The sequence below is a fragment of the Alnus glutinosa genome, chromosome 8 (genome assembly GCF_958979055.1).
Source record: "Alnus glutinosa chromosome 8, dhAlnGlut1.1, whole genome shotgun sequence".
NCBI classification, from domain to species: Eukaryota; Viridiplantae; Streptophyta; class Magnoliopsida; order Fagales; family Betulaceae; genus Alnus; species Alnus glutinosa.
The window spans coordinates 19,320,893-19,391,541 of NC_084893.1; the positions used below are offsets into that span (position 1 = coordinate 19,320,893).

General features: G+C 37.4%; 2 protein-coding genes across 7 annotated transcripts; one reads left to right on the forward strand and one right to left on the reverse strand.

Annotated features, from left to right (window-relative positions):
• Positions 1 to 5,294: 5,294 nt before the first annotated feature.
• Positions 5,295 to 42,867, forward strand: LOC133875753 (alpha,alpha-trehalose-phosphate synthase [UDP-forming] 1). Of its 6 annotated transcripts, none has more exons than XR_009901481.1 (20): positions 5,295 to 5,525; positions 10,054 to 10,508; positions 11,153 to 11,621; positions 11,837 to 11,934; positions 12,089 to 12,477; positions 13,667 to 13,781; positions 13,947 to 14,048; positions 27,457 to 27,607; positions 28,014 to 28,102; positions 30,978 to 31,026; positions 34,492 to 34,592; positions 36,841 to 37,028; positions 37,742 to 37,859; positions 39,331 to 39,507; positions 39,582 to 39,704; positions 39,781 to 39,868; positions 39,973 to 40,103; positions 40,210 to 40,308; positions 41,299 to 41,609; positions 42,285 to 42,423. XR_009901481.1 is itself a non-coding variant. In XM_062313980.1 (19 exons), exons 3-19 carry the CDS (start codon positions 11,216 to 11,218, stop codon positions 42,675 to 42,677), a joined length of 2,817 nt encoding a protein of 938 aa, XP_062169964.1. In that variant the 5' UTR covers positions 5,296 to 5,525; positions 10,054 to 10,508; positions 11,153 to 11,215; the 3' UTR covers positions 42,678 to 42,867. The 6 variants fall into 6 exon arrangements, 4 of the variants coding, with proteins under 4 accessions (XP_062169964.1, XP_062169965.1, XP_062169966.1 ...); XR_009901480.1 differs by having other exon boundaries at positions 41,299 to 41,614; positions 42,285 to 42,418; XM_062313980.1 differs by lacking the exon at positions 41,299 to 41,609 and having other exon boundaries at positions 5,296 to 5,525; positions 42,285 to 42,867.
• A 16,532-nt stretch (positions 42,868 to 59,399) lies between these two features.
• Positions 59,400 to 62,794, reverse strand: LOC133874686 (trifunctional UDP-glucose 4,6-dehydratase/UDP-4-keto-6-deoxy-D-glucose 3,5-epimerase/UDP-4-keto-L-rhamnose-reductase RHM1). The gene is made up of 3 exons (XM_062312559.1): positions 62,635 to 62,794; positions 60,251 to 61,826; positions 59,400 to 60,165 (listed from the first exon to the last, which is right to left on the reverse strand). Exons 2-3 carry the CDS (start codon positions 61,811 to 61,813, stop codon positions 59,713 to 59,715), a joined length of 2,016 nt encoding a protein of 671 aa, XP_062168543.1. The 5' UTR covers positions 61,814 to 61,826; positions 62,635 to 62,794; the 3' UTR covers positions 59,400 to 59,712.
• Between the last annotated feature and the right edge of the window lie 7,855 nt (positions 62,795 to 70,649).

Genomic DNA, 70,649 nt, shown 5'->3' on the forward strand with positions numbered 1-70,649 from the left:
TTTGAGTTTTAGCTGACGTGTCGGTTTTTTATTGGTTGACAAAAAACCCTTCCTTTCTGCTACGATCGAACAGAAATTTTACTCTTACAAAAGAGATATCCTATTCTATTTATAGGGAGGGGGAAAAGACCCATGCAACTTGTAAAAATGTTGCATTTTTAACTATAGATTTTCCCGTGGCGTAAGGATGGTCCAATATTGTGCGCACGGTTATTAGGTTTCATAGCTAACTTCTTATGACAAACCTAACATAGCCAGCATGACCAGGTAACGGTCTAAGTGACAGAGCTTTCTGGAGTAGCAAATGTCAGCACGTTAAGTTGACAGGCTTGGCGATAGAGCTCTCTGGTTAATCCTTAAAGTCTTTATCACAAAATTTGTAAGCACGTACGGCTTGGTGACAAAATTTCAAATAATTAACATAAAAAACTTAAATTTTTACGCAAATTAACTTAAATGTTAAAAAGGTTTACAAACCAAGTTTTGATTACTGAATAAAGCCAATATCTAAATCCTAACAACCCTAAACAAGTTGATGGGTTAGTCAACACGAGACAAACCCGTCGCGTCAACCTTAAATGCCCTTCGTCATTCGCTCCAGCCACTCACAAGAAGAGCTCCATTCATACTTAATGGCAGTGCAAATGGTGAGACTAATTGTTTTTTTTATGAGTCATATATTGGCAACTTGATATCCATCGGTCGCATGAGAAATTTTGAGCATGACGACTAATGATTTCCATGTCAGTGTACAGTCTGCATAGCAATAAGTAAGTGTGGATAGCCTTCTCACTAAGTAACAAGGAAATCATATCATATGTAGCCCCCATTTGTTTAGCAGATTCTCGACCACAGAATCTCCCAAAACCTATTGCCCTTCCTTTCTATGTGTACCTTTTTAACACAACCCTTTGATATAATGTCCAAAAAAGAAAAAAATCCTCATTCAGATTTAGTGTAATATATACACCTTTATCCTTTGATCCTTGTCGTTTCAAAACCACCTTAGTTTCCTTCTTGAGTTTCTACCAGCCAATAATTTACCAAAAAGCTGATTTTTTTTTTTTTTTTTAATGGGTGCGATTGAAATTGTAATTTTGTAAAAAAATTTACAATTTTAAATCAAATGTCAAAAAATGAATCGTTTAAAAATTTCATCTTAAAAAAATTGTGAATTAAAAAAATAAATTTTATTTTTTCAAATCATAAACAATTAAATATATATTTTTTTTAAATTGTAAATCCAAACGAAACAGTAAATTATTTAAAAATGAAAGTAGTAAATTTCATTTATTTATTTTGCTGGAGGAATATGATGAATGACATCAGGCGCTACTGGTACGTACGAATTTATTCCTGCTAGCTATAATGGTCTATGAGAAGTAGAGCCATGGAAAATTGAAATCAATCTTATCTCTCTCCATATTTTTTCTTTTAAGGGAATAAAATTTAAGAAAAAAAACCAATTAATACTCATTACTACGTACGGTTATGAAAATAGATATTATATTTTGATAGGATAAAATTAAAAAGTAGGCTAGGAAGTAGTAGTGAATTGAAGAGGGTCTTCGAATATTAATGTTGCTGACGCGAGCGAGTGTTGCGGTATATGTCTGCATCATTTTCGCACTCCACTATCTTTGATTCTTTGGTAAGATAGCGAATCTTAAAAAAGCCGATCTAATCGCTACGTGCATGAAATTGTGTATCTCTTTTCATGAAAAATATTTCTCATCATGTCACCCTTAGGGGTCCACCATAGGCTCCTTCACATTTTTTTTTTTTTTTTTAAATTTTAAATTATTATTATTATTATTCTAATAATATCTGGTGACTCGTAGATTTTACTAATTAGTTCTCTTAATTATTTTTAATGTTACATGCTTTATCTTAAAAATTTAAGTTAATAAAAAATAAAAAATTTATTAATTTAATTTATACTTTAACATTCTCTTTACGTGTTGGTTCAAGCTTTATAGGAATATCATCCTCTCCATTTTAAATGAAATGGATACTATCAATTTTATGGTCAGGATTTAACATGTACACACAAGAGGGGAATGAGAGATTTCGAACTAGTGACCTTCGTTTTATGAGGCGTGGTCTTCAGCCGATTAAACTATCCATTGGGAACGGTAAGGATTTAAAGTTGATTCATTTAATAGCGTACATGATTTCATATTATTTAAAATTTTAAATGCCAACATTAACTTCATCTAGATAATTAGATGCATCAACTTTAAATCTCGATCTTTCATTTAAAATGGATAGTAATAGAAAGGATCCTATTTCAAATTTATGAGACCTTTGATACGTAATATATTTAATTAAAATTAGAGGTAAATTATACAAACAAGATTCAAACTTCGCTCAAAAGTTTAAACTAATCGATAAAAAAGAAAAGATTAATTAGTTATTTAATTTATATTATAATGTTTTTTTTCCTAGTTCCTATCACTCATGAGAGTGGGGGGTTTTCGTTTCTCCATCAAATCTTTTCCATCTCTCATTCTCTCTTTTTGTGGGGATAAATAAATAATCCCCTGAAAGTAAGCTTCGTTAATTACCTGCTTCATTATATTAAAAACAGACTTTCTCCAGTCGAAAGGGTTGTGTACATATATACAAGAAAGAACTGAGCTGGGGCCAGGCCTCTAGTGGCAAAAAGCAATAAATCAAAGAAAGATCTTTCTTTTTGGCGGGGGGAGGGGGGGGGGGGGGGGGGGGGGGGGGGGGGGGGGGTTCTTTTTGTTTCATAAAAGTTTGATATATGTTTTCTGCATGTAAAGGCAACAATATCGATAGTAATTAAGATTATGAATAATATTATTTAATAAACTGACTATCATACAGTTAGTTAGAATGATATAACAATAAAATTAATCATTAATTTTTTTTTTGTAAGTGTTAATTTTTCATCGAGTTATTGAATAACAATTCTATAATATTTACTAAATAACAAAAGAAGAAGCTGATAAAAGCATCTAGCTAGCTAGCTATCAGTTGTGAGCTGACGTGGGAGGCAAAAAAAAGGAGGTGATATAAAGCATAAAGGAGTAGTTTTTTTTTTTTTTTTTTTTTTAATTTTAAAAATAAAACAAAAAAAAAATATCGGCCAAGAATCAAAGCATATCCCAACTAGACAGTACGTATTTGAAGAGAATAAAGTAATAATTTAAACAATTTATGAGAGCCTCTAATTAGTCGATTAAATATTGTTTCATGCCTTTCCGTAAAGTGGTTATTAGAAAAAGAAAAAGAAAAAGAAAAAGAATTGATTATTAATACTTATTATTACTATTATTACTATTATTGCATAATGTACGTACGTATTAATTATTATGAAGAGATCGATTTGGATCTTTCTCCTCCAGTATTATGCGCACCTTGTTATTGCTGATTCCTTGATTAATATATAATAACAATAATTAATTAATAGTCAAGAAAGAGATCAAGATGCTGACTTCAAGACGTGTGGACTTGATGTAGATTCCACTCAATAACAAGTAACAACTGTTTACATCTTTTGATTCAAACACGCCCATTTTCTCATATATAAAGCGAAAGGACTGAAGTTAATTGTAGGAAAAGAGAAAAGAATGGAATCTCAAAGCATCCCACCATATTAACTTAATTAAATAGCTTTCCGAAAAGGTTCTTATAACTTTATATATATTATATATTTGTTAAAGAACTCAATTATATATGGTGTAGGTTTCTTAAGGGCTTTGGGAATGCGACATGTTATTGGCTTAATTAATTTTTCAAGTACATAACAGGTAGGATAAGGATAGTTCAAGAAACTCTAACACTTTTTGAATCAATTTTAAAGCTAAATAATATTAATCTTTGCTTAATTATATTAAAGAAGTTATGGTATCTTTAAATAGGCATTTACAATGCAAAGTATAAGTAAAAGATTAATTAGAATAAACCACTTCTAATTTATCAATAATGATAATATATTATCTATAATATTTAAATCTTAATCTAATGTTATCAATAAAGATAACTTATTATCTCTAAATTATTCTAGTCTTAAACTCCTAATGAAATTATACCTGCATTCTCTAAATTAAGAGAATCTTGCTAGCTACTACAAGATTTCTTTTGCCATAAGATCTAGACCTGTAATACAACCAAAGCTTACTTTCCTTTCAATGCAATGGCATGCTAAACATAGAATATTCCTCGTGCCCATCCATCAACAATTCCAATTTGTAAATTTAGTTATTTGATTAATCTTACCTGCGAAATCAACTTTGTAATTAGGACTAATAATTTTATACATGGTTAATAAATCCGACACGAACTAAATATAAAATTAATTAAGATTGAGGAGTTTGACCCGCTCAATTAAAATGGTACTTCAGGTTAGGGTTGATCTTATATAGTCTTACCTACGCCTTGACATGACCAAAACTGGACTTGTGACATTAGGGCTAATTTTTTTTTTGACACGACTCACAAACCCGACACAAACCAACATGAAATTAGAGGATTAGGCTTGAGGAACCTCATTCGTTTAATTAAATAAGCTGGGTTAGACTGATCCATACAATTTTAAAGGAAAACTTCACTTATAACTCCTCATATTTCATCACTTTTGCAATTAAGTACTCAAACTTTAAAAGTGTAAATTAATGACATCTATCTTTCAATTTTAATCAATTTCAACAATCTATTAGAATTTTCTGTTAAATCCTGTTAAAATCCCTAAAATAGCCTCCCCTTTTTTTTAGGAAAAAATTGTAAGGATTTAGATGCCGTCAGAATTTAACGGAATTTGCAAAAATATCCATATCCGATTTTTTTTATATATATATATATATATATATTAAAAAAATACAGGAGTATTTTGAGAATTTTGATAGGATTTAACAGAAAATTCTAACGGAAAGTTAAAATTGAAAAGAATTAAAAGATAACTATTTTAAATTGACACTTTTTAAAGTTTGAGTAATTAATTGTAAAAATGATGAAAAATCACAGATTATAAGTAAATTTTTATCCAATTTTAGATTTATATTTCAACGCGACCCGAAGTCAATCCAATAATACAAAATGCTATCCGATCCGTATTTGAAATATGCACTAGCATAGTGTAGGTAGGAATCAAGTTAGTGGGAATGTGCTTTTACGGCCACAACGAAATAATGTTTGTCTACAAGCACACTTGATTTTAAAAAGAAGGAGGAGGAGGATCAAATTCCCTCCAACCGATTGGGCGCACCCAAAAGACGAAAGCCTAAACAAACAAAGCGACCCCTCCCTCCCTCCCATATAGTCCCATTCACTCGCCAATTCCCGAAAAAGTGAAGCCATCGCGCCTTTTTTGTGTCTGCCAATTTCTCCCTCCGATCCTTCTCGTTCAATTCTTCCTTCCTATATATGTATACATAATCCCTCTTCGTCTTGCTAGCTTCTCCATCACATTGCGTATTTGCTCTCTGCAATTTCGCTCTCCTAACTCGGACAAACAAGTACGTTGCACTTGGATTTTCCACAAGCTTCAGATCGTTCAGGTTTGCCTTCTCTCTCTCTCTCTCGCGCGCTCGCACGCATATTATGCTAATTAAGTGTTTTACAGTTTAACCGAATGAGTTTAGTGTTTTATAATTACCTTCGATTTCGACTTCTTTTCTGTTATTTCGATCTCCTACGTACGTCCCTACATATCCAAATCGTGCAAATCTGGGAGTTCGAGATTTGTTCATTCAAGTGCGTGTATTTTCTTATAGAAGATGAGTTTTCTGTTAGTTTTCCTCGGTATTAATTTGTAGATTTTTATAATAAAATGAAATATGTGAAAGAAGAGACACAAGAAAGAGCTACATCTTGTTTATATTGACTCTAGTATATAATTGTGTTACATGCTTTAATTTATTTATAGGAAAAATTTGGTAGGCGCGGTATGTAAGAAAAAAGGCAATCAAATCCTACGTATTTGATTATAGTCCTATAAGGAAAATATATCAAAACTTAACATGGTAATTAAATGTCCTTAATATATATTCGTACGTACATCATCTCAAACTCAAGTTGGAAAGATAAATAATTAGAATTATTATTATTATTTTTTGGCTGAGGCAAATCTGATGCTGGAAGAACAGAAATATAGGCGTGAGCCACACTTCACAGGTCAGTTAGTTAATCTGACGACATGCGCCTAGAACCACTTTGGACAAAAAAGAGATGATGGCACTAAGGCGTAAAATCTTTTATGGAAAATGTTTTTCTTATTTTCTGGTGTTCGGTACGACTGAAAATCTTGATTAAACCAAAAACATTTTCAGTTGATTATAAAAACCTCATTTAAGCTGCTTAAAACGGTTTTCCTTTTTTATTTTGGTAAACCATTTTTGGAGTTTAAGTTTTTTCATATCGCAGTTCATTTTCCATCGCTGCCAAAGGTCGACGGCCATTGCCACCGTGGTTTTATGGCAATCATTATCTCCGAAAAGCTGAAAAATATTTTCAAGTGAAATCTGAAAATACTTTCGTTGAAAATATTTTATGTCGAAACAAACAAAGCCTAATAATTATTTGGTCTTACTGACGCAAGACTGAGAATGCAATATTGGGGATTTTGCCTAGTTCGATTGTGGAGGAAGAAGAGAGGATAATGGTAGAAGGTGGCCGCACACGACATACTTCCATTAGCGTAGCCGAAAAGTTGTTACCCACCTTAGTTAAGGGGTTATTTGTCCTTAATTTCTACTGTAAGTAATTGTCTGTAGTGAGTTTAATCGTGATAAAATGGTGTAGATTAGTGAGTGATGTAGGAGTGGCGGAAGTAAGGTTGGTGAATGAGTTAGTGGTGGAGGAAAAAGAAAAGTATGTGGCCATTAGGATCAATTGACTAGCCTTTGATACCATAAAAGACTTCAAAACTCATTCTCCAATCTCACTGCCATCTTTAAGGAGATGAGTTCTAGTTTATTGTATTAGTGTATATATACATCATTATCCACCAAGATTACAAACTCTTTTTCAGTTACATTAGCAGATTACAGGGATATTAGAAGATCTTGGTTGGTTGCCTCATCTTATTCTTCTTGTCAAAAGTTGGATAAATGGTAACAAGTCATTTTCCATCCAAGGTACCTGCTGAGGTGCCTATAGCCACTAAAAGTATGTTATTATGTCCAAGCATTTGGTCTGCCTTCTTTGGTGCTTCGCTAGAACATGTTCTTTCGTAAATGTCCGAGTGGCTGAAAATGATTTCCACCCCCATGTGGTTGTTCTATTCCCATAGGCTAATCTTTTTAGCAGCAGCAGTTGTGGTTGGTTTGGTACCGGTCAACTGGCGTTTTGTTTGATTAATCCTTTTAGGTTGATAGAACAGATTTGAATAGCATTTTTTCTGGATCACAAGTTTAATCCTTAGCATTGTGCATGTACATATTGCAACCCTTTTCGCCATATATTATGTGTATATATTCGATTTATGAAATGGTGAGATTCGAAACATCGTATTAAGAAGATGAGTAATCCAAGTAATTTATGTGGTTTATAAAGATACTCATGGGTGCTAATTCGGATTCTATTATTTACTTACTAGGTAAAATTAAACTTTTTAAGCGATTTTAAAGAAGCTTCAAATTGACTAAACTTTTTAAGATGTTAGCACAAATTTGATTAGTGTTTTTTCATGGTCGTCATTGGCATTGTGTACATATTACAACCCTTAATTTTCCCCATTATCCACTTAATTGCTTTTTAGATCTTATAATCGATGAAATTTGTGCATGTTAATTAAGAAAGACGCATTGTTGATTGGTCGGGCTAAATATCACCATGTGGAAGACAAAGCATTCGAACTAAATCATGACTCATGCATTTTGGGTTGTTATCCACTTATCCTCGTGCCGAGCAACCTACTCGAATGCACTATGTAGTGGGCCACCTGGACCTGATGGCTTATGGGGACAGCCGGACAATTTAATTGGCTAAGTCAAGCCAGTTAATATATCTTTTTCCGACAATTCGGCTATACCTTGTATTCAATCTTTTATTCATCACGTCATAACTTAAAGTGTCACAAATACACTAATAGACTTTTCCCCTTCCCCATCTTGAATAAAAAATGTAAATAGTAATAATAATAATAACAATAGACTTTCATTATAAAATGAGGTTTGCTTCGTTGCTTGTGGTGGAGAATTGAGTACTGTAGTTAGACTTGTTTGTTTGAGTGTAATCATATGTAACGGTCAGTCGTTTGAAACTTTTTTGTTGTTTTTGTTTTCTTCTTTTCAAAATTTGTTTTTGAAATTTGAAGAACAAAAATGAAAAATAGTGGATGTAACTTAAGAAAAATGCTTTTTGTATTATCCTACCCTTCTTTTTTGAAAATGAACATTTGAATCTGTAAGACTCACACGTGGATCTTGTGTGAATCTTACAAATTTAATTATTAATTTTTAAAATAAGAGGATGAGAGAATGACCCAAATATACTAAATAATATATGTCATAACTTAATTCTGCATGCTGAATAATAAGTTTTTAATTTTTAATTAGTTATAAGTTTTATTGGAAGGATTAGCACTGTGAAAGTTTTATTTTGTAACCCAATAATGAGCTTTGTTTAAAGTCTGTCAAATTAATGTTAAAGGTTAAGGCTTAATGAGTGAGTTTATTTAAATATTCTTTTGTATTCCAATAAAAACAAAACTAATGAATAATTAAAAACAGATTATGTTTGAGACGTGAATCTTCTTCTTCTTTCTTTCTAACGATAAGAGTATCAAATTCTTCTCTCTTTTGAATTGAATCAGTCAATCCTTTTTTTTTTTTATTTCCCCCTTTCTTTATGTCATTCTTCTAATTTTTTTTGTCTTACATTAACGGGTTATGATCTTCTATAATTATTTATTTAAATTTAAAAAAATTTAGATAGGTAATTGTAAGAAACTATTTATAAAATTCACTTGACTACATAAAATTTAGGCTGTTTAATCACTTATCCGCTCAAGTAGATTTTATAAGTGATCACTTATAATTAATTGTTTAAATTTTTTTAAATTTAAACAAATAATTATAAAGACTCTCCGTAATGAATCAACGTAATTACCTATTCAAACTTCGAGGTTACTTGGTTAATGAGCCGTCAATGTTACCTTTCTAGTATGTTACCAATGCAACGTGTCATTGGACGTGTACTTTGGTCTAACGTCTCTGTGCTACACAATAACATGTATAGTGTATACCAATGAAAATAATAAATATACCTAAACGATGTCGGATGTTAACTTGCTTATGAACTCGAACCCGTCGAATTATGTTAGTTACTACTGCCCCCGACCAGATACGATGTTGTTAGGTTTATATATTTATCATCCAATAGTATTCCATGTTGCATTATATTAATTACCATTGCAAATAGATTCAATTTTTCCTTTCCTTTTCCTTGGTTTCGACAACATTCCAAACCTCTACCTAACTTGAAAACGATCTCTTTTAGTTCCTACTGGAACTTGCTTCAATTGGCCGCATTTTCAGTATAAATTTTTATTTTTATTTATTTAATTTTTTTTTATAAATAAGTCTCTAAAAATTATACACTTGTTTTAAATATGTGAGCCCTACGGGGCTGAAATTTTTTTACACGACTTGACGATCTGTAAATTTGATACGAAATTAAAGTATTAAGGTTGAAGAGTCTTATCTGTTTAATTAAATGAATCGAGTTAGGGTTGATCGACCTATGTAGTCTTATATTTATGCTTCGACACAATCCAAACCGACACATAACATAATGACAGATAATTTTTTATATAACCTGAAAGTTTGATATGGATTCAAGACAAAATTAGAGGGTTATGTGAGACGTTTGATCCGTTTAATTAAATATGTCAGGTTAAGATTAATTTATATAATCTTATACAATATCTCGACACGATTATACGTGAGTACGAATTGTCATTCTTAAACCAAGCAGCATATGTTTGGAGCAAGTCCTTTTCTTTTTTCTTTATAATTATTATTTCCACTATGTTATTTCTTTTGATTCTATTGTTGTCAATCATTTCCGAGCCACATATCACAGATTTGTTTATCTTCGGCCATGAGAGCCGGGCTTATACCCAAAGAGGCGTGCGCAGTGCGGCACGGTAGGGAAACTTATCCAGGGGCCGCGTCATTGGATGTTTAATGATCTGTCACAAAGTACCTAAGTTAGTAGTTTAGTTAAAATACACAAGGGAAAATGTTGACGAGCAGAAGCCTAGAAGCAGTTTTCTTTCTAGTTTCATCATAATCCTTTGTATTACTAACTGCATGGCTGGAAAGCTTTCTGTGCCCAATAAAGTTTGCACGAGGAATCTGTTGTTTCCTTTCTTTTTCTCTCAGTACGTTAATTGTCCGCCATTCAGATTCTGGGGATTTCCTTGTCTCTCCCTCCCTGTCTCTGCCTCTCTAACTCGGTGGCTGCCTGGCTGATGAGAAACACTTCTGGTTGGTTCAACCCCATCTGCAAAGATTGAAACATTGGGTTATAAATAGGTGATACTCCTTTTTCTTTTCCTTTTATTGAATATTGGTTGTTGTTTCATGGATTCGGTGGGTTTCTCTTTTTGGGTGCTTTCGGAGGTGGGTTTTAACTTTTACGTGCTTGGGGATGATAGAGCATCCTGATATTATGTAGTGATGTTTCCTCACTCTTTCTGAAGCTTTCAATCTTTTCTTCATGCAATGTGTTTGTTGTTTTGTCCGAGTGATATACTCTTTAGACTACGGGCCTGAAGGAACAAGAAACGGCACCAGCCACTGCCGTGGCTGTTGATGCTTTGTCGTATTTGATTTTTGTGAAAATGGGTTTTCAAGTTTCTGGGCTTAATAACCAAGACACAGTAGTAGACCCCATATGCTTGCCTCGTGCAATTCTGTGGATCCCATAATCTGAGTTATCATTTTCCTCTCTGCCTTACTGCTATGTGGTTTATATTTAACTTGATGTATCTTCTACAGATGCTTATTATTTTTTATCCCTCGGTGATTAGTAAAATTTATACTTCAGTAGAAATGTTATGTTTATTACTCTTGATTTAGACCCAGCGGTTATCTTAGTACTTGATTGGGGGATATTCAGATCTTTGTGCGGATTATGGTGCTTACTGAAGACTTGATTTATTTTGAACAAAATGTAGGACATACTGAAAGCCTCAGTGCTCGTAGATTTGGTATTGAAGGTTGGTTTTTAGAGTGATCATATGCCTGGAAACAAGTACAACGATAATTCAAACCATTTGGAAAATCGTGTTGCGCGGCTTGTGAGAATAAGAGAGCTAAGAAAAAGCAAAAGGGCCTCTCATTCAAATGAGACAGCTGATAATGATAGTAGGTTGAGTGAGTCACTTGAGCATGACCTGCGTTTAAGAGAAGATGAGAATGGGGGAGTTGCCTATGAGAATGGGGAAGTTTCCGGTGTTGAACAATTCTCTGAAGGGCCTGGAGCTGCGAGGTTGCTTTCTGAGGGATGTGAAAGGCAAGATGAGAAGCCTTTAAGACAACGACTGTTGGTGGTGGCTAACAGGCTGCCAGTCTCTGCAGTTAGGAGAGGTGAAGACTCATGGTCGTTGGAGATAAGTGCTGGGGGTCTAGTCAGTGCTCTTCTAGGTAAGTGGTGGCTGGACTCTCACATTGAATATTTGGGTCAATTGATGTCTTCAATCATTCTGCAAACATATCTGTTTCTCCATTTTAATCCTTGTTATGATTTAACAAGGCTGGATTCCAAAGTAACAGTTCGCTCTTATTTTAGTTTATTTTATAAATTTGGTCATTTTGTCCACAAAGAGGAATCTAATGCATACTGGATGGTTTTTTCAAAGGTGTGAAGGAGTTTGAGGCACGATGGATTGGTTGGGCTGGTGTAAATGTCCCAGACGAGGTTGGACAGAAGGCACTTACAAAAGCCTTGGCTGAAAAGGTACAAATTTCTGTATTTGGATTGGATTCTTCTTTTAGTTGACTTCTTGTAAGTCATGCTTTACTTCAGCTTTGTTTCATTAATGGCTTGTATGGCATATAATCCATAATATGTTAACTTTTTATCTTGTGATACTTTTTGCAATGTATTGCAGAGGTGTATCCCTGTATTCCTTGATGAAGAAATTGTCCATCAATATTATAATGGCTATTGCAACAACATTTTGTGGCCCCTTTTTCACTACCTTGGCCTTCCACAAGAAGATCGCCTTGCCACCACCCGAAGCTTCCAGTCTCAATTTGCTGCATATAAGAAGGCAAACCAAATGTTTGCTGATGTGGTAAACAAGCACTATGAAGAGGGTGATGTTGTTTGGTGCCACGATTACCATCTTATGTTTCTCCCAAAATGCTTAAAGGAATATAACAACGAAATGAAAGTTGGTTGGTTTCTCCACACCCCATTTCCCTCTTCTGAGATTCATAGGACACTGCCATCTCGATCAGAACTGCTGCATTCAGTTCTTGCTGCTGATTTGGTTGGGTAAGTTTTTGCTGCATTCTTCACCAATGTTCAATAGTATGTCATAGCTTTACCTTGCTTAATATGGTTGATAAAGTGGTGCCACTGGACATTTTGCAGATCTTTTAAAGTTGTCAAAATTTATATTCTTTATATCTAGTTTGGCTTGAGAAGGTATCTCGTGTTTCCACATATAAATGTTTTGCATTTGATATTGGTTCTACTCACAGTAAATTTCTTTTTTGTGTGGCTCCTAGCACCTACTTTTTTCACTTTCTAAGAAAATTGAAATCTATTGTCAAAAAAATTGATGCATGAATTATGGGGAAGAAATGAGTTTCAAATCTGAATGTGAGGGAGGAGGAGGAAATGGGTTAAGATTCTCACAGTAAATGGCTATGTTCATAATTTGTGGATCTTTAGCTGCTCAAAGTTTAAGCTATGGATATTTTATTTACATACCTAAATATGGATGTTATAGGTATATGCACAAGTTTCTATCTAGTGAATTTGTTGATCAAGTTAGTATTGTCATTGAAGATATTGAAATTTCAGTTGGAGTGCGCTATTTTAGCTCCATTTTTTCCTTTATCTATCCCTTATATTTTTGTGTGTCCAATTGCAATGCAATATGGAGAGGATGCAGCAAAAACTGGGTAGGATAGGATTACCTTCTGTAGATTTTATACATTGAGGGCCTCATCTTCCCTTGCCAGTTGACATTACATTAAGTGCGATTGATCCTCTTGCTTTGTTGAATCAATGTCTAAATCTGTTTACTGGCTGAGATTCTAAAAGATCTGGTCTTTATAGAGCGTTTGCTTATTATTACAATGTCTCCACAATTAGGTGTGTAACAATTTATCTCTTTTTGACCTGATTATCGCATAGGTTAGATTAATGTCATTCGAAAATATCTAATAAATTTATTCGGCCACAAGGAAAATAGAAGATAGAACTGGTATTTGAAATGGCAATGCTTTAGTATAATCTATAAGTATGAAGTGTTGCTCATGTTTGGATCACTGTTTGGTTACAAGATACATGCATTGAAATCTTTTCTTTTAGTTACTTAAAATGTTCTGTAACCTGATCTGTGTATCGAAATTAAAAGGTTCCTTTTCATATTTCTTGTATTAATCCTTTTTATTTTGCTTGTATCTTGATGTTTAAAGTATGCATAACCTATGTGAGTAATTCTATTTTTCAGTTTTCACACCTATGATTATGCGCGGCATTTTGTTAGTGCTTGTACTCGTATTCTTGGACTTGAGGGTACACCTGAAGGAGTTGAGGATCAGGGGAAGCTGACTCGAGTAGCTGCTGTATGTTTATCTTAAATCTTCCAGTTGATCCTCCTTGTTAATATCTGTGTCTGATTCATCAAAATTACTTGTTATTTTTTGTTGTTGCTTGAATTTTTAGCACATTCACTATTAAGCATGTTCTAAACTTGAGATGGTTATTTAATTCTTTATTTGTTTCTTCAGTTTCCAATTGGGATAGACTCAGATAGATTTATACGTGCACTTGAGACCCCTCCAGTTCAGGGACACATGAGAGATTTAACAGAAAGATTTAAAGGCCGAAAGGTACATTTTGTCTTTACTTAAATAAAGTCAGTCATAGTTGTAAGTTAATTTTACTAGTTTGATATTCCAATATTCTCATATTATACTTGGTCTAAAGTATTACTTATCAAAAAAAAATACTTGGTCTAAAGTATTACTTATCAAAAAAAAATACTTGGTCTAAAGTATTTCATTTTGATTTAAATTACAGAACTTTTGTCCGAGTTTTAGCCAATGGCCATATATTGAATCAACTAAACGATTTTACTAACTGATCTTGGCTCCATTATGTTTCTTTCTATGGAAAATGGATACTAATATAGTTTCAAAGTGCTGATTCCATCTATGGGGTTAATCTGTGGGTCATTTTTCATGTTGGATTGAGTTTGAGCTAGGATAGCTTTTTTAAGCTGTCTTATTTGTTGGACAACAGTTATTAATGTTATGAGAAACGATGAATTTAATCATTTTATATATGATCAATTATTAATACTAGAGTTTGTGGTTGTTTTTATTTTTTATTTTTATTTTATGTCTTGATGAGGGTCAGAAAGTCAACAAAGTCCTCATTTTGGCTGAATATAGAGATTCAGAGATTCAACTTGGGAGCCTAATAAGCTGGCATAGTCTTCTTGCTTATGGTAGTGTGGTGATGGTTTTCCAGTGTAGTCTGCCACTATTTTGGAATATGTTTCTCGTTCTCTCTTTTCTTTTTTGATAAGTAATTCAATCAAACTAGAGAATGCAGAGGGACTAACCCTAGCACAGAGGAAGTATACAAGAGAACCCTCTAATCAAGAGAAAAAGATGAACAAAAGTTCAAAAAAAAAAAAAAAACCCTAGAAAAAAGCAAGCTATGATGTGCTGCTATCCGTGTGTATAAAGCGTTGAACATAATCATTTTCAACTCTACCACCGAAATCTCTATATCTTCAAGGCTCCGTGCATTCTGCTTTCTCCAAATACACCATATTAAACACAACGAAGTCAACCTCCAAACTTCCAAAATGTTACCACCCCCCATTTGACTTCCCCAACTCACCAAAAACTCTCACACTCTTCTAGGCATAACTCAATCAACACCAAATAAATTGAAAAGTGAGCTCCATAAATCTCTTGCTACTTCATAATGAAGAAGAAGGTGATCAATGGACTCCCCACTCTTTTTGCACATACAACATCAATTGACTACCATAACATTCCTCTTCCTCAAGTTATCCAAAGTCAATATTTTCCTTAATGCTGCTGTCTACACAAAAAACGCCACTCTTGAAGGAGTGATAACTCTCCAAATACTCTTTCAGGGAAAGGCTCTCCAAATACACATGATAATATGACTTTACTTCAATTTTGTTCCTTTTGGAAAGGAACCAACATATTTTATCCACATCTCATTGCTTTATTTTAAGAGAATACAACATCTCAAAGAAAGAAAAGACTACGGCTCTGTTTGATAACCCCCCTTTTTTTTTTGATAGGTAATAGCAATTTATTGAAAAGCGCTAAGGGGCGCAACCCTTATACACGGGAAGTATACAAGAGAGCCCTTAAGCGGGTCGAACAGAAAGTAAATTTAAGAAGTCTACAAAAGTAAAGACACTCAAACTACGATATGGCGCTATCCAAGAGTATAAAGTGTTGAGCAACCGCTTCCTTAGCTCCACCATAGGTGTCTCTACATCTTCAAACAAACGAGCATTCCGCTCCCTCCAAATACACCACAACAAGCAAAGAGGAGCTAACCGCCAAACCTCTTTCGCATGCCGACTCCCAATAGCCGCTCCCCAACTAATCAATAACTCCAACACCGAATGTGGCATAACCCACTCAACCCCAAATAAATTAAGAACGTAGCTCCACAGGGCCCGAGCTACCTCACAATGAAGCAACAAGTGATCAATAGACTCCCCACTTTTCTTGCAAAGACAACACCACTCCATTACTATAACATTCCTCTTACGCAAGTTATCATGAGTCAAAATTTTGCCCAAAGCTGCTGACCAAACGAAGAAAGCCACCCTAGTTGGAGCCTTAACACGCCAAATATTTCTCCAAGGAAAAGAAGGAAGAGAAGGGCCATCTTCCCTACAGAGCTCTACATAGAAGGAATTCACCTCAAATAAACCTTTTTTAGAGGGATTCCACACTAATCTGTCACCCTCACCATGACGAATCGAAGTAGAATATAATCGGTCGAAGAGAGAGAGAACCATATCCAACTCCCAATCCTGGATATGTCTTGTGAAAAGAACATTCCACTGAACTACACCATTACGGACCACCAAATTATCCGCCACCGTCGCGTCTTTGTTCCTTACAATACAAAAGAGAGCTGGAAAGCATTGCTTCAAGGAACTATCTCCACACCACCGGTCATGCCAAAAACTAATATTAGTTCCACTCCCCACTTCAAAACGAACAAAATTGCGGAAATCCTCCCACCCCCTCCTAATATGTTTCCATACACCCACTCCAAAGGAACCCAAGACCTCTTTCGAGCACCACCCGCCCTTAATACTCTGAAATTTGGCATCAATAACCAAACGCCATAAAGCCTCTCTCTCCCTACCATATCTCCATAACCATTTACCCAAGAGCGCTCGATTGAACAGGATGAGATTGTGAACTCCCAACCCACCTGCGTATAAAGGTGTACAGATCTTCTTCCAACTCACTAGATGGAACTTTTTCTCATCACCAATGCCTCCCCAAAGAAAATCCTTTTGGATTTTATCAAGACGATTAGCCACCCTCACTGGCATAGGAAACAAAGAAAGGTAATAAGTTGATAACCCCCCTCCTCTCCCACCCCTTTTTTTTCTTTCTTCTTTTTTTTTTTTTTCTTTTTTCACTTCTCCAAAAAAAGTTATCTTCAAATCATTCTAACTTTTTTCACTTTTTATATCAAATCAATCTTTTTTTTTTTCTTTTTTTATTTTTTTTATTACTGTTCAAATAAAATAATCCACTACAAAACAAATTTTTTTCACTTTTCCATAAAAAATTCCAAACATCTTTCTACTTTATATCACATCAATCACATTTTATTATTATTCAACAAAAAATTTCCTGAACAATGGTTACCAAACGGGGCCTACATCCACCTCCCAATCCTGTATGGGTCTAGTGAAAATTATATTCCATGGATATTCCCATCTCAGAACAACATATTATTCACCACCACTCATCCTTGTTATGTGCAATACTAAACAAGTACTGATAAGATATCTTTAATGGTTGATCCCCACAGCACACATTATGCCACAAATTGACTTTTGACCAATCACTCACCTCATATATAACAATTTTTTTTTTTGATAAGTAAGAAAATTTCATTAAAAAAGCGTAAGGCGCCCCAAGTACACAGGAAGTATACACAGGAGCAACTCAACTAACCCACATAAAAACCCAAGAAAACCCACAAGGAACTACAAACCCACAACACCCAAAACCCACATGAGACCCAAAATACAATAATAAACCCCATCAATCACCCAAGATACAAAAGTAACCCCCCATATACAGAAAAAACCCAAGATACAAAGACTCCCCACAATACAAAATAACCCCAATAGCCCACATAAAAAACACAAGAAAACCCACAAGGCCACAACCCCCAAAACCCACATGAGACCCAAATTACAATAGAAACCCCCACCAAACACCCAAGAAGCAATAGTAAACCCCCAAAATACAAAAATACCCAAGATACAATAAAACCCTAAGCCCAATAAAAACCCAATACACACACAACCCGAACAAAGAAAAAACCCACCAGAAACACCCAAATCCCAAATAACACCCAAATCCCAATTTTTGAAAATGTTTCTCAGCCCCTCCTTATATATTTCCACACTCCCACTCCAAATGGCTCTGTTACCTCCTTAGAACACCAACCTCTCCTTAGACTATCATATTTAGTATTTATCACCAATCTCCACAAAGCCTCCTTCGTAGCATAGTGCCACAACCATTTTCCCAATAGAGATTGATTAAACTGAATCAAGTTTCTAACCCTCAAACCACTTGATTTCATTGCAGTACAAATTATTGATATAGTTTACTAAATAGAACTTTTTTTTTGATAAGTAAGCAAAAGAAGTTTTTTTATTTTTTTTATTTTTTTTTTATAGGTAAGCAAAGAAGTTTATAAAAAGCGTAAAGGCGTCCCTAAGCATACAAGAAGTATACAAAAATAACACTAAAATAGGATAAAAGAGGGAAGAGAGGAAAAACACCCGCAAAACCCAAAAACAGGAGGAAATCCAAACACCCCAACAAAATCAGCCCACAAAACCCAGAGACTATTATATCTAAACAGGGGCCCTCTTGCCTTGCCCCGGCTAGAACCAAAACCCCTGGCATCATAATTAATCGTGCACTCTAAGTTCTTTACTTCACGACTCCCTTTAAACTTAGAAGTGGAGACTGAAGCCTCTTGACGCTGCTCTACAGCAACTTGAGCCATAAAATCTAAAAAGCCCTTCACAATCCCTATCGTGGGAGACCCTCAGAGTTTGAAAATAGAAGGTAAGATCAATCGCTGCCCTGGGAGGACCACCAATCTCTTCAAAACCACCTCCCCTCGAAGATTCACCCACCTTTAAGAAAGACAACAGAGGAGGGCACCCAAGCATAGACTGGACCGAAGAGAGAGGAGACCTACCGACTTTTGACGGAGGAAGGACTGCGCCGCTTGGGAGAAGGAAGCCACGCCGAAGAAGAGGCTGACAGACCTCGTCTTGAAAAGGCACAGGCGTAGACACTAACCCATCCCTCTCCGGTGTTGAGAAGGGCTTGGCAATAGCCCTAAATAACGGCATAGAAGGAGCCATGGGAGCACTGAAAGCCTCTAAAGACTTGGTATGCAGATGCTCATCCAATCTGCCAACCTTATGCTTCTAGGAGTATCTAAGCACTGACTGATTTCAACGGATAAATAGGCGCTCCAGACTCCGGCTTCACAGAGAGAGAATAACGCAGCCTTTCACCTAACGTATCCGCACCTGAAGAGCAGTTGCTAAAAACATCCAGGAACACTGGACCAAACCCAATGAGAGCCGGAGATAGAGCCAACCCCGGCGAGGCAAATTGGTCATGCTGACTAGCTCTGGCGAACTTCCAGATAGCATCCAGCTCCAACAACCTGCAGCTGGCCTTAGATGAAGACGATAAAGGAAGATTCCCACCGGTAGGCCTCACCAAGGCAGAGGCAGCGAGATCCAGACCCACCGCAAAGGACACCGTCGAACCCACAACGAGATTTAGAACTGGAGCAGAGGACACCGTTGAACCCGAAGCAGACGCTCCGTTGGCGAAAGACAGAGGTCGAAGCCGCCGGCACTCCTTCTCCAACATGAGTGAAAGTCGGTAGACCTGCATCTCCAACTGACTCGGGAGTAGGGTCAGAAGGCTTGGAAGAGGCCTTGGAGCCCAAACACCTGGACCCAACCCGAAACTGGGCCCTTCTTAAAACTGCCTTAGTCCTTTTAAACATCCGGCCCACCACTGAATAGCTCGCCTTGTGTTTAAGCCCAAAATGCTTGAGGCCCAACCTCGGCAAGAGCCTTCTTGCCCAGATGATCCACTCCCCCAAAAAGCTCGAGAAGGTTCCTAAAAACACTTGCCTTCTCCTTCTTTGAAAGGTCACCATCACCATCTGAAACCCTGCAACATGCCAGAGCACTCCTGGAGCCATCAATAGCACAAGGGGTATTGCCTAGAGGATAAAGCGAATGCTTCTCCAAAGCATAACAATCCATCGGCTGCCGTTCCAATACCACCCCATAATAAATCCCTCCGAAGTTTCTCATGCTATTAGCCACACCCATTGTAATAGAGAAAAGAGACAAATAATAAGTAGACAAATTGGAAAGAGTACTCTTTATAAGAGTCAATCTCCTTACCTAGTTAAATAAAGTTTTTTTTTTTTTTTCATCCAGCCAACTGGCGTTCCATTTATTTAATTATGCCATTCCAAATAGATGTAGCCTTGTAAGAAGCACCCAATGGCAAACCTAAGTACTTCAACGGCACAAGAATTCAAGCCAACCTTTCTACATCTCCCCCACTGCCAACTGGAACTATCTCTGATTTTTCCAAATTAATCTTCAATCCCGATCCAACTTCAAAACATAAGAAAAGACATCGCAAATGTTGTGGTTGTTCGGAATTTGCCTTATAGAAAATCAAAGTATCATCTGCAAACAGTAAATGAGACACGGACAACTCCTCATTATTTCTCGACCCCATCGAAAATCTAGACAAAAGTCCCCTATACACTGTAGCATTCATCATCCTGCTCAATGCTTCCATAACCAACACAAACAATAGTGATGATAACGGATCCCCCTGTCTCAATCCATGAGAGCTACTAAAGAATCCAAATAGTGAACATAAGAATGGAAAACCACACCGTAGTAATACAATGCGCTACCCAATCCCTCCATTTCTCCCCAAATCCACATCTCTTTAGCAAATATAACAAGAACTCCCAATTTACATGATCATACGCCTTCTCCAAAGCCAATTTACACAATACTCTAGGTTCTTTAGATCTAATCGAACTATCCAAACATTCATTAGCAACAAGAATTGAATCCAAAATTTGTCGACCTCTAATGAACACATTCTAGGAACTTGAAATAATCTTTCCCAAAACCGATTTTAGCCTGTTCGCCAAGACCTTGGAGATGATTTTATATATACCACCCACTAAGCTAATAGGACAAAGTCCTTAATGTCCACAACACTGGCCTTCTTTGGGATAAGGGAGATGAAAGCTACATTAAAACTCTTCTCAAACTTCCCTCTACTATCAAACTCCTTAAAAACTGCCAAGATGTTCTCTTTCATTACCTCCCAACACTTATGGAAAAAGCTATAGAGAAACCATCTGGAGTTGAGTCTTGTCACCATTGATATCCCTCACCACCTCCCACACTTCAAGCACCTCAAAATCTCTTTCCAACCAATTTCTCTCTTCCGTATCAGTGGAAACGAACGAAAGGTCATCCAATTTTGGTCACCAACTAAACTGTTCAAAATACAATCGATGTAGAATTGCACTATATGCTCCCCTATTTCTATAGAGTCAGAAGACATGGATCTGTTGATAACTAAAGAATCCACAGATTTATTTCTTCGATGAGAATTTGCCGCCCAGTGAAAAACTTTAGTATTTTTATCTCCTTTTCAACCAAAAGGCCCTTGATTTCTGACTTCAACTTAGTTCTTCAAGAAGGATGGCTCTCTCTAATTCCTTAGGCATATCTTCCTTCCTCATCCTTTCATCCTGAGTTAAAACTTGGCCCTTTGCAATAAAATCCAGTTCCCGAAAACCATCCATAAGATCCTTCTTTTTCTTCCCTAGATTACCAAAAACCTCCTTATTCGATTTCTTCATATCCGCTTTCAATGCCTTCTGCTTACATGCCAATATATAACTAGGTGATCCTTGAAACTGTAGGACATCTATCATGATTTCACTAACTCCAGAAAGCTCTATGATTTCAGCCACATATTTTCGAACTTAAAATACCTACTACCTCCACCCGACACACCATAATCCACATCAACGGAAAATTATCTGATATGATTCTTGGATGTCTCCTTTGAGAGACATTAGAAAAATGTTCTTCCCATTTCGAAGATTGGAGAAACCTATCAATTCTAGACCAAGCCTACAAGTCACGATTATTAGACCAACTTAAATTCCCACCTACAATAGGGATGTCCATGAGGCCCTGCTCAAAAATAAAATTTGAAATCCAACATAGTTGATGATTGTCTGGAGTCAGCTGATCTTTCACTTGGGAAACAAACAACATTAAAATCACCCAACTCATAAGGCCGACCAATTCATCCCAAAGATATTTCCTTTTAACATCATCATTTGAGCCATACACCCCTTGCAAACGCCCAAACAAAATTATCAATAGCATTCCTAAAAGAACACGCTACTGAGAAATTCCCCACACAATCCTCAATCTACGCCACCACCCGCCTATCCCACATTAACAAAATCCCACCTAAAGCCCCTCTTGACCCAAAATATGTCCAATCCACATGTCGGCAACCTCATAAACTACAAATCACACCTCCTTGGAGATATACTCCAATTTTGTCTCTTGTAAACATACAATGTCCGGCTTCCAATCTCTGAGAAGACCTTTAATTCTCAACCTTTTATCCTTCTCATTCAGCCCTCTTACATTCTAGGATACTATCCTGGGTTTCATAAGAAACAATTAGAACCCCTCCCCTTTCCTTTCCCTCTATTAGAGTGCCCTCCCTTCATGTCATAATTAACTGAACAAATCAATCTCTTTAACTCATGGTTGCCTATGTTCCCTGGCTTAAAACTTAAATATGAAGCATTTACTGCAATGTTTTGATGTCTACTTGCTTTGATCGCAGAAAACAACGCCAACATTTTATCCTCAAAACCATCACATGACAACCCTACTACATGACAAAAATTCTTCAGCCTTTCAATTGCCCAATCTGAGGATGCTGAAGGTGGCACTCTTTGTTCTTCAACCATTGTAAGCGGATGGACTATTAACGGTTCACTATCCTTAACCTCCTCCCTAGGACATTCACCATTGCCAAAGAAGGATTATTCTTATCCCCACATGAGTCAAACAAACATTTATTCAACTCATCTCCATTCGACTCATATGCCTGCACCTCCTTTAAGATCCGACCCTCTATTCTCCCTTCCCCCCAACTCATTCTCCAAAGGTACCAGAGAGGTTCCAGGACACCAACTCAACAAAGGCCCTCTATCCCCTTCTCCACCATCTAACATCGGATACACAAATTGTTTCTAAAACCTAACGTTCTCAACGAAAGCAAAGTCTTCATTCTGACCTAAAGAATTTCCTGAATACAACCCCACTTTCAAACACCCGTTTCCCCACAACCGTGACTCTCCTTTACTAATCCTTGAAACATCCTCACATTCAACATTGAAAGAAATCCCCTTAAGCAAATACCCACTCACTTGTCTTCGTACCCCCTCATTCCCGTCACCCTTGCTTCCTTTGGCCTTGTCTGTACAAACCTGAGATGATCCCACAGCTTCTATCGTCTTCCTCTAAGCCGTAACCACCCTTATCAGAGCACACATACTTTCTTTGACCTTGTCTGAACAAGACGTAAGTCTTTTGGTAGCTTCTGCCATCTTTTTTTAAGCATTAATCACCCTGGTTGGTGCACCCCTACTTTCTTCTACCTTGTTTGAACAAAGCCTAACAGTATCGGTTAATTCTGCCGCCTTCGTCTCCACAATCACCGTGCTAACTCCATTATCGCATCCCTCCTGAACTCCTGAGCTCGCCTTACCTTGTCTTGGTTCAGCCAGAGGAGCTTCCTTCTTACCAGACTTATTCTCTAAAAGTATCATGTTGGTTATGTTTGTTCCTGGAGTTCAACTTATTTTTATTTGATAAGTAAAGGTGGGGTTAAAGGCAAAGTTCAACTTAATGATGGTGACTGGCGAAAGAAGGTTTGAGATTTGTTAAATTTATGGTGCCGGAAGGTTCCTTTCAGAACCTTTTCACAACTTTTTTTCCTGAATTTTTTCTGTAGACAGTTGTCGGAGAATAGTTAATCTCTCATTTAATCCTCTCAAGTATTAGCCTCTGGTGGTGTGTTCCTGTAATAAGTGGTTTCGGTTGAAGAGATTGTCTAGTTGGCTTTTTGGAACCATCAGCTCCCTTTTTCTTTATTTTTTTAAATCCCTGGTAAGCGAAAAGGGTAAGAGAGTATCACCCCTTGCCCGAAGCCCTAGGAATGGAACCCTGAGAGGGCATTCCCACTGATCCCATGGGGCATTTCCACTACAACATGAGTGCAGTCTGACTCGAACCCAAGCATTAAGCAAGGATGACAAATGCCTTTATCACTCATGCACTTGGTATGGTGGCTATGGAATCATCAGATAAGGTTATCATATGCTGGAATATGGTTGAGAATATTTCCTTCAAGTCAAATCCTTCCTGCACTGACTTGTATCAAACAGTGGATGTATCTGTTTCCCCTACAAGAGGATATACATAAATATTGCTTCTCTTAAAGTTGCTTGTGTGTGTGCACAAAAGCGTGTTGACATTCCTGTTGGACATGACTTACTTGGCTATCAGGTGAGTTGTTTGGGGCTGGTTTTGGTCATAGTCCACTTATCTTTGTGTTTTGGTTCTGTGGTTCCAGCTTTTAGTTTCTTGGCCATCTCTCCCTGTTTTGGAAAGGTTTTATGTCTTTGCATACTAGAGCTTTTGACTCTACAGAGTTGATGAGAAGTCTTTATTTTTTAGATGTTCTCTGGAAGTTTTAAAAGAAATAAAATGTGGTGATTGCTGAAGGCAGGGCTTTTGAGGTAATTTTCCTTATTGATAGATTTAAGATATACTCTATTCGGTTATCTTTTTGCCCCCCAAGTTTAAAAATTTCTAGACTTTGGAGTTGTATAATAACTTGGGTGCTCTATTTGATATTTAATTGTTTTACCCTTAAGCTTCACTAATGCTTTTTTTTTTTTTTTTTTTTTTTTTTTTTTTTTTTTTTTAATGTGGTGGGATGATTTTCCCCGCTCCATCGATCCCTATTTGATATATCAAACTAGTAGTCTGAAACATTATTTTGAGATACCATCAGTGGTTCTCTATTCCATACCTTCATATGATTAATGTGTCAATTTCTTGATCAGATTCATGTAATTGATTTAACATATTTGGAAATAGAATCGCTTATCATCCTTCATGTTGGAAGAATTTGCATCAAATACTTGGTGCCATGACATAAAAGACATTATGGTTAATTTTTTTTGATAAGTAATAAGCTTGTCTTATTAAAAGTGTAAGGCGCCCCTAAGTACACTGGAAGTATACAAGAAAGAGCACTTAACTAGAAAGCGAAAAACGAAACAGCCCACAAAAAGAAAGAAATTCAACAAACCCTCAAAAACCAAAAGCCCTCAAACCCGAACCCTCAAGAAGCACACCCTTCTACAACACGTGAGCCCTACTACAACACATGAGCCTTGCCTTTCCTATGCCGAGAGGACGTGCTTGTATCACCATAATTAATGGTGCTTACCAAATTCAAAAACTCCCTTCTATCTTTGGTCTTCGGCTGTGTAACATTAACTTTCCGAAGAAAGTCCTCTTCAAAGGCATCCATAATCGCCAAGGACGAATCCTTGTCCTCAACACCATCCAATTCCCAATCCAATGCCATGTTGGGAGGGAGAACACCCAAAGGGTAAGGGGAATCTCCACCCTCCCCATCCCAGATCTCATCACTCTGCTCCCACACAATCACCTCCCCAAATGGACCAAAACTTACTGGCCACTTCTGAGATTGGGACAACCCATTCACCCTGGAATCATCAACCTTTCCAACAATTGGAGTGACGCAACCACCCAAGGGGGAGGGAATCCCTACCACCCCAACTTCCTTAACTTCCGGAGTCAATGAAGACACACCCATTTCTAAAAGCGAGGTATGAGAAGTTGAAGCTTTCACAGCTAGACTTGGATTGAGAAACCCTTGCCGAAGGAAGCCCTTCATTGAAGAAGAAGGCTTAGCGAAACCCTTCACGGAATCTGCCCCTCCTGCAGGGTTCAACTCTAGAAGCTCTGCCGCTGCTTCCTTGGCTAAAAAACTGACAGGCAACCTCAATGCTGCCATAGACTCAGCAACTAATTTCTCATCCAATTTTCCTGATCTGCTTTCCCTAGCCTTCCGGTAGTACTTCTGAAAAGGCTTAGGAACCAATGGCAAAGAGGCAGAATGAAGCCTCTCACCCAACTCAACCACCCCTGAGTAAGGGGCGAAGAAGGGCTGAGAAGACCCCTCGGGACAGAGCTGAGGGGTCAAGCAAGCACCACTGAAACTACTGTGGAAAGGAAAAGCAAACCCAACAACAGTGCTTACCGGTGCCGAAGAGGGCCCCTCAGACCTGTGAGAATCAACCAGAGACACCGAAGACAATTTCACAGGAGTCGGCTGGGGGGAAAGTCGAACCGTGAGACTATTGGATTCTTGAGCTCCCGTGAAACCGCGACCTTTGATACAGCCAACTCGGCAAAAGGAGACTCGACCTCTGGATCGGAAACACACCCACCGGCAAAGGGCTGCTGATCTGCAAAACTCCTGTTCGGCGAGGGGAAAGTCGAACCGTGAGACTACCGGATTCTCGAGCTCCCATGAAACCGCAACCTCCGACACAGCCAACTCGGCGGAAGGAGACTTGAGAAATATAAGAAAAAGGGTTATGGGCAGGGAGGAATAGAGAAATACAAACCCCAGAAATCAGATCAATGTTCCTAACTGAATATGTTATAATAGACATCATGCTTTAATACCAGCTTGTTGTAAAACATAATGCTGTGATATCAGTTTGTTGTAACAGCAGAAACTCTACTATGTTTTTGTTGGAATTTATGATTGGCAGAAGTGGATTTACGTGAAGAGAAGAAAAAAAATCCTCAAAACAACAAGATTTAATGTTGTTTAACCAATTCCATTTCTACGTGCACGGGCAATGCCAACCAAAATCCATTATTAGTAATATGGATTATAACACTCCATTAACTCCCATATAGCGTGGTCGTAAACCACTCCCATAATTATACTGACAAACTCAAACTATGTTAAATCTCATTACACCCAACTCAAACTCTTAAACTTTACTCAAAAACTTTCAGACAGTCATAATCCAAAAACTCTAGTACACCCGGTGATGTTCTTACTCAAAGAATAAACAATCTCTCAACTCTCATTGCACACGGTGGTATCTTTCAGCTCTAAAATCTACCAAATTATCTCTTCGAAGGAACCACTGGATGTTCTCCTAAGAGCCTTCTTCTAACCGCATAACTTCTGCACATGAAAAAGCCACCTTGGTTGAAGCCTCCACTTGGGCCAAACCTACCAAATGCTTAACAGCAGTGCCTAAATATAAGGTTTCAACTGCAATTCATTACTAATTTTTTTTTTTTTTTAATCAATATGGGATTACCAGTCTTTCATTTGTAAATCCTTGCAAAATGCTTAGAACTTTGAGGCAACATGTTACAAAATGCTTGGCCTCTTGGTGGTTCCATATCAAATATGATACATATATGTTGTTTAGACAACAATTAACAATCAAGCCAAAAAGAAAAAAAAAAATTAAAAAGCAAAAAATAAATAATCATTTTCCTCTTTCTGTTTTGTTGTTTATTCTCCTCATTTTGCAAGTGACATGTGGTTGTTTCCATAGGTGGAGTACTTGTATGTGTAGGGTGTTATATTTCACTTGAGATTGTTTTATTGCTACGTTTTTTTTCAAAGAAGTGGTTCTTTCCATGTTTCATTTATAGTTCTTTTACCTTATATTCAGCTATCTAATTTGTGTAATATAATTTTTGTGACATAACAGATAATGTTAGGTGTTGATCGTCTAGATATGATCAAAGGGATTCCTCAAAAGATATTAGCATTTGAAAAATTCCTTGAGGAGAACCCAACTTGGCGTGATAAAGTAGTCTTGCTGCAAATTGCCGTGCCAACAAGAACAGATGTTCCAGAGTGTATGCTCCTTTACACGGTTTTGTGTTGGTTGTCTGTAATATATGCTACTCTCTAGAATTTATTTCCAAAGTGGATGAGGCAAATTTGCATAAGCTGCTATTTAGTTTAATAATAAAAGTCTCATGAAGTCATAAAGGACATCAGTCTGAAAGTCAGATATATATACCTTTGATATTATTCTGTCTCATTCATGTTGCACATGTCTAATTGCTTTTATGCCCAGAGTGGTTGCTCTTTTTTCTTAGAACATTTTTTTTTTAAACCTACTTAAGTTCATATATATGAGTGTCATGGGGCTTGACTTTGCTGTCTTTCTTTGGTAGCATGCCTCTTGTCAAATTATAGTATTTTATTTCTTCTTTTTAAGAATGATGTATCAACTTATTTTGTTTTGTATTTCCACAGATCAAAAACTTACGAGCCAGGTTCATGAAATAGTTGGGCGCATTAATGGGAGATTTGGAACGTTGTCAGCAGTTCCCATACATCACCTGGTCTGTTCCAAACTGAGTAATGAATCCATGATATTCCGTATGCATGCATGTATGTGTGTATGTGTAAATCTCTCTATTGAGCTCAGTGGATTATAAGTTTGAAGTGCATTGGTTATATAAGCTGGTCTTGAGCTCTTTCATATTATTATTCCTATTTTGTGGTAACTCTTTTCCGACACTATGTATATCTGTTGGAAATGATAGAGGAATCAACAGAAAGGGATATGTAACACGCAAGGGGAGAAAGGCTACGCCTCTCTATTCCTATGTTGTCAGTATCTAAGCCGTTCCAGAGTTACTATAAGAAGGCTAGGGAAGGCCGAGTAGTGCAATTGGATGAGAGTTTATTTCAAGAGTCTGTGGCGGCGATGAGGATAGATATTGCCGGTGAGACTAAGCCATTGCAGCTCTTGAAGTTGGAGGATTGTCTTCTTGCCGAGGAAGTTTCGGTGGCTGCGGCGCAGCCTGTGCTGGATTCAGTTGTAGTGGCAGTTTATGTGAAGGTTGTTGATAAGCAATCTACTCTGGTAAGGGGTTTTCTACGGCGGTGGTTTCTCAATCCGAGTTTGTCAGTGCAAGTTAAACCCCTTCTCTCGCCTAAAGTGTCGGTCGCGTTGTCGTCGACTCCAACTGTTAAGGAGGATGGGTTGGAAGGGGCTCCTTCCCTTTTGGGTGGTTGCGTCACTTCAACTACTGAAAAAGGTGAGGATTTCAGGATGAACCGTCTGATCCGGTCTCAGAAGTGGCCGGTAGGTTTTGTCCCAGTTAGGGAGATTGTCGTGTGGGATCAGGGCAACAAGGTTTGGGATGGGGAGGATGGAGACTCCCCTTACCCTATGGGTGTTTTTCATTCCGACATGCCATTGGATTGGGCGTTGGGTGGTGATGAGGATGAGGATCCGTCCTTGGCGATTTTGGATGCCATTGAAGAGGATTTTCGTCGGGAAGCAATTGTTGTGCATCCAAAGAACAAAAGTAGGAGGGAGCTGTTGAATATGAAAAGCTCCATTGACTATGGCGATGCAAGCGCGCTCACATGATGTAGTGTTGAGTGCTCCATGTGGGTTTCGGGTTTGAGGGATTTAGGTCCTTGCGGGTTTGTTGGGTTTCTTTTTGTGGGCTGGTTTAGTTGTTCCTGTATATACTTCCTGTGTATTTAGGGCGCTTTATGTTTTTTTTTTTTTTTTTAATAAAATTTTATTATTTATCAAAAAAAAAAAAAAAAAATAGGGGGGGCAAGTGATGGGAGTGTCTTAAAATTTTACTAAAAGTGATAACACATATATCTTGTATTTTCATAAGATGAATAGGTTGTACCATAGTGGGGTATTACAAGTTCCAGATAAGGATGTATTCATAGTTAAATTTCTTAGACTATAATATGCAAGTCTTTTGCCACCAGGGCCTTCAATGCTATCATAGAGCAACAATATATTGTTCTATTGGTGCCTGATTTCAAGACAGACATTTACACTGATGTGAGACCTAATTCAATAAAAGGAGAAGAATATGTTTGTTATCATAATAAGTACTGTGTTGCCGTCTTGTAAGTTTGACCAAATTGGTTACTAATGAAGGTGTTGGTACCACCAATGTTTCCTGCATTAGGTTTGCTTTCTTACATCTCAGTGTTATACAGTTCTAGTTGAGTAGTTAGTGTTTTACTTCTTTCCTGAATTCAGGAGTAAAAGTATCCCACAAGGTCTCTGTTTAGGAAGAAAGAGGGAAAAAAGGCAGAGGGGTAGTCCTATATGGAGGGCTTTGGCCTTCATCAGTAGGGAAAGGAATGGTTTTTTGTGTGCGTGTGTTTAAACTAGGGCAGGTCAACTCAGAAGGTTTTGTTCAATTTGTCTTTTTCCTCTTGTCCAAAGTTGGAGTGCCTATTTTACTGCTTTATGTTGTTACACCAGTATATTTTATTCAGTGGAATTATAATGTATAAAGTGGTCACACATCGGGTCAGGGGGTTACACAGTGGTCTAAACTAGAATCGAATCAACTTTGTTAGTCTTTCCCTCTCAAATCTAGGATTCTGATGAAAATATTGGATGAGTAAACTGAATCAAATCAATTGTGGTTGGGTTTGTTTAGTTCTCTAGTTGACCTGCCCTAGTTTCATTTCAGAAACACATATATGACTTTCACATGAATCCGATCCACCTATTCAAAGGCTTTGCTTTTTTATTTTTTTTTTTACCCAAGAGAAAACTGTCTTTTTCCTATTTGTACCTATCTAGTAACTTTGTGTATACATTGAAATGAACCTTTCATGATCCCACTGCAATGTGGTTGATATAATTGAAATATTTGTACCTTCAGGTTCCAAAACTTGGGAAATATTTGATATCCTATTTTACAACTCTTTGCAATGATTAACTTCCAGTAGTGATTCCATAGCCATCCTCTCAACACTACTCCCCAACCAAGAAAGATTTTTTTGCTTATTTTTTATTGGCACATTGTATTTCTATGCATGTTAGTTATATTATCTTCTTTTCTTTTCTTTTCTTTCTTTCTTTCTTTCTTCTTCTTCTTCTTCTTTTTTTTTTTTTTTTTTTTTGGGTTTCTCTCATTTTTCTGTTTAATGTCATGTAAAAATTATTTTCTTTTCTGCTTAGTATTGTATTTTATTCTGGCTTTTCAGAATTCAAATCTAAACTTGTGTTCCTCAAGGAATTATAATGGTCTTGTTTGGAAAATGACCATATTATGGTCCAATACTGTGGGCAAGAACCAACAGTAGGAGCTCTGTGTTGTACTTCCATGCATATTATGATCTAAAATCCCATCATTTTCTTTGTTATGATCATCTTCGATTGTAATTACATCACGACCAATGTAATATCTTCTGATATGGTGCCTTCTTTGTCTACAGGATCGTTCTCTTGACTTTCAGGCATTATGTGCTCTTTATGCTATAACCGGTACCATTTTAAGTGGTTTGAATTTTAAATTCTCATAATTCTTTTCTTGACCTGTGACTTTCTTCGCATTGAACTTTTCAAAAGGTGCTGACTTGGTTATCATTTCTGCAATATAGAGTAACAATTCAATCTAAAACCTTTCAGTTCATTGCTTGTCTGATATGGTCGCAAATATAAAGTCTGAGTCTTCATTTTCTCATTAAAGAGATGCGATCAATATTTTCAGGAAAATGTTGTACATAGAGTCAACTTTTGCACCATATTTATTACCTATAATGTGGCTGTTTTAGTAATGGGAGAAAATTGATAGAGAAAATGCCTCGAGCCAATGTTTGAGCACATGTGCTATGGTGCTGAAATGACCCCTGCCATACTGCTATCAACAAAAAGGTACCTGTTCCCCAAACCGTCACAAGTGGGTAGGTAGAGAATACCTAGGGACATAAGATGAATCTCTTTAAGGAGCTCAGAAACAATTAGTACATCAAGGAATACTTTTGTTTATCAAATAAGAAGAGGAACTCTTCTTTATCAACTTACAGTCAAATTAAAGCTATTTGCCCCTCGAGTAATGCAATCCTCTTCAAGTCTCACCCTTCTCCAGGAATGGAGTAAGGAACAACCTTATTCGAGTCCCTCATCCTGCCTTTCAAGACTTGAGGAGAGAATGGAGCAAGGGATGATCTTAGTTCTGAGGCAAGGAAATAGATCTATCACTGACTTACGTAGCACAGTTTGATGAATATAAGATGAGGTGTGTTGTAGTGGAGGATGAAGAGATTTAGGAGAGGTCTCAATAATGACCTCAGGAGGGAACTTGCTCTCTGTGGTATTACCACCCTTGACCAAGCATATACCCTGGTCCAAGATTATGAGTTGGTCACTAAATTCCAATTTTCAAGACCCATTGACACCCGAAACATAACCACCAAGTCTCAGCCTTCGACTAATAATTTCATGCTAAGACCCCCTTCTTTGAAACCCAATCCTAATAGTGCTCTGCTTGTCAAGGACAACAAAGGTAAGGGAATAGCTAGTGAAACACCTAAGCTGCATTCTACGGTACAATGCTTCAAGTGCCAGGGCTTCGGCCATGTTGCCTCTAACTGTGCCAACAAGGCCCTTGTCATCGATGGGCAAGAGTATGCGAGTAAAGAAGAGGGCCTTGAAAAACTGATCTATGAGCCTAACCTTAATGAGTTCGAGGACTTAGATGATGATTGCTTGGGCGATCCTAACCATCTAGATTGCATCCGGGCTACCTCATTTCAAATAGGTCAGCCAGTGAGTGGTGTTCAAATACCCAAGGTAGGTGTGGTTTGGTGTGCCCTTGCACAACCTAAGGAGACCGATGAGTGGCGAAGGACTGCAATTTTCCACACCAACATTGAGTGTGGAGACAAGAGTTGTAAGGTTATCATTGATAGCGGGAGTTGCATTAAAGCGGTCTCATCCAGTACTGTCAGCCGCCTAGGTTTGAATTCAGTCCTCCATCCTTACCCATACAGTGTATCCTGGGTTGACACGTCCTCGATAGATGTGATAAAGAGATGTCTTGTCCCTATTCAGTTTCTTGATTACAAGGACGGGATATAACAATGTCGTCCCCATGGATGTAGGCCTCTTGTGTAGGCAGTGGCTTTTTGATTTGGATGTCACGATTATGGTTGCTCAAACGCTTGCGCCTTTAAGTTCAAGGGTAAGAAGACCAATGGAAATCACAACTTTCTACAGGTCCAGGCAAGCTCCACAGTTAGTAAAAGGCTAGCTACTTGAAAGAGATTTTCATTTTTTGGTTCAACAATAAATAATTGATGGGAAAAGAAGCAATGGACAACTAAATTGGCTTACAGAAACACAATAGGGTAATGTTCAAGAAAAATGGGTTATTTGGGACAATTCACCGAGCACTGAAGAAATACTGATGACAATTTTAAATGGCGAGGAATATTTACCAACAAAGGGAAGGCAACAAACCTGGACCTTGGGTGGATAACCTGATCTGGACTGACAGGATTCCCTGGGGTGTGGGTTTGGATGGGCTTGTTGTTGCTATGGGTCTGTGCTACTCACGGATTGGCACTCTCTCTTCCCTTGGTTTTCAGTTAAAACCCAACAAACAAGTAATGCACAGACGGAAAATTGACGGCATTAGTAATGACGCGATGATGAATGGGTATTGGCGGCGCTACCGGTTTGACAGGGGTGGTGATCTGCAGTGCTGTTGCGACACCAGGACTGGGTGAGGCTGAAATGCTGCTGTCCAGGCCGTGGGATGACAAAGAAGAAAGCCAATAGGTGAGGCACGGTGGGTCGGATGCGATGATGAATGGGTATCGGTGGTGCTACCGGTTCGACAGGGGTGGTGATCTGCAGTGCTGTTGCGACACCAGGACTGGGTGAGGCTGAAATGCTGCTGTCCAGGCCGTGGGATGACAAACAAGAAAGCCAATAGGTGAGGCACGGTGGGTTGGTTGTCTAGTGCGGTGGGAGGTTGGGTGTTTGGGTGTCAGAAGCCATGCGAGAAGGAATCTGCCCACATCGTTGGCTGCAGCACAGAGGTGGGTTTTCAGTGTTGGGTGGCGGCGGCGAGTGGGTGATGGGTTGGATTGTAAGCTGTTGGTGGTGGATGTTTTTCTCCTCGCTCATTACTTCTTAGTCATTGCTTCTTTTTCCTATAGCCTATTTATGCAGAATGGTAAAGGGGTGTACTACCCTCATTCCTATATAATTTGTATAAAACGATGGATGTAAGAATCTACAATCAACCACATCCTTCAAGTTGCACATTGCTTTTTACCACATGTTAAACAGAGTATTACCATAATTTATATTGCAATATAATTTCAAGTATATTCAAAATCTAATATAAAGAGCAACAGAATTTGTGAGTTTTTCTTGTGCTACCCTGGATTATGAAACTTATATCCCAATGGTTTTGCTTTTTTGCCTTTTAGCAAAAAACAGTCCTCAAACACATTAGCAAACGAGCCACTCTTGTTGAGTAGTGGCTTTTGTGTCTATTGCTTTAATTCGAAGGATGACTTGAGTTTTGGTTGCATCATCTCGATTACTTTAGGTTGAAAGTTGAAACAATTCTCGGTAGTAGTATGGCCAATGTGTCTAGAGCTCTGCATGGTCTTGAGTTATCGTTCAAAGCTTCACAGTCACCTTAGGTAGGCTTCTATGCTACAAAAAAGGTGGGCTTGAAAGATGCCCACTGTGTTACTTTATCTTGTTGCCCAAAGTTCCAGGTACCAAGCAGGCTATAAGTCGAATGAATTCTTAACATATTTATAAATGCTTCTGGAAGTTTGAATCTATTAAAACCGAACTGTTTGTTGAGTATCATCACAACTTCTGAATTCTCGCTATTAAATTACAATTATAGCTGATTGCATGAGTTATGCATGTAATTTCCAACTAATGATTTATCTTTCCCCCCCCCCTTTTTTCTTTGTTCAGATGTAGCCCTTGTCACATCTTTGAGGGATGGTATGAATCTTGTCAGTTATGAGTTTGTGGCATGCCAAGATGCAAAGAAAGGGGTTCTCATTCTTAGTGAAGTAATTACGAAAACTTACCAAGTTTGGTTATGCCCAATCATCTTTTTTTCCATTGAAGATAAACTAGAGTCTCTTGAATGTTGACATTAGAAAAAGTAGAGCGTTGAAAGATATTTTAATTCCAATACCCTTGAGATGGTGAAGTTTTATTGATCTGTTCTCCTAAAAGCCACCCTACATTATTGATCTTTCTTTTTGCTGTGTTTAATCTATGTAAATTCTATCAGTTTGTCACCTTTTTGTCTATTTGATGGACGGCATCTTCTTCTTTTTTCTTTTTTTCTTTTTTCTGTTGTCAAGGTTATTACATTACATACCTGGGATCATATACTTCAAGTATGATGGTTTACACAGAGCAGCTTTCATATACATTATCAACTTCACCTTATTCAGAAATTTATGAAGATATGTCATAAATTAAAAACCTCTAAAGTTTTTGTATTTTTATTTTATTTATTTTTTAAATATTGGGTAGGAAATTCAAGTTGGGCAATTGTATGCAGTTCTTTTGTTAAGCAATTGGTAAGACTTTTCGAAAAACCAATCCTTATCTGAGATAATGAAATCCAGTCATGTGCAAGAAGACTTTAGTAACTGCTTTTATTGATGTCCATATCTCATCTCAAAATCCTTGAGTTCAAGTATGGATCCTCCAGTGAAGAACCCCTGGAGATTTAAGTATTTATGATATTTTGAAGTATATCTTCTTTGTTTAAGGTGGTAGGAATTTTGTTTGCTGCAATAAAAACAGAATCAAAGTTTTGCAGACATTTGTTCTTTTTGTGTAGTCACTAGTGGTTGTACAGTCTGACTCGTTGAGTATTGAACAATGTACCTAGATCATTCTCTAGGAGACCTTAAGTTATACTCTAACATATGAAAAATGTTTGTAACTAAGATTCTCCCTTTCATAAGAACTAGTTCTTGAATTTTGGGACAGTTTCAGTTATATTTTAAGATGGGGAAAAATGCAAAATCAACCCTGGTTGCACCGATTTCCAATAAGCTCCCTAGGATTTAAAAAGTGACATAAAACTCGCTGTGGTAAGCATAAATGACAAATAACTCCCCAATCTGAATTTCCGTTTGAAATTATGATGGAAAAACGTCAGAATGTCACATCAGATCTAATAATAATACGACAAGTGTCCCCTATAAAAGAAAAAAGAAATTCTAGGGGGTGGTCAGACCACCCCAAAATTCGCTAGAGGAGGTATCCAAAACACCCCCATGGCCTTGTGGGTGATTCGACAACAGTTTCCGTCAAAATTTCGAATGGAGGTTTGGATTGGGGAATTATTTGCTATATATGCTTACCACAGGGAATTTTAAGTAATTTTTTAAACCCTAAGGAGCTTATTGCAAATTAGTGCAACCACAGGGATTGATTTTGCATTTTCCCTTTAAGATACCCTAATGAAGTACTAGATCTTAGAAGTTGCTGTTTTGGATTTTCCTTATGTTTTTCTAATTATTACATAATTGATGGCATGTTATGAACTCTTTGGACAATCTGTTGGGGGCTCAGATGCTGTAGTTCGTGGTACCTATTTTTTTTTTTAGCCAATATATTACCATACTTAGATGTCAATCCTAAGTAAATTTTTACTCTATTCAACGTATTATATGTTTATGCACTAATGTAGGTAAATATTATACCTATTCATGTTGAAGTTCTAGTTTATTGTTTTTAGGGAAAACTAGATTTTGTCACCTCAAATTGCCACCCCTTTTGTAAACCCATCACCAAATTACAAATTTCAGCACTCAGCCTCCAAAATTAAAGGTTAAGTGTCACTTTTCCCCCCTTTTTTTATTTTTACATTAAATTGGATGAGAAGAGCCTCACGTGCGCAGTTTGTGCACCTGATCCTTGTAAAATGACAAAATTGCCTCTATCCCATTAACCCCAAAAAAAGTGGAAAGAAAACAGTAGGTAAAAAATAGTTAACCAATAAAAGTGGCAGTTGTAATTTTACATGGATGAGGTGCACGTGTTGCGCATGTGAGGCCTTTTTCATCTAGTTTAACTCCTAAAATTAACGAGGGGGCAAAGTGACTCAAACTTCGATTTAGGGGGCTAAGTTCAGAAATTTGTAGTTTGGTTGGGGGTTTGGAAAAAGGGTGATGGTTTAGAGTGGTAAAGTATAATTTTCCCTTGTTTTTATAGCCACTGCTATTTTCCAGGCTTAATGAACTTGTTTAGGCTGTACAATCCAACTATCAAAACTTGTGATGCATTTTGTAGTTTGCTGGTGCTGCACAGTCTTTGGGTGCTGGGGCAATCCTAGTGAACCCCTGGAACATTACTGAAGTTGCTGCTTCTATCGCCCAAGCTTTGAATATGCCAGCTGATGAAAGAGAGAAGCGACATAAACATAACTTTGCGCATGTGACAAGCCACACTGCTCAAGAATGGGCTGAAACTTTTGTGAGGTATACATGCAATAGTGTTGTAACATTCTATAGTGATTTGAGACTGGTATTTTCTATATATACTGGTTTGCGGTGATAAATTCTACCACACTTGAATGAAATACTTATTCTTGTTATTAAGCTACAACTCTGAAAGGTATTCAAATATTGCCTTTGATAAATGTAACTTACTTTTCAGCTGATGCTAATTTCTAGAGCATATAGATTTTATGTGGAGCAGAAAGAAGTACCTTCAAGCAAACAAGTCCAATAAAATGGTAGTTGTATTTAGTTTTATTCTGGATATTAGTTTGGACCAGTAAAACATGCTAGTGTCTGATTCCTTATCAAAAAAAAAAGAAAAAAAAAATCTTATAAAAAAAACATACTAGTGTCAGATTCAGTATTCCATTCAAACCCAAATTTTGGTGATTGTGTTAAACATGGCCGGACTTGCTGCTTTAAGCATGCATACAGTGTGTGTATTCTAATGTCAAATGCCCTAGCTCGCAATTTAAAAAAAAAAAAAAATGTATGCTTTCATTACTTGGGTAATGTTCAGTTACATTTGCTTGTGCTTTTCCTTGTAAGTTGTGTTTTGGTACAAGTGGCATGAAACCTTATTTGGAGATAGAGTTAAAGATAGGGAAAAACAAAATATGCTTGATAGAATAATTATGCCCCATGCTTTTATTTTTTGATTGAAATTTATGTTTGGTGTCATTCCTGTGCAGTGAGCTAAATGATACTGTTGTGGAGGCAAAAATAAGGACAAGACAAGTTCCACCCCTGCTTCCAATCAATAAAGCAATCAATCGTTACTTGCACTCTAATAATCGATTGCTTATATTGGTATGTGCTGTCTGATTTTGAGACTTACTTTCTGAGTTACTGAAATTTTCCATAATTAAAAAATGGCACCAGAATATATTTAATGGCATCCTTCATCAATTACTAGATACCAGCATGGTATTTAAGTGAATAGATGTCAATAATGGGAAGTCTGTTGAACATCCATTCTGTTGTCATTCAATGTTTCTCTGTATGATTATTTAACCTTAATGTATACTCTTCTTTTTCTGTTCCCTTTTTGAATTGGAACACCATCTCAGAATCTGTTTAGCACTGAAGTCAAATTGACACTGGTTGCCCTCATTATGTTAGCTCATGTGGATTTATGGCTTGGAGTGGTTATTAATGTTTGTGGTCATGGTTTTTGTCTCAAATCAACTATTGTGAGACAATTAGAGAAAAATATGGAAATGAAGAAGAGGAAAAACAAATAAAATAGTTACCACGTTCTGTGAATTAGTTGTCTCTGTTCTTTTTCCTGGATCTTTCGGATGGGACCAATTCAAGTTTCTTTCCTTAATTGTTATTTGAGGATCTATAGGTTCCTATTGTTTAAGATTTTGCCAAATTTTCACTTTGTAGTCGGTGTATTTTCTTATGAATGATTTGTTTTTCCAATCTAAATTTCTTTTTGGGATAAATGTACTTTGGCCTCCTCAACTAACAACCATTTTTATTTACCACCATGAACTGACAGGTGTAATACTTAGGTACATAAAACTACCATTTTATTGCAATTAATCTCCTCCATTAGGGTTGACCGTTAGAATGGACGGAAAAATCATATTTGACCATTGAAAAACCAAATTTACCCCTTATATTTATTAATCAATAAACAAAAGCCTAAAATTTATATGAAAAAAAAAAAAAGAAAAAAAAGAAAAGAAGAAGAAGAAGAAGAAGAAGAAAGTGGAAACGGTGACTGGCTCAGCCACCCCTTGTGAGCCACCCCCATGGGTTGGGGGTGGCCGCGATCCACCCCCATTGGCTGAGGGTGGCCGCAAACCACCTCCAGCCATCTCTGAGCCACCCAAAATCAAGGGCTGTCTTTTTATATATATATATTTGGTTTTATAATTTTTTTTTTTTTTTTGGTTTTAATTCGTTTTTTATTTTTTATTTTTTATATTTTATTATCTTGGTTTTAAAGAAACGAGGGGTATTATAGGAAGAATGACAAAAGTGGTCACATGTGTGGCACATGACCTATCTAAAATGCAACAAATTGGTAGTTTCATAGGTCTAAGTGTTACACATGTCAGTTCGTGGGGCTTTATAAAAAATAGTTGAGGGGATAAAGTATATTTAACCCTTTCTTTTTTTCTGTATCTCGGGAATAATGAGGGAAAGTAGATCAGTTAAATTGCGAGAAAGGAAGAATGTTTCCATTTCTTTTTGGTTGGTTTAGTCTGATTTGACTTTTGTTTCTTCGTTATATATATATATATATCTTGCTAATGGTTCAAATCAGGGATTCAATGCAACATTGACTGAACCAGTGGACACTCCTGGGAGTAGAGGTGATCAAATTAAAGAAATGGAACTTAAAGTACACCCAGGGTTAAAAGAACCGTTGAAGGCGCTTTGCAGTGATCCAAAGACAACAATTGTTGTTCTCAGTGGGAGTGACAGAAATGTCTTAGATGATGTACTTCATGTAGCTTAATTTTACCCTCTATTCCAGCCGTACCCTATCCACTTCTTAACATAGTGCTTTTACAGAACTTTGGGGAGTATGACATGTGGTTAGCAGCAGAGAATGGGATGTTTTTGCGCCTCACGAAGGGGGAATGGATGACAACAATGCCAGAGCATTTGAATATGGAATGGGTTGACAGCGTGAAGGTGCATGCTGAATTGTATTTCTGTTTAATTGTGCTCTCAAAAGTCTAAATTTATGATACTGACGTTATTTTTTCAGCATGTTTTTGAATACTTCACAGAAAGAACACCCCGGTCACATTTTGAGCTTCGTGAAACTTCACTTGTATGGAATTATAAATATGCAGGTACTTTTTTTGCTCAATGCTATTCTTCTAAACTAGGCTTTTGAAGATTTACCATCTTTCTGCTCTCCCATTATCTTTTTGCTGTCATTTGTTAATATTTGTAGATGTTGAGTTTGGAAGACTTCAAGCTAGGGATATGTTGCAACATCTCTGGACAGGCCCAATTTCTAATGCATCTGTTGATGTCGTTCAAGGTGGCCGATCTGTTGAGGTGCGAGCAATTGGTGTGACAAAGGTGACTCCTTGTTTCTTATAATTAAAGCTTCCAATATTACCTCATTATTTGCAGTGTTTGGGCATTGGGATGTTTGTTACTACCTAATGGTACTTTATTCAATCAGGGTGCAGCTGTTGACCGCATACTGGGAGAGATAGTTCACAGTAAATCCATGACAACACCAATAGATTATGTCCTGTGTATTGGACATTTTCTGGCAAAGGTATCATTCCCGTTTGTTGAATTGTTCTGAAAGTTTAATGTTTGATATGAGGAATTGCATATAAGATTCTGGTATTAGTTCTTGACTAAGACCAATTTGATCTACTAGATTCTCAATCTTTACAATCTCAGTTTGTGGTCAAAGAGAAGAATTGTGAAACGGAACAGTTATTCTTTTGCAGTACTGATTTTGCACTTATGAATCAAGAACCATATGCTGGTTCAATTTTGTGTTTCATGGAGAAGCTAAAAAACTTCTGAAAGCTGAAAAACTGTGCATTGCAAGAAAATCTAGAAAAGGTTTAGGGAGTGGTTACATCAGATATTTGCTGTAGTAGACCCCTAGAGATCTTTGCAAATGTCCTTCACACTTTAACCAGCCTATCAAGTATCTGAAGTTCACCCCTAGGACTGAAACTTGGAAACTTATACTACTAATATGGTTACTTTTGACGTATTACATAGCTTGTAAAATCTTGGTGAAACCACATTCCAATCTGAAGCTAATCGCTTAAACATTTTGTCTTATTTATTTATTCATTTATTTCTTGTCAAAGTAATATAACTATTTGTTCTCTCTTGAAAATATAGCTCTTTCTTCCTAGTAGAGTAGTCACTTTTGAACATGCATTATATATCTTTTGTTGTAGTAGACGCCTAGTTTGCTTGTAATGTATTTCGTCTTTAGTTCTTATCTTTTTGCTTGAGAGTAGATCCTCATGTTTATGTGAAAACTGTAGTGATAAAATTTAAATTCTTACTACTAAGTATGTGGAACATAGATATTTATGCGTGGTAGTTGTTTAGTATTTTGATAAACCCTACCAAAGGATTTATTCACCCATTTTAGTATGTTGATAAACCCTACCTAAGGATTATTCATCCATGTTAATTGAGACTTTGGTACTGGCTATGGGTATTGTTTCTAGGTGTTAGATTAGTCTATTTCATAGATTTGACTCAAGATAAAGCATGACCTTTAAGCTTTCAGTTATCCCCAAGAAATCTCATAAAGACATCGAAGAAATGTATCCAATCCAAAGAGTTAGAATGAATGAAAGAGATGCATTCAGCTCATTACACGTCCAGGAACCAAAGTGCGTGTATGGTTAACCAGGGGATTTAAGTCTGGGGAGGCGGTAGAGAGTGAACACAAAGCATTAGAAGACCTGCCAAATCTGGAGGAGGGCAAGGGAGATGCTAAATCAGCCTCAGGGGTGGCAAGAGCAGTTTATACTGCTTAATTCAAACAGTAGAAGACTACTTGCCAAGGCTTAGTAGGAAAGAGGCCTTGGACAGAAGGTCAGGTAACTAATAGTGAAGTAGGGGCATGTTTCTTACTTCTGGGTGTTCATCTATTTGATGTGCGAATGGTAGCATGTATTTCGAACACAAATCCGTATTTATACCATGCCAAGTGTGTCTAATGAGCACTTCACACATTTTAAAGTTTGTGTGGTACTGCCTATTACAACAATCAGCTTGAATGGGCTGGTCTGGGCTAGGACTAAACTCAAATGTCAGGCAGTCGTATCTCATCTTTATCGTTTCTTTTTTTAAGCAGCGTGGTAAAGCCTTATAATTTTATAGCCTGGATTTTGTTGGATTTTGCAACCCTCAAAATTGTGCAACATCAATTTTTTTCTCCAGTGTGGTGAGACCTATCAAATAATGAATGGTTCCTATATAATACTGCAAGCAGACAATGAGAAATTCCCCACTTTGGATGTCCTGAAGGTCTTTTTCAGTGTTTCTGGATTTTTTTCCTGGCCTCATTCATAGTTATTTAATCAATAAGCACAGGAAAGAACATCTAGGGTTCAATATTGTATTATTGCACTTATATTTTTGTTGGTAAATGTATGCTTGCTCCGCATTGGAAAATGTAGAACATGAATTTACATTTGTATTAATTCTCATAAAAAAAAAAAAAAAAAAAAAAAAAAAAAAATTACTAAGCATCTTTTGTTGTTTCAGGATGAAGATGTGTACACCTTTTTCGAGCCAGAGCTTCCTTCTGATGCTGTCGGTATTGCAAGAACCAAGGCAACTGATGGACTCAAGCTACCTGTTGAGAGAAGATCTTCTTTGAAGCTTCCACCAAGCAGAAGCGGGTCAAAATCATCTCAGACTAGGACACCACGACCTTCGCCAAATCCTGACAAGAAACCTATCAATCATACCTGTGGGAGTAGCCGGCGGCCATCACCAGAAAAGATTTCATGGAATGTGCTTGATCTAAAGGGCGAGAATTATTTTTCTTGTTCTGTCGGACGGACCCGTACAAATGCTCGGTATATACTTCAATCATCAGACGATGTCGTCTCCTTTCTGAAAGAACTGGCATCTTCAGGTTCATCATCAAGTTGAGCAATGTTATGCTTCCGCATCTTGAGGTGCATCTGGTTCAAAAGTTCAATACCCAAATCTTTGGATTTTAAATGGCTCATTTAGGTGATAAGAATAGTTTCTATTTCATTTTGATATTCTTTCCTCCAATACATCTCAATCCCCTTTCCCAAAATTAGACTGGCTGTATCTAGAATTGTTCTTGTCACTATCTTCATGGAGCTGCTAGATTTAACAGACTGAAAGCATCGAAACCACACCAACGGTAACCAAAAAAAAAAATAACAAAAAGAAATTTTGAATGTTTATTTCTCTTTCAGAAAGAAAAAAATTTGTTGATCTTATAAACTCGTTGCTTGCCCTGAAGGTTGCCGAGGGATTTTGACACTTGTATTTGCTGGATAGGTTGTATGGAAGCCATGAACCCTCAATTATCATCTATTCTCACTCATAAAGGCCAGTTCCACTGTAGAAAATCCCCAGAGGCCAAGCAGTAAATAAAGTTCTCCACTAGTGTCAATCTAAAGAAAACCCTCATAATGCAAACTTTTGCTGGATTTTATATTCTAGGATCCCTTCATACAGAGTCAAGCCTTCCTCGCCCCCATGACCATTTGCTCGTTCCTAGAGACGATGCTAAAAAGGGTAGAAGTATGGATAAGAAACAAAATTTCAGGCCAAGTCCTGGGAAATGTCGAGAGGCTTCAGGCTTTAGAAGAATGCATGATGATAATCAGACACTTGTAGCAAAATTGGGATGGAAAGTTCAACAAAACTCAAATAGAGAGAAATATCTAAAAATAAATAAATAAATAAAAAATTCCTTTACAAATAATGGGTAGCGTTAGCACTACTATGACGAAGCCAAACTTCTCCTTTTGGAAAGTTGCATGGAATCTACTTCCAGTGAAAGTAAAGTCTTGAAAAATTCATGCTGCTATGAAGAAGATCGAAATTGTCCCCTCCCCTCTGCCATTCGGAAGCCGAATCTCACGACCATTTATTCCTCAAGTGTCAATTTTCTAGTCGAGAGTTATTTGACAGGATCTCCATGGCCTCTTGATACTCTTCTATTTGTAGACAAATCTACAAATGGATTCAATTATGATGGGAGGGCCTAGTTACCGAGGAGAAGGATCCTCTCCATTCAGTTAGTATATTCAAGAGGTGCAAAATGGTCTAAAAAAATAAAATGACTATTTTACCCCTCTAAAACGAACTAACCGGCTCCAGTTACCGATGGGTCTATCTATAAGAGAAATTTTTTAATGAACGACTGTCGATGGACTCCTAATTGGTCCATCCATTGAAGTTGCCAGAAGGCCCAATGGCCCATAGTCGAAGGGCCTAAAAGGACGACGACCCATAACTAAGGGGGGCCTAGAAGGTTCGATGGCCTACGGCCCAGACAACTAACAAGGATCTGGGTGCATTCACGCCAAGATGTAATGCTCAACAGCTAATTTCGCACTCCACTAGCTCAGGCAACAGCATGCTCACGTCATTTGTTCCCCTAACAAATTTGGAGAAGGAATCTCTACGATAGTAACAGGTTACTGGCGATAATTCTAAAACCCTAAAAAGAAAGGCGGGAGACAACGACCTATAAATAAAGCAGGAGGACATTCACTTAGGTACGCCTAATTAGCCTTATCATTACTCTGCTAAATTTCCCTCTTACTATCATTGAATTGACTTGAGCATAGGTGTGACCTCGCCAGATCCACCCCCTAACCTCTTTTTTCTCTCGCAATCCTCTTCTAGTGAACGTGTGAATGGTTGTTATGTGCCTCCGCCCTAATTAGCCCTAATGCTCTTAGTCGAGGATGGAGTGGTCTGCATTCGGACAAGTTGCTTGATACCAGGGATCAAGAAGCTAGATGAATGCCACGTCTTCCACTACGCAGCAGCAGAAGGGAGTGGATTCCAACTGGGTCAGGGGCATTATTGTAATCAAGGGTGTTTGTTGTTATTTTCTTTACATTTAAGTTGTATTTTGCTTTTCCCTAATCCTACTCCGCATGTTCCTAGAACGTGAAACTGGTCTGTTGTAGCCCAGTAGAGTAGTGGGTCAGTTTATGCGTTAGTTAGTAGAAGTTGGGCAGTTGTGTGTTAGTGGGGAGCAGCCCACTCTCTGTAGTAGTTATGTTATTAGTTTGTACTTAACATACCTGGAGAATGAATGAGAGGTACAAATTGGAGTCTGACCATATAGCCGTGTGCTTATGTGTGTGGAGGATTAGCCCCTTGAAGTGCTAACTTATTTACTCAATTATCTAGAATCCTAACAAGTGGTATCAGAGCCGTGTTCCTACGACCATGGCTGAGGGTACTCGTGTGTCACAGCTAGCCGAATCTTTGGCCAAGCTGCGAGAAGAATGTAAGGCGGAAAGTCAGAAGTTATCTCAACTTTCTGAAACTGTTCACAAGCAACAGGAAGTGAATGCTAAAAACCATGAAGAAAACAAGGTGCAATTGCGTGCTATCCTAGATGCAGTGGCGGTTAAGGTACCGGAGAAGGCCATCATGATAGGAGAGACTAGTGGGACAAAAACTCCCCCGATACAGAAGGAAGGGGAGGTTGATGGAAGAGTGCCGGCATCTTATTCTTCTTTCATACCAACGGTTCCAGAGGGTGAGGGAATCAATCCTAGAGCTATCAATTTGGACTTTCCCAAGTTTGATGGGACAGATCCGAATAATTGGGTCTTAAAAGCACAACAGTTTTTCGCTTATGGCCAGATTGCTGAAAACCAGAGAGTCCCCATTGCTTATTTCCACATGGAAGGCAAAGCGCTGCAGTGGTATAATTGGCTGATGGAGTCAGGATCGATCAGGAGCTGGGAAGAGTTTGTGGTAGCCATGAAAATCAGATTCGCGCCCTCGGCTTATGATGATCCAGCGGGGGCATTCACTAAGTTGCAACAAACTTCCACTGTGGATGAATATCAATCCAAGTTTGAAGTTTTCTCCAACCGGATTCCTGGGCTGCCAGAGGAGTTTCGGGTGAGTTCCTTTGTTAGTGGGCTCAAAGAAGAAGTGAGAATTATGGTGTCCATGTTTAAACCTACTACCCTTCCAGATGCCTTCGGGCTAGCAAGATTGCAGGAGCAGGAGGTCTATAGGAGGAACCGCAACCCTAGAACCCAAAGTTGGCCATCTACCCCTTCATACCCGAGATTACCACCCCCACCAAACCTCACTAAAACTACCAACCCCCATCCAACCCCCAACAATTCCTATTTCAGTAATCCCAACCGAAAACCAACCCTTCTAGTGCGAAGAATAACTTCTACCCAAATGCAAGAAAGGAGGGAAAAGGGGTTGTGTTATTATTGCGACGAGAAATACCAACCCGGGGATAAGTGCAATAAACCTAGACTTTACGTGGTGGAAGGGATTGAATGGGAGGAGAAAGTGGAGCCCTTGGATGAAGGGTTGCTGGAGCTGCATGGGGAAGTGTCCTTAGAAGAGGAGGAGGTGGGTGAACTGCTAGGCATTACTCTATATGCCTTGGCAGGAACTCCAACTCCTCGCACAATGCGAGTTATAGGAAAAGTGGGTTCATTGGAGGTGGTGATCTTAATCGATACAGGGAGTACCCATAGTTTTGTGGATCCCAATGTGGCAAAAAGGGCAAAACTTGCAGCTGATCAAAAAGGGTAGCTAACAGTCATGGTGGCCGACGGAGCCACTCTTTCTTGCCATGGTCACTGTTCGGCAGTGTCTATTTTCCTGCAAGGGTGCACCTTTTCAGCAACACTGCATCTCCTACCCTTAGGTGGATGTGATGTGGTCTTGGGCGTTGATTGGTTGAGGTTGCTGGGTCTAGTCCTATGGGATTTCGGGTCCCTAACAATGAAATTCCCATATCAGAATCTGGAGGTGACCTTGTAGGGGCTATCTCCTGCCCCTGATTTGCTGGAAGCCAGGGAGAGCATACCAAAGGGAGCCGATTCAGATTGAAAGGGAGTTTGGGTACAGTTTATGGAAGCTATAGTGGTGAAGACCAAACATCTGATGCACTTGGCCATCCAGGAGCTTCTAGAGGGATATCCGGAGGTGTTCAATGAGCCTGAAGGGTTACCCCCTTTCCGGAGTCATGACCACAGAATCCTTCTCCAGTATGAATCAAAACCTACTTGTGTTATGCCCTACCGATATCCTTACTACCAAAAAGAAGAAATTGAGAGATTGGTGCAGGAAATGCTGAGTTCGAGCGTTATTCGGCTGAGTCAAAGTCCCTATTCTTCCCCGGTGTTACTTGTGAGAAAAGCAGACGGGAGTTGGAGGATGTGTGTCGATTATAGGGCTCTCAATCGGGATACCATTAAAGATAAGTATCCTATTCCTAATATAGATGAAATGTTAGATGAGTTGTTTGGAGCTGTGATTTTTTCTAAGTTAGATCTCCGGTCCGGATTCCACCAAATTCGGATGAAGCCGGAGGACATACACAAAACTGCCTTCCGCACGCATGAAGAGCACTACGAATTCCTAGTAATGTCCTTTGGACTAACTAATGCACCTTCTACTTTCCAAGGATTAATGAATGAAGTGTTTAGGCCTTATTTAAGAAAATTTGTATTAGTTTTCTTTGATGATATCCTAGTGTATAGCAAGAATCTTAAAGAACACCTTAAACATGTAAGGCTAGTCTTGGAAGCCCTAAAGGTTCACCACCTTTATGCTAAGGCATCTAAATGTACCTTTGGAAGTCTAGAAGTGGATTATTTAGGCCATGTCATTTCATCAGAAGGAGTTCAAGCCGATCCTACTAAAATTGGGGCAATGAAAAGTTGGCCAAACCCTAGAACCCCAAAAGCCCTAAGAGGATTCTTAGGCTTAACTGGATATTACAAGAAATTTGTTAAAGAGTACAGAGGAGTAGCAGCACCATTAACAGCCCTCTTGAAGAAAAATTCATTTATTTGGAATGAAAAGGCTGAAGCAGCTTTTCGGCATCTTAAGGAGTTAATGTCCACTCCACCTGTATTAGGCCTACCAAATTTTACCAAGAAGTTTATCATTGAGTGTGATGCCTCTGGGGCTGGAATAGGGGCGGTTTTAATGCAGAATGGGAGGCCTTTGGCTTATTTAAGCCAAGCATTGAAAGGGAAGAGCTTGTTCTTATCCACCTATGAAAAAGAACTACTATCCTTGGTCATGGCAGTTCGGAAATGGAGACATTATTTACTAGGGCAATCTTTTGTGGTACGAACCGACCAGCAAGCTCTAAAATACCTATTGGAGCAAAGGGTTGGTACACCTGCCCAGCAAAAATGGGTTTCTAAGCTCCTAGGTTATGACTTTATGGTGGAGTACAAAAGGGGGAAAGAAAACAAAGCCGCAGATGCACTATCCAGGGTATCCAACAATGAAACAAATGCAGAAAATGCAAAAACAGCAGAGGAAATTAAAGGGGAAGCTAAAGCAGGGGAAGAAACAGATATTGGGTATGCATCAACACCAATAGACAACAATGCAGAATTAACAGATCAAACAAATACAGTGCAGAAATTAGATTTGCAGGCAATAAGCACAATCAGGGCAAACTGGTTAGAGGAGCTTAAAAAGACTTATCCGGGAGATGCAATGCTCCAGCAATTACTACAGCAATTCCAGGAAGAAGCTCTAGATCCAGCAAAGTACAGCATGCAGAATGGGATTCTCTTCTACAAAGGAAGGCTTCACTTGGGTACTTTAGCGCCAGTTCAGCAACAAATCCTGCAACAGTTTCATAGCAGTCCGTTAGCTGGCCATATGGGCAATCAAAAGACTTACTCAAAGATAAAGAAGGAATTCTATTGGCCTAAAATGAAGATGGACATCCGCAAATACATCCGGGAGTGTGATGTTTGCCAGAGAAATAAGGTGGAGAATATCCACCCTGCAGGACTGTTACAACCCCTTTTAATTCCATCCCAGATGTGGACTGAGGTTAGTATGGACTTTATTGAAGGGCTACCAAATTCAAAGGGTAGGAATGTGATCATGGTGGTAATCGATCGGTTAAGCAAGTACGCACATTTTATTCCTCTTTCTCACCCTTACACAGCAGGTTCTGTAGCTCAATTATTCCTGGACCAGATTTTCAAGCTTCATGGCTTACCCAAGTCCATAGTCAGCGACAGGGACCGGGTCTTCACCAGCAATTTTCGAAAGGAGCTTTTCCGCTTGAGTGGCACTGAACTCCTATTGAGCTCAGCTTACCACCCCTAAACTGATGGGCAAACGAAAATAATGAATAAAGGTTTAGAGGGGTATCTCAGGAGTTTCACAGGAGATCACCCAAAAGACTGGCTAAGGTGGCTTCCCCTGGCAGAGTGGGCTTACAATTCTGCCGAGCATACCTCTACAAAGCTTACCCCCTTTGAGGCAGTCTATGGGTACCCACCCCCTCGTCTCCTGCCTTACAAGCCTGGCACCACCAATGTCCAAGCGGTGGAAGAAACCCTCAAAAGTAGAGAGTTTATCCTCTCTTTAATTAGGGAAAATTTGGAGGATGCCCAGTCACGGATGAAGATGTATGCTGACAAGCACCGTACCCATCGGGAATTTGCGATCGGAGATTGGGTCTATCTCCGTCTTCGCCCCTATAGGCAATTATCAGTGTCACTACGAAGAAATCTAAAGTTGTCTCCTAGGTACTACGGACCTTTCCAGATCACACACCGAATTGGGCAAGCCGTTTACAAGCTCGATTTACTCCAAACTTCAAAAATCTACCCAGTGTTCCACGTTTCTCTCCTCAAGAAACAACTTGGAACCCGCATAACCCCACTTACTGCACTACCCATATTAACCCCCGAAGGAACCCTAGCTCCTGAACCAGAAAAGATACTTACCAGGATATTGATGCGGAAGGGCAACCAGGCAGGAACGAAGGTGCTCGTCCAGTGGGCAGGAACGCTGGTAGAAGACGCCATTTGGGAGGATCTGGAGAATCTTCGGGAGCGATTTCCGGACCTTTTGGGCAAGGTCCTTTAATGGAGAAGGCTGTGTTATGTGCCTTCGCCCTAATTAGCCCTAATGCTTTTAGTCGAGGATGGAGTGGTCTACATTCGGACAAGTTGCTTGATACCAGGGATCAAGAAGCTAGATGAATGCCACGTCTTCCACTACGCAGCAGCAGAGGGGAGTGGATTCCAGCTGGGTCAGAGGCATTATTGTAATCAAGGGTGTTTGTTGTTATTGTCTTTACATTTAAGTTGTATTTTGCTTTTCCCTAATCCTACTCCGCATGTTCCTAGAACGTGAAACTGGTCTGTTGTAGCCCAGTAGAGTAGTGGGTCAGTTTATGCGTTAGTTAGTAGAAGTTGGGCAGTTGTGTGTTAGTGGGGAGCAGCCCACTCTCTGTAGCAGTTATGTTATTAGTTTGTACTTAACAGACCTGGAGAATGAATGAGAGGTACAAATTGGAGTCTAACCATATAGCTGTGTGCTTATGTGTGTGGAGGATTAGCCCCTCGAAGTGCTAACTTATTTACTCAATTATCTAGAATCCTAACAATGGTGTGCTGCTATTGTACTAACAATGATAATTCTTTAACATTAATCTCGATGAATCTCACATTTTTCTAATTTTTGCAGAAATCGCAATGGACATTGTCTGGTTTCATAGCAAGAAGATCATCCATGGGAAACCTTCCATAGACTTGATCCAAATGGCTATCCACGCAGGAAAGCTTCTAAAAGAACATTCAAATGCTTGGATCCATGCAGAAAAAAGTATTAGGAAAATTCCCTCCTAGAGAATTACAAAAATAAAATTCATTACAGTGCCAATACTTCTGTGTATAATTTAACTAAATGGACCGCCGAAAGCATTTCCATTTCCATCCTCCCTACTTCGATTTCTAGTTTGCTCGGCATTGTAAGCCCCCATGACCAACGGTCCTTTGTCTATATTTGTTGCCCAAAAAAAAAAAAAAGCTTGAACGGTGAGGAGGTTTCATTTTTCGTTAGGTTCATCCTCTTCAATCGTTTTGTTGATCGAATCAGATTTAGTTATCCATCGACACATGAACAGTCTAATCTCGTTAAGTAGGGTTTTTGGTTTTTGTTTTTGGGGAAAAAAAAATGCAAAATCAGCCCCTATTAATTTTTAGTTTTTAATATATATAGCTTTTTATATTTTTTTTTTATTATGGGTGACATTTGTCAAAATTTGATTGGCGCTACTGTGGTATTTGTCGGTTTATATTAAAAATTTGGACAGAAGTTGGTGCAAAAATCTATTTGTTATTTTGCATACCATAGTGAGCTCTCAACAAATTTTTATACAATATGGAGCATGTTGCTAATTGGTGTAATCACAGGGATTAATTTTGCATTGTTTTCTAATTGGAAAAAATTAATGTAATTCTTAGGTTTTGAAATTAGAGAAAAACCTATGGACCTAATTGTTGAAATTGAAAATTCAAGGATTAAATTGAAACTGCATGAAAACCTCGTAACTAAATTTGATTTTCTTTTTTCCTTTTCAATATTATAAGAATTATGTTTTTTAAAAGTTTTTTCCTCGAATAATCAAGTCTTATACTTTTTTCAATCTAAACAATGGGTTTAGAGTTATACTAAATACGATTTATAGTATTTTATTTATGTTAATTATGATAAATTTCTTTCTTTCTGAATCGATGAGATAGAAACATCTCCAGTTCAGTATAAAACCTTGGAATGTGCTACGTGTCCATCATTGTCATCTGTCATTAGTGGCCTCTCTTCATGCACTAGGGTAAGCAAAAAAAAAAAATGGTCCCTACCGTTAGAAAAGTTGACAAAATCCGTTAATGTGCCACGTCAACCTCAATAATAGTGTGACACATGTCACTTGTAATAATATATATATATAATTAAAAAAATGCATGAGGTGGTCGGGCCACTCGCTCTGCTGGCCATGGTGGGCCCAGGACCTTCCCAAGCTGAGGGCAATTTCATACTATAACGAGTGTACTTATTAAACTTCCCCAGATGCTCAAGCTTCTTAGCTTCCTCCATTTTAGAATCCTTAACCAATCCATCCACCACAAGCTGCAATAACGAAACGTTAACTATGACTTCCTCTTGAAAATTTCCTTGCACAACTCAAAGGCAAGGTCTTCCTCACCCTTTTCAGCAACAAAGGGAAGAAGCATCTCGAAAGTCTTTCAATTGGGAGCAAGCGCTATCTTCTCTATTTCATTGTAGCAACAGTTAGCTTCCTCAAACTTCCCTTCATTCACATATCTTTTAATCACAATTTTTTTTTTTTTTTTTTTTTTTTTTTTTTTTTTTTTTTTATGAATAAGCACCTTTTACTACTCTAACAAACCACGATACAACCAAACACTGAGTTAAAAACTGAATCATAACTACTTAACACCAGCAACTTCTAGCAAAGGCTCCTACAACTATCAACTTTATATCAACCTTCTACAGAACAAGCCTAAACCTCAATCCTTCTGCAGAACAAGACTAAACCTCAGCTACGTACAATACATCTGATACTCATTCCCTCTAGGTGAGATTCAAAAGTCTTATGAGGCAATATATTAGTAAAAGGGTACACCAGATTCTCTACTGATGCAATCTTTGCCACAATAGCATCTCCATAAGAGACAATCGCTCTAATGAGATGATACTTGCACTTTATGTGTTTTAGTCTCTTATGGTTTCTCAATTGCTTGGATTATGCAACCACCCCACTATTGTCGCAGAAGAATATAATAAGAGCCTGCTCCATCCCCGTCACACCAAGTTTCATCAAGATCTTTTTGAGCCAAACAGTGTAACGTTCAAGATATTAATTTAGGGTTAAAAACACAAATTAGATTAATTAAGTAGTAAGGTAAAGAATGGAGAAAAACACTTAGGAAATCGTTTAAGTTTGAAGTTTAGGACTGGCGTTCGGATAGGGAATTTTCATGTCTAAAAGGGTCAGGCAGTAGGGTCTCGTTCGCTTCCGTGTCCAGACTACTTGTGGACTGATTGGATCGAGTGTCCTAGATTCAGCATTGTCTGGACAAGACATTTAGGTGTCCGGATTGATCGACTCGAGAGTATGGATGCATGTTTCATGTCTGGCATTTCCGAACGGCTCACTAACCTCTCTGAACAAGCCGGGATGTAAAATGGCTAGACGCATTTTCCATCCCATTTTCTCCCCTCTCCTCCCATTTCACACGAAATTCTCTCATCTCTCTCTCCTAGGATTTGCACCCAATCCCTAGATCCTTGTAGTTTGAAGCTTCCAAAGTTAAATCCGACTTCAGAAATGCATTTCTTAACTCAAGATTGTTGTTTTCATCGATTGGTTTGAAGAAAATCCACAAACCCTAGCTTTTCTTACATTCACATAAAAATGAAAAGCGAGTAGAACTGAGTCCCTTAGTGAAAACATCAACAAGTTGATCATGAGTGCTAATATACTTGATGAAGATATCACCATTGAACACCTTCTCTCGAATAAAATGGTGGTCGACTTCAATATGCTTAGTCTTAGCATGATAAATGGGGTTAGAAGCGAGAGCAAGAGCCCCAATGTTATCGCACCATAGTCTAGGAGTAGAAAATAAAGGGATACCAAGATCCTTAAATAACATGCACAACCAAAAGAGTTCAGTAGTGGCAAGAGCCATAGCACAATATTCATCATCTGTACTCGAACGTGCAACCACCGATTGTTTCTTGGCAGTCCAAGAAATGAGAGAGGATCCCAAAAGAATATCAATGCCAGTAGTAGAACGACAATCATCTGGATTACCTGCCCAGTCAGAGTCACAAAAAGCCTGAAGAATCAATGGACCTTTGGTGTACCATAAGCCGTGGTCAATAGTCCTTTTAAGATAACAAAGGACTCGTTTTGCAGCTGTCCAATGAAGCGTAGAAGGGTTATGCATGTGTTGACATAACTGATTCACAGAAAAAACAATATCCGGACGTGTTAAGGTATAATATTGCAAAGCACCCACTGTCTGGCGATATGTAGTAACATCAATTGGAGATAAAGGATCACCATCCGCATTTGACATCTTGGACCCCACAATGCTTGGGGAAGAAAAGGGCTTAGCACCCGTCATTTTTGACCTTGACAGCAGGTCTGAAATATATTTTGCTTGCCTCAAATGTAGACCTTGAGATGACTGAATAGCTTGAATGCCTAAGAAGAAACTCAAGTTGCCGAGATCCTTGAGTTTGAACACCTGCTGAAGCTGAGTAATAACAGAGGCAATATGGGAGATGGGTATACCAGTGAACAGAATATCATCGACATAAATCAGGAAGTAAAGATGGACACTTCCCTGATGAAACACAAATAAAGAGCTATCAACAGTGGAAGAAACAAACCCAAGCTCCAGCAATGTCTGAGATAGTCGGGTAAACCAAGCACGGGGGGCTTGTTTAAGACCATACAAGGACTTGTGCAATTTGCAAACATGAGATGGAAACTAAGAATCAATGAATCCTCTAGGTTGTTCCATATAAACCTCTTCCATCAAATAGCCATGTAGAAAAGCATTAGACACGTCTAATTGGCAAATAGTGCAATTAAATTGAACTACACAAGAGCCAAAATAACCCGGATTGTAGAAGTTTTAACAACCGAATAGAAAGTTTCTGTAAAATCTACCCCACTTTCTTGATCAAACCCCTTAGTAACCAACCGTGCCTTATACCTATCAATTGATCCATCCTATTTCTGCTTGATCTTGTATACCCGTTTATTCCGGATGATGTTATGCTGAGCAGGATGAGGACATAGAGACCACGTTTCATTAGCAAGTAAAGCATCAAATTCATCACCCATAGCAACACACCATTCAGGAGACTTCTCGGCTTGAGTGTAGCATGTAGGTTCAAGGGGAATTGACACACTGGAAATAACACATAAAGGAAGCTTGGTGGAGAGAAAAGCTGTGTAATCCGGGAATGAACGAGACCTCAAAGTTCCTGTTTTGGGACGTGTGGCCATTGGATGAGAAGGAATAAAGGCTGAAGAAGCATTAGGCATTGGAGGATTGATCAGATCAATAGAACCGAGAAGTTGTGAAGTGTCCAGTTCAGGAGAAGATAAAGGAGCACTCGGTAGAGGTGAGTTTGGTTCCTGAATTGCAAGAGGAGCAAGAGTACTGGACTGAGAATCATCAATTGAAATATTGGAGATCTGCTGTGAAGTAGGTGATGCAAAGCTAAAGAGAGCAGGAAAGGGAACATAGGAGACCAAATCAGAAGGGGTAGGGGATGATAAAACATCCTATTTAGCAGGAAACTGTGATTCGTCAAATACAACATGCCTTGACACATACACCTTACGAGAAACCGGATCTAGACAGCGATAACCACTTTGATTAGTGCTATAGCCTAGAAAAATACAGCGTTTACTCCTAAACATTAATTTATGAATGGAGTAGGGACGTAAAAGTAGAAAACAGGAACACCCAAAGGAACGAAACAGGGAATAATCAAGACCTTTGTTAAAGAGTTTAAAATATGGTGAAACATCTTCTAGAACTGAAGAAAGAAGACGGTTGATTATAAAAACAGATGTGATAAAAGCATCAACCCAAAATAAGGTTGAGAGATGAGATTGAGCAAGCAAGGACAACCCCATTTCCATGATATGATGATCCTTGCGCTCGGCCACACCATTTTGTTGTGGTGTGTAAGGGCAAGAGACACGGTGAAGTATGCCATGAGTGACCAAATTTTTTTTAAATTGATTAGACATATATTCTCCACCACCAACACATTGAAATTGTTTGATGGAAGAAGAGAACTGATTTTCAACAAGAGACTTAAATTGGACAAAAACTGTGAAAACATCTGATTTATTATGAATGTGATACAACCAGGTAAACCTGGAAAAATCATCAATAAATAAAACATAGTACGGATAGCCACCTAATGACTTCGTAGAGCATGACCAAACATCCGAATGGATGAGATCTAAAGAACACAAAGAAACACGAGGAGAAGATTGAAATGGAAGCTGCTTGCTTTTGCCAAGTTGACATGGTTCGCAAATACCATTCAATTTCTTGAAACCACTGACCAGGAGGGAAATTGCTGTAAAACTTGAGAAACAACTTGCTGAGAGGCATGGCCTAGACGAGAATGCCACACAGCTGCAGAAGCCTTGACACCTAAGAAAGCAGTCAAGGCATGCTGCTTATTGACTGAAAAAGACTGCAAATGAAGAGGGTAGAGACCACCTTCACTCCGGCCTTCTAGTAAAGTGATTCCTGTTAGATTGTCCTTAACAAAGTAATGAGAACCATTGAGGAGGAAAAAAAAAACAGTTATTATCTCAACAAAATTGATTGATGGAAAGGAGATTAGCATAAGCTTGAGGACAATGTAAAACATTAGAAAGATGAAAGGAAGATTTAGGAGTATGAAAACTCATAGAACCAGTGTTTTAAATGCTCAAACTTGTTCCATTCCCCACAGCTACATCTTCAAAACTCGAGTATGGCTGCTGTAAGGAGAGATTCTCAAGTTTGCAGTGATGTGTTGATTTGCAGCACTGTCAGCATACCACGGACCATTATCAGCATCTTGGTTGGAGTTAGCTACCATTGCAAATAGTTGAGCAGGATGGTGACGACCTTGAAAGGCATGATCCATCCTATAAAAGCAATCCAATGCTTTGTGACTCAACTTCCCACAAATTTGACATGCGGGTCTAGCAGTGATAGCAGAAGGGGTAGGCTGATATTTTGGTGAATAAGAGTTGGGTTTAGGACCATTCCAATGCTTTCCAGAAGGTTTAGACTTACGGTTTTGAGTGTAGGCATTGGGCTTGGAGGAGAACATGGAAAATTGATGAGTGTTTGCAGTATTGGAAGCTATTTGGCTATCCAATAGAAGCTCATAAGAGAGCAATTCATCCTGAAACTCAATGAATGTAAGGGATTTGTACCAGGAAGCCATGGACAAGGATGTGACAACAGGATTGAATGAAGCGTGAAGTCCACCAATCACATAACTAATAAGAGCATTATCAGTAACCGGTTGACCAACCGCTGCAAGCTGGGCAGAAAACTGCTTAGCAGTTTCAATATAATCAGTACACCTTTTAGAACCTTGATGCAGACTTTGTAGCTGGCGCTGAAGATGAGAAATCTGGGTCTTGGAATGGGAGGCAAACCTGCTGGAGAGTGAGTTCCAGGCTTGTTAAGCACTGGTAACACCAAAGGTGGTTGACATCACCTTCTCCGTGAGGGTGGCATTAAGCCAAGAAAGAACAAATTGGTCTTTCTTATTCCAAAGTTGGAACGTTGAATTCAAAGTAGCAGTAGCTTTCCCTTGGCCATCCAGGACGTACTTGGGAGGGCACGGTTCAGAACCATCCATGAAACCCATCAAGTCGTTTGTCTTCAAAATATGAATAACTTGGTTGGACCACATGATATAGTTAGGTCCTTCCAATTTGAAGGTCATAAGCTAGCCAATATTAGGCGGAATGAATGGGACATTAGAGCTGGACGCCATTGAGAAAATGATAGAAGCGAAAAAGAAAAATGTAGAAGAGATCGAAAAATATGCGTGAGCAATTTAGAGCTCTGATACCATAATAGATTTTGAAGTTCAATACTTTCTATTGATGTTTAGTAACGTATATAAAGAGGAAAAGATTACATGATCTTTGGATCAGTTACAACCTATCTAGAATTTTAATTACAAACATAAAACCTATCTAGAGACTTGAATTGAAACAGAATTCAAATATCTCTATATTTGAATTTACAAAATCCTATCTAAAGATATTATCTATTAGCTAAGAGTCTTGTATCCGAGTTTGTTGAAGGAGTTGAACGGTGACTAGTATTCTGCACTAGAAAGGAGTCTTCACATTTAGATGTATCTGGACATGCTAAGACAACAGTGATATTGTTTACAGTAGGTTGGTGTTCTGCAGTTGATGTAGTAGGTTTTGTAGTAATGCTGCAGAAGTGAGGTTTTTCTTTTTTTAGCAAGTGTTCAGGTGGTTAAGATTTTTTGGTACTGTAAGTAGTTTCTGCGTTCATTCTGTAGAAAGTGTGACAATTATACATGTCTTCTGTGAAGTGATACTATTTTCCTGTTCTTAGTTGCTTGTACTCTCTTTGGTTTGCATATGTCATTTCTTTGGTTGTATAGAGGGTTAGTTTGGGGGCTTTTGCTTTTCTAGGTTGAGAATCTGTCAAGTGTTGTTGCTGAGGCAACTTTGGTCCTGCAGTTTGCTGTAGTGTATTGTAATAATGTGTTGGTGTTTTAATAGAAAAGCTTATTCATCCAAGAAAAGAAAAAGGAAACAAGGCTACAGAATCATCCTCCTTAATGCTTTTCATTGAGATTCTATCAATATTTTCCTCTTAAGCTTTTGAAAATTTTGATAAGATTTTATTCAAAATTCTAACGGAATGTTGACAAAAATTAAAAAATTGATACCCTAATTGACACTTTTTAAAGTTTAGGTACATTTTTTTCAAAAGTGATGAAAGATCAGGGGTTATAAGTAAAGTTCTCTCATATTAAATTTTGCACCACAACAGGCAAATAAGTACTAAATTTAACCGATCTATTTGCTCAATATTTGGATTTGGATCTCACTACATCATTTTTGGATGCGATTAGGATTGCCTTATCAGGGACATTTTTAGGAATTGACGATGGAGGGTGCCACCACCCCTCTTACCCTTTTTCCCTTTAAAGAGAGAGAGAGAGAGAACTAGGCTTTGAATATTATATAAATGTTGGGTTGCCTGGCTACTGGGTAGGTGAGTCATTGATAGGATCTCTAACAGTACCTGCCCAAATTACTAATAATTCGGAAGGGTAATTACTGTAGATCCTAGTCCAATTTCCAATGTCCTTTGACAAAAGAGAGTAATACTAAAAGCAATACCTATGTCCTCCTTAAGTCCTCCCAAAATTAATGTGAGTTTTAAAATTACAATTATATTTGTGACAAAGTCATTATTATATTTTGATCCAATAGTGATGTTAAAAGTCATAACAACTTTGGAGAATAAAAATATAGTTTCTAGAGAGAGAGTAGGCTTTGAGTACCCTTTGTCAAATAATATGCTAAAATGAAGATTTATGTCCTCTTTGAGTCATTTCAAAATTGACGTAACTTTTAAAATCACTGTTAGATTTATAATGGATTACTATTGAATTTTGATCTAATACTGATTTTAAAAGTCAAGTCAACTTTGAGAGAATAAAAAAATTAAATAATAAATAAAAAAAAATTAAAAAATTAAAAAAAAAAAAAAAAAAAAAAGAAGAAAAGAATTTTTTTTTTTTTTAAAAAAAAAAAAGAAGAAAAAGAAGGAAAGTTGTTCCCCATCATTATTGCAATGCCTACACTAAAGTTAAAGTTAGGCATTTTAGAATTTTCATGTTAATTGGCAATTGTTGTCGGTCTTTATAGTGGACCGAGGGACCAAGTTCAGGGACCACTTTTTCTATATGAGAGAAGATACGGGCAATAAATTTGAACATTGTACAAATTTAGGCCTTTTATTAAATATATTAACAAGGAAAAGGCAATTGAGAGGAGCGAAACGTTTCTTTTTTCTTTTCTGTTTTTTTACTTCGTCTGAGGAAGCGAAACGTTGCCTATTTCATCTTCACGAGGGTCAAAGTACTGAAATTTGGGGCGAGTTCCTCTGCAACCGAAAACCCACTTCAATTAGATGAATGAAAGAAAACACTTGGATCCCATTCCCATTTGCTTCAGCAGATTCAATGCCACAAGACACAAGTGTATTGCTTTGAATGGATACCAGAAGTTCACTTATTAAAGAATCAAACGCCACACATATTATAGACTGCAAAAGTAATACACCCCCTATTGGAAGTTTCTTGCTCAAAGCAACTAAAGCAAACTAAATTACAAAATAAAGGTAATGTCAAAATGAAAGAGGCGTAGCTCATAGAATATTACCCTCATGACCACCTTCTACAACAATGGAAATAATTATGAGAAGCTAATAATGAGTAAGTGGTGGAGCTGATAAACCTTATAGTATCTAGAGCAAAATGCAGAGAGGTCGAACCTGAGAGGTCTACAACTGACTGTTTATTCTGCAAAATTCTTCTTGTTCAGTTCAAAAACATACTTAATCAGGGAGTCCTTGATAGATAGCAACTCGGGGAACTCTTTCTTCAACTTTGAGGCATCCATCTCATTGTTGCTTCGAGGGGCCACAATCACCTTGGCTTGCTCTTCAAGTGTAAAGTTAGCCCACTTGAAGTTGGGGTCAATGAATTGCTTGTACATCTCCAGAATCTCATTATGGCTTACAACACCCGGGTTTGTGAAGTTCCATATACCCCTCAAGTTCCGCTTCGCCATCTCAATTGAAATCGGTAGAAGCTCATCCAACACGGTCATGCTATTCGGAATGTTAACCACTTTGTTATAACGGGAAATCTTTGTTATGAAGTTGCGTGGGTTGTTTAGGTCGGATGATATCGGCATCCTAACTCTTAGAGTACAGACATTGTCATATTCTTTCAACAGCTCTTCAACCTGGTTGAAAAATCAGAGAAATTATTAGAAGAAATGCATAATCTCAGAAAGATATAGAAATACATAATGATTCTGAATAAATTACCATAGCCTTGGTTTTGGAATAGTAAGAACCAGTGAAATTGGGTGTATCTTCCTCTGTAAACCCAATGCCAGAACGCTCGGGATGTGCTGCGTTGTACTCAAATATACACCCTGTAGCAAAATTCATCATCAAGAGCCCATGCTCTCTGCAAACATCTGCTAAGGTTAAGGTCCCAGCAACATTTGCGCGAATTGTTTCTGTTTTGTGAGACTCGCACCAATCTACATTGGGTCTACCAGTCACACCAGCAGCATTAAAAACATGGGTTGGCTTAACATTCTGAATATCTGCCACTAGTGATGACCGATCCTCTAGACGCCCTTTTCCATATTCGAAAGGAATCCCTTGTTTCTCACATAGCTTCCCAAGCAGACCCCCAATCCAACCAGTCCTACCATAGATCAAGAACTTCAAGGAATGCTTTCGAGGAGAGCCAATGCTTTTGGAAGGAGGAACCAGCATCTTGGTATTACTTGAGACATAAGATGCAGACTTGCCCTCATCAGACCCATCAAAGTGTCTCTCAATCCCACCAGGCATCATCAGCATTCTTGGATGAGGAAGCAGTGCCCCAGAGACGTCGCCCCACCAATCAGGATTGTTAATGTACCATTCCATAGTCTTCTTCAGCCCCTCTTGCCACGTAGTCCGCTCTGACCATCCCAAGTTTGTCAGCTTCTGATCATCTAGAAAGTACCTCTGGTCATTAAATGGTCTGTTCTCTACAAACTTGATGCTTTTCTCTGGGTCCATGGAAAAAAGTCTGCATATATCTTCGGCAACATCAATAACTCTCCTTTCCTTCTTTGTCCCGATATTGTAAACATGACCTACCTCTCCCTTGTGAAGAATGACTTCAAAAGCTTCAGCAACATCTTCACAATATAAATAACTCCTCACATTAGAACCATCACCGTGAATTGGAAGAGGCTTCCCTTGCATGGCCAAGAGGATGAACTTTGGGATCAATTTTTCAGGAAACTGATTGGGTCCATAAACATTGTTCCCGCGTGTAGTTATTACAGGTAACCCATATGACCTGCCATATGCCATAACAAGCATTTCTGCTCCAGCTTTTGTGGCAGAGTATGGGTTTGTTGGGAGGAGTTGAGAAGCCTCATGGTTTCCCACAACAGCATCCTCATCTGTCTCCCCATAGACCTCGTCCGTACTCACATGGATGAATCTTGTGATTTGGCCAGTGACCTTGCAGGCTTCTAGAAGCACATGGGTACCATAAATATTGTTCTTGGTAAACTCAAAGCTGTTACCAAATGAGTTGTCGACATGGGTCTGGGCAGCAAAGTGCATTATAGTGTCGATAGACTCAGTGATGAGGAGGAAGTTGACAAGGTCAGCACTGCCAATGTCCCCCTTAACAAACTTGAAATTGGGAGATGATTTAGAGGGAAGGAGGTTTTTCAGATTTGAGCAGTAATCAAGCTTGTCAAGCACAACGATCTTGTAGTCAGGGTAGTTACGGATGAGCCGGTTGGCAACATGGGACGCAATGAACCCGGCAGCCCCAGTAATGAGGATGTTCTTCGGGGTGTGAGTAGCCATGTCAAAGCAATGTCTGCGTAAGAAACATTACAATACCTAAGTCCTTTACCATTAGTTAAGCAGAGTTTTGTACCAGATAAACAAATATGAAAGATAGAAAAAGATCCCATAACAAACAGCACGGCTCTCATTTTAAATATATAAATATATATTTAGAGAGAAAGAAAAGGGATATCTCTTGCCACTGTAAGTAGACTGCCCATCTCCATTTAGTTGCAAGGAAAAGAAAAGTAAAATGAACATCACATTTTTTTATATCTGCTACAGAAAGATCACTTGCCAAAAAAAAAATAGACAAAGATTAAAACCAATCTACTCCCAACGCCTTTTGCTTCCTCATTTAATTAATTGATGAAAAAGTAGGTTCTCACTAGCTTCTTAGAAGTTAAACAACATAACATGTCCGGCTTCAATCATAAGTTTTTCCCTCCTCTCTTTCAAAGCAGCAAACAGACCCAAACAGAAAACCAAAAAAAAAAAAAAAAACGACAGCAGATCATTCATCAAAACCCAAAACAAGTTACCAGATCCAACACATTCTACAGAAAAGCAAAAACAATCACCAGATCCATGTACATTCACAGGCCCATAATCAAACTAATTAAGAACATACAGATCTGATTTGACCCACCAGATCCCAATTGTATTTCCCATAGGAGACACACAAACGCAAAAAACACTCAGATCATAGAAAGCAAATGTCATTGATTAAATATAAGAAAATCGCATAATTAACATAAAATTAATCACCAGTGATCACAGATCTAGCAAATTTGAGAAACACAGAGATCAGAGATCAAAAACCAAAACTTTGAGCTTACCGATCAGGCCAGAGAGACAGAGAGTTTCAGACAAGGAAATTGAAGACCAGAGAAGGCACGGAGATATGATGGGGAGATTGAAGGAGAGAGGGACGTTGGAGGAGGCCTATATATACACGCCTCTCTGAATCAGCGAGACAGTTAAGGGGAGCCATAAAAACGAGCCCCAATGACGGAAATGCCCTCCCCTTCCTTTTCATGTTTACGCGGTCAGTCACACACGCTTCGTGGGGTCCCTGTTATTATGAGACCCCCCATCCCATGACCCTCCCATCCCATCCCATGAGCTCTCCTTGAAATTGCCTTCTATGACTTTTTGAAATGGAAATATGGAGCGCGTAAAGAATTTGGAAAAATTGCACCGTTGATCCTTGTGGTATGTCATAATTATTTTTTATTCCCTATGGTTTAAAAAATTACTGGGAGGTCCTCGTGGTATGCAATAATTACAAATCGATCCCTGGCGTCAAATTCTGTTAAATTTTTTAACAGATTCTGTCAAATGCCACGTCAGCGACACGTGTCGCCATCTTTATGGCGACACGTGTCCATCTTAATAAAAAAATATAAATTTATTAAAAAATAAATAAAAATACTTATTTTTTTTAAAAAAAAAAAAACTGAACAGGTGGCTTGGCCACCCATTTGGGGGTGGCCGCGGGCCACCCCCAGAGGCCGCAGGGGGTGGCGCGCGGCCACCCCCAAGCCACAGGGGGTGGCCTTCGGGCCACCCCTGGAAGATCCGGGGGTGGCCGCGCGCCACCCCGGAGTTGTCTGGGGGTGGCGTGCGGCCACCCCTAGTTGCCTGGGGTGGCCCGAAGGCCACCCCCTGTAGCTTGGGGGTGGCCGTGCGCCACCCCTGGCCACTGGGGGTGGCGCGCGGCCACACCCAGTGGCTGGGGGCGGTCAGGCCACCCCCAAAAGGGTGGCCAAGCCACCCGTTTATTTATTTTTTTTTTTGAATTTTTTTTTTTTAAAAAAATAAGTATTTTTATTTATTTTTAATAAATTTATATTTTTTTATTAAAATGGACACGTGTCGCCGTAAGATGGCGACACGTGTCGCTGACGTGGCATTTTGACGGAATTTGTTAAAAAATTTAACAGAATTTGACACCAGGGATCGATTTGTAATTATTGCATACCACGAGGACCTCCCAGTAATTTTTTAAACCATAGGGAGTAAAAAAATAATTATGGAATACCACAGGGACCAATGGTGCAATTTTTCCAAAGAATTTTGTTGTGAGTATTTATTATTTTTTAGAATAGAAATAATAAATGATTTATGTGATACAAAAATGAAATGAGATTTGAATTTTTAGTGAGAAAAATGTGAAAAAAATAATTGTATGGCAATAGTTTCGAATGGATGTGAAATTCTTTTTATGAAAAGTGAAAAAAAAAAAAAAAAAAAAAAAAAAGAAGGTTTACCAAATGATGCCGATTCATAAAGTTGGTTTAACTAACGGTTTACGTAATGTTAATTTTAGCATTTTTTTAAAAAAATTAAATAATATAATATCATATAAAGCATTAGGAACACTAATTTTATATCTAAGTCATGTGATATTTAAAATGAAATATAAATGATAAGAAGGAATGAGGGTACGATGCTCTTGGGTTTGATACTAAGATTAGAATTCACAGTAATTATCCGTCTAAATTTTTATAATTATCCGTCTATTACTATCAATTTTGGCAACTCTGGTGAGAAAGCATAAATGGGACTCATTTGTTAAAGTAAATTTTGGATTATTAGGCCACTTACTTGAACAGGTGGTGTCTATTTATGATGTCTCACAAGAATTACTCAAATTACTAACGAGTTAAACATTTTAAAAAAAAATTAATTAATTAATTATGTCACTCGTTCTCATAACACGATCTTCCGTACTATCCATTTCAAGTTTCAGGCCAAAAAAGTGTTTTAAAACTTTGATACAAGTGGGTGGGTTCCTTTTTCTTTCTTCTTCTTCTTTTCTTTTTCTTTTTTTTTTTAATATATATATATATATATATATATATATATATATGATTATTGATAAGAAGCGAAAGAAGTAGAGATGAAAGGGGTGTTTCCCAAGGCATCTATCATTTTTGTGGGCTAAATTTGGTGTGAGCATGAAAGTTTACAGATGTTATGGAAAGGTGGTAAAATTGGGTAGAGCTCAGTACTACCTACCCTACCTGAGGTCGACCTCATGAAAGCTTACCCTATACCTTTTTTCTTTTTCTTTTTCTTTTTAAAAAGAGAAATGATATAAATAAATCTCTATTACAATTTTTACACATCTCATTTTTAAATTCACCATTGAATTTATATGACCATATTGGATCCCACAGATTCAGTAGTGAATTTGAAACTTGGTTGTATGAAAATGTGTAGGGATGTATATGTATCATTTCTTTTTTCAAAAGAGAAATTATATAAATATATCTCATTTTCAAATTCACCATTAAATTTATAGGACTCATATTGAGAGAAGTGAAGTCCTCTTAAGCCTCTTAGTAGTTCTGTCTCTGCCATGAAAACTCTATATGCGATTTACTTACCTGAATAAGTGGTTAGCCAACACAAACTTTATTTAGATATGTGTTCTATATGAATCAAAATCCCTTCAAAATTCTTCTAAATTTGAGATTCTGAAATTGTTAAATCTTAGCCATACATTGCATCTAACCATCCAAAATGTGATCATACAAAATAAATACTAAAGTTAATGAGAATTAAGGCTCTAAAGAGATAATAAATGTGACAGCTATCAACTTACCTGCACAAATTGCTAGCAATTTGAGCATGTAATTGTCGTGAATCCTAATCTTCTGAATTATGGCGAAAAATAAATACTAAAGTTAATGAGAATTTAAGGCTCTAAAGAGAGAATAAACGTGACAGTTATCAACTTACCTGCTCAAATTGCTACTAATTTTTGGGCAGGTAATTGTCGTAAATCCCAATCTACTGCATTATGGCGAGGGTGAGGAAGGCAAATTGGAATTTATTTATTTTTTAAATAAAGAATAAAAGACTTGTAGTTAAATTTTTAGTATCCTTACCAACATTTTTTTTTTATTTAATCGAGTAAAAAGAACTTTTTTTATTTGGCGGAGTTTCTATGAAGGCTGAGCTAGGTTGATATTTGAATATTATTTACATAATTACATGATTAATTGATTGAGTGATTGATTATTAGATTATATAAATAGAACTTATTCTCAAACATTAAAAGAAAATGTGAGGTATTTTTTTATAAGGGATTACGAAGCATCCTATTTTGTTGAACCCACAAATTGCTTAAACTTATTGGACTATCGATTTGAATAATGATAGAAATCATCTTTTTATCTTTTAAAAGTTGATATAATTTTTAAAATTATCATTTGATTAAAATTTAATAGTGATCTATCCCAAATTTAATAACAATTTTAAAAGACAAATTAACTTTGAGAATAATAAAAAAAATAATCCTTAACATTACACTTATCAATGATATAAATGGTTGATATGGTGTATTAACCAATAACGAGTCAACGACCATCAAAGACATTCTTTTTTTTCTTTTCTTTTTTTTTTTTTTCTTTTTTTTTTTTTTTTTTGTTTTTTTTGGTTTATTTTTTTTTTTTTTTTTTTTGAAAAGATGATGTTTAATAAATCAAAGGGAAAGGAGTTGCTCCTCAAGGACAATAGTTTGGAAAGATCCACTTCAAATTATTTATTATGCAACCTATATATATATATATATATATATATGCCGATTTTTAATTCTAGGTAATTAGCCAGGTGTATGATTCCACTCAAAGAATTACACGTGTTTCATACAAGTCGGTCCTCGTTGGGAAGTCCATGTTGGATGGCGAACCATCTTAGTCCTGGCTTGTAAAGAATCTTCATTATATTTTTATTTTTTATTAATGGTTTTGAAATTAAACTAACATTTTTTTTTAGAGTACGTGTCCCTTATTTTGAATTAGACAGTACTGCCCTAAAAAAAAACACAATAAATAAAAAATAAAAAATTAGACAGTGCTGATCGTGGTTTATACAATCATCACCCTTAAAATACACTAACGTCCATTAAATAAAGTGACATTATCTTTTTCGTCTATAAAAACATGAGAAATGATCCCTACACTCATTTTTCACAATAGTCCCACAACAAACTGATGTGGTTTGTAATATTTTATTATTTTTTTTGTTTTGTTTTGTTTTCTTTTTATCAAAAAATAATAAAATATTACCAGCCACATCAGCTTGTTGTGGGGTTGTTGTGAGAAATGAGTGTAGGGATCATTTTTCTAAAAACATTGACATCATATTTATGCTTAATAATCAAATATTGTACTAATGTCAAAAAAGTAATTAACCATTATACTAACCAATAAGGGTTAAATTATTTCGTAATTCTATTTAGTTGAATTAAGATAACTAAGATACATAATGTGATAGTAAAATTGTTATCAAATAAATCGTGTTGCTTTGTGGACCGTTAACTTAAATAGACTGTTGTAATAAAATATATTGCATCGGGTGCAATATCTAGATAATATAAGGAAAAAATTATATTTAGTTCTTAGATTTCTCTTTAATTTGAATTTAGTCATTAAGTTTCTAATTTCAAGAATATGGTTATAATTAGGTTTTGCTCAGATTTTAAATAGGCCATCGAATCACTTTTCCGTCAAAATGAATGATTTGTCATACGTCATGTTTGTGTTAATTGACACACTAGCGTTCATATGAACACCTGATATCAATGCTATATCATTAAGCGTTAAATCATCTATTAAATCAATGCTATACTTCATTAAGCATCAAATGCTATACTTCATAAGGCATGGTCTCCAGCCGATTGAATTACTCTTTGGAGACATAATTAACTTAGACGCTGAGATAGACCCTAGCGTGTCAAATAAAAAATTGTTAACTTTAACAATAAAGTGATAGAAGGACCAATTAAAATATGAGTAAAACTTAAAGTCATTATTGTTAAAATTGAAAACCCAACGACTAAATTTAAATAAAATGAAAACCTATGAATTAAAAAATGATTTTTCCCTTAATATAAGGCAAGTGACCTAAAAGTCAGTTTTGCAGTAAAGAAAACATTGGAATAGAAAACTAAAAATAAAAAAATAAAAAAAATAAAATTAAAAGGAGTACTTTGTTCCCTTGGATGTCTATGGAAAGGAACGGAATGTCTAGGGGGAAGGACCTATTCTATTCCATTTCCTTGAAATCCAAAATATTCGTTGTGTTTGATTTCTATGAATTTCCCAGCAATAGCAGCAATGCAGCATGCCCTCATATTCCCAACGAAACGTAAGCCACATGATGCACATGCCCTCATGTTTCCATACCTGCCACCGGTTTAGGCGCCACGTGGCATTCAAAGATACAATTATTGACACTAATGATTTTTTTTTTTTTAATTTAAAAAAAAACACAAAACCAGACCCCAACCCATATACATGATTTTCTAATTTTTTGTTGAATAAAAAAAAAGAAAAAAATGGTCAATAATTGTGTCATAGGATGACAACATATCACATCTCTTATTTTTTATGTGTTGGATCAGTTTATGACTCAATCTATTTAAGGAAGCGCTTGCAGTTCTTAATAGTTTAACATTAATTTTCAATATCTCTCAACTAAAGATTGCATCAATACGTCTTCCAAACTACAAAAGATTTGCAATGTTCCCCTTTTGTCTAGCAAAAAACAAAAATACCCTTAAAATTTTTTAAATGGAACAAAAATATTACACCTTCCATTCATCAAAGCTTATGTGGGGTAGTTTCCCATAACATTTGGTGGATAGAAATTGATTTTTTTTTTTTGTTTTGGGGGGGGGGGGGACGGAACTAGAATTCTAGGTAAGGGGGTACGAAAAAAAAAAAATTTTATCGGAGTAAAAAAATTAATTTTAGAGGGGTTATCCCATAAAAACATATAATTATTGGGGCATTTTTAAATTTATAGGGAGACTATTGTCTGCCTTATGCCACGTTTGATGTGGCTCCGCCTCTAACCATACCAAATAAGCTTTAATGATGAAATATCAAAATCCCACATATTGGGATGTACATTCTTCTCTCCTAAGAAAGTCTTTAGTGATGCAGTTATTATCCTTATCGCAGTGGTTGTATTTGAGTGGGGCCTACCATATATATGGCATTAATAGCTATGTGGGTGTGTAGTTTCTACTTTCTACGAGGAGAATATCCTAATTTATTTTTCTTTGATAGCTCGATTATCTTTCATGTAGAGACAGATTGAGTGAGACACATGGTGAATTTTACCTCCAACAAGTCAGATTTTTTAACTAACCATTTAATGAATTATGGACGGGCACATCCATTTGTAATAAAACTTGTAGTAAAAGTTGTAATTCTCGTTGAGAAGACAATTAAGAGTGTTTCAATGAAACCTTAAGGTGATGTGTTTGGATATCATTTAATTTAAAAATTTAAACCTATCACTTTGGATTTGATTATGTTATATTAGTCACTTATATTTATAACTAATATATAAAAAAAAAAAAAAAAAAAAAATATAGGTCTTGACATTCTACACGCACACGTTTGTATTCCAACAGATCCATCTCTTGTTGTTGCAAATTAATAAATGCTCTGTTTAGTTGCTTTTGACTTTTGTATGGTTTGAGTAGTAAAATCTCGAGTGGCCAAAAATACGTACCTGAGTTTGAGTTTTGGACTCTTGAGAATACGCGAAAAAAAAAGAAAGTAAAATGCAGCTTGAGACCAGTTATCCAATCCTTTGTTTTTAACTTTTTCTTTTTTCGTTTTTCGTTTTTCAATTTTTTCTTTTTAAAGTTTTGCCTTATTGTTTTCTTGAATAAAAAAGCAGAATATATTCTTTCTTTTTTTTAATAAAAAGGGCACGTTGAGAAAAACATAGTAGAAAAGGTGATGTTAACATGAACTTTGTAGGTGGCACTGTGGCAGTTACTCTAAATCTCAATCCTTATTTTAAAATTAAATTGTTCAAAATCTTGTCATATCAATTTTTTTTTGTTAAGATCCCCACATTGCCAAGATATAAATGAATTATGGGCTTTATAAGCCTCAAGCAAACATCTTCCCTAAAGTGCATTTTGCAAAAGAGTAAAATTCAATGGACTTTATCATAGTATCAGAGCTTAAGGGCCTTGAACAATGTTAGGTCTTCCCTCCCGTAGTACACATGTTTGGACAATAGTGCTACACGTGAGAGGGCGTGTTAAGAGTCTCACATTGCCAAACGTATAACTGGATTGTAGGCTTTTTAAGCCTTGAGCAAACTTTTTCTCATAAAGTGCCTTTTGTAGAAGAATAAGGTTCAATGGACTAGATCATATTTATTACTTTTAAAATACAATAAAATATGATAAAGAGTGAAATAATAAATGCTGAAGGTATAACTGAGTTGTGAACTTTATAAGCCTTGAGCAAACATCTTCCCTTAAAGTGCATTTTGTGGAAGAGTAAAGTTCAATAGACTTTATTATAGTATCACAAATTATAATTTTGGAACGCTATCTAGCTGAAAATAGCATGGCAGTTTATGATCGAGGAGAAAGTATATTTTTTCCTCGATGTCTGTACAAACATTAAAAGAATAAGTTCGTTCATGGTCGAATTCTGAATAAACCTAAACACGTACGTGTTGAATATTATGACACTAAAACAAGTAATGATGCAAGCTTGAGTTTTAGAGTGTCTTTTGGGCCGAAGAAGGAATACCACACCGTATATATCAACAAACCACTCACACTAAGGATGAAATATGCATGACGTACGGGATGAGGCTTCTGGAAAATTCTCAAGTCCAGAAAAGAATGTATTCCACACCTTATTTTAAGAAATCCCCACCATTTTATTACAATGAAATGCAATGAAGAAAGACTAAAAAACAACTCATTTGTCTGTTTTTCAATTCATTCAGTTGGATTTCACCAAATAGAAACGGCGGCCCAAGCTTGATGGGTTTCATGTGCACACCAAAGAGAAAA

Bases quoted from the DNA above. Each gene is read 5' to 3' on its own strand.
- LOC133875753 (XM_062313980.1), top strand. From the start codon at position 11,216: ATGCCTGGAAACAAGTACAACGATAATTCAAACCATTTGGAAAATCGT. The intron at 11,622-11,836 runs GTAAGTGGTGGC...GTTTTTTCAAAG, and splicing joins TCTAGTCAGTGCTCTTCTAG to GTGTGAAGGAGTTTGAGGCA. The intron at 40,309-42,284 runs GTATCATTCCCG...TTGTTGTTTCAG, and splicing joins TTGGACATTTTCTGGCAAAG to GATGAAGATGTGTACACCTT.
- LOC133874686 (XM_062312559.1), bottom strand. From the start codon at position 61,813: ATGGCTACTCACACCCCGAAGAACATCCTCATTACTGGGGCTGCCGGG. The intron at 60,166-60,250 runs GTAATTTATTCA...TTTTTCAACCAG, and splicing joins ATTCCAAAACCAAGGCTATG to GTTGAAGAGCTGTTGAAAGA.